General features: G+C 36.9%; 17 protein-coding genes across 17 annotated transcripts; 7 read left to right on the top strand and 10 right to left on the bottom strand.

The window, feature by feature from the left end:
- Nucleotides 1-606: 606 nt before the first annotated feature.
- Nucleotides 607-1949, bottom strand: EV154DRAFT_540635 (casein kinase II subunit alpha; the record flags this gene model as incomplete). The annotated part of the gene is made up of 6 exons (XM_051604430.1): nt 607-632; nt 693-990; nt 1054-1218; nt 1327-1521; nt 1580-1793; nt 1852-1949. 6 exons carry the CDS (start codon nt 1947-1949, stop codon nt 607-609), a joined length of 996 nt encoding a protein of 331 aa, XP_051451524.1.
- Nucleotides 1950-3439: 1490 nt separating this feature from the next.
- Nucleotides 3440-4793, top strand: EV154DRAFT_431148 (P-loop containing nucleoside triphosphate hydrolase protein; the record flags this gene model as incomplete). Its single annotated transcript, XM_051596586.1, has 4 exons — nt 3440-3716; nt 3779-4270; nt 4342-4463; nt 4530-4793. Coding segments are annotated over 4 exons (1155 nt in total), but the record flags the coding sequence as incomplete, so codon positions are not given.
- A 710-nt stretch (nt 4794-5503) lies between these two features.
- EV154DRAFT_431129 (uncharacterized protein) lies at nt 5504-5842 on the top strand (the record flags this gene model as incomplete). Its single annotated transcript, XM_051596585.1, has 2 exons — nt 5504-5707; nt 5753-5842. The coding sequence occupies 2 exons, from the start codon at nt 5504-5506 to the stop codon at nt 5840-5842; spliced, it is 294 nt and encodes a 97-aa protein (XP_051451522.1).
- A 165-nt stretch (nt 5843-6007) lies between these two features.
- Nucleotides 6008-6566, bottom strand: EV154DRAFT_528594 (26S proteasome complex subunit DSS1). The gene is made up of 3 exons (XM_051603602.1): nt 6418-6566; nt 6267-6363; nt 6008-6211 (listed from the first exon to the last, which is right to left on the bottom strand). Exons 1-3 carry the CDS (start codon nt 6530-6532, stop codon nt 6163-6165), a joined length of 261 nt encoding a protein of 86 aa, XP_051451521.1. The 5' UTR covers nt 6533-6566; the 3' UTR covers nt 6008-6162.
- Nucleotides 6567-6790: 224 nt separating this feature from the next.
- Nucleotides 6791-8041, top strand: EV154DRAFT_528591 (uncharacterized protein). Its single transcript, XM_051603601.1, has 3 exons — nt 6791-7105; nt 7176-7247; nt 7308-8041. The coding sequence occupies exons 1-3, from the start codon at nt 6930-6932 to the stop codon at nt 7567-7569; spliced, it is 510 nt and encodes a 169-aa protein (XP_051451520.1). The 5' UTR covers nt 6791-6929; the 3' UTR covers nt 7570-8041.
- Nucleotides 8042-9038: 997 nt separating this feature from the next.
- Nucleotides 9039-11336, bottom strand: EV154DRAFT_607317 (uncharacterized protein). The gene is made up of 2 exons (XM_051607605.1): nt 9466-11336; nt 9039-9384 (listed from the first exon to the last, which is right to left on the bottom strand). Exons 1-2 carry the CDS (start codon nt 11237-11239, stop codon nt 9074-9076), a joined length of 2085 nt encoding a protein of 694 aa, XP_051451519.1. The 5' UTR covers nt 11240-11336; the 3' UTR covers nt 9039-9073.
- Nucleotides 11337-15214: 3878 nt separating this feature from the next.
- Nucleotides 15215-17868, bottom strand: EV154DRAFT_556358 (uncharacterized protein). Its single transcript, XM_051605343.1, has 3 exons — nt 15765-17868; nt 15529-15695; nt 15215-15441 (listed from the first exon to the last, which is right to left on the bottom strand). The coding sequence occupies exons 1-3, from the start codon at nt 17848-17850 to the stop codon at nt 15268-15270; spliced, it is 2427 nt and encodes an 808-aa protein (XP_051451518.1). The 5' UTR covers nt 17851-17868; the 3' UTR covers nt 15215-15267.
- A 7886-nt stretch (nt 17869-25754) lies between these two features.
- On the bottom strand, nt 25755-27363 carry EV154DRAFT_431115 (peptidase C1B, bleomycin hydrolase; the record flags this gene model as incomplete). The annotated part of the gene is made up of 4 exons (XM_051596583.1): nt 25755-26324; nt 26398-26858; nt 26934-27020; nt 27099-27363. 4 exons carry the CDS (start codon nt 27361-27363, stop codon nt 25755-25757), a joined length of 1383 nt encoding a protein of 460 aa, XP_051451517.1.
- Nucleotides 27364-27678: 315 nt separating this feature from the next.
- On the bottom strand, nt 27679-28633 carry EV154DRAFT_607314 (uncharacterized protein). The gene is made up of 4 exons (XM_051607604.1): nt 28576-28633; nt 28450-28501; nt 28285-28359; nt 27679-28215 (listed from the first exon to the last, which is right to left on the bottom strand). Exons 1-4 carry the CDS (start codon nt 28612-28614, stop codon nt 27755-27757), a joined length of 627 nt encoding a protein of 208 aa, XP_051451516.1. The 5' UTR covers nt 28615-28633; the 3' UTR covers nt 27679-27754.
- A 536-nt stretch (nt 28634-29169) lies between these two features.
- Nucleotides 29170-29668, bottom strand: EV154DRAFT_528583 (uncharacterized protein). The gene has a single exon (XM_051603600.1). It carries the CDS (start codon nt 29626-29628, stop codon nt 29251-29253), a length of 378 nt encoding a protein of 125 aa, XP_051451515.1. The 5' UTR covers nt 29629-29668; the 3' UTR covers nt 29170-29250.
- A 7975-nt stretch (nt 29669-37643) lies between these two features.
- On the bottom strand, nt 37644-41414 carry EV154DRAFT_579468 (uncharacterized protein; the record flags this gene model as incomplete). The annotated part of the gene is made up of 9 exons (XM_051606587.1): nt 37644-37654; nt 37728-37848; nt 37915-39185; nt 39257-39705; nt 39773-40344; nt 40404-41023; nt 41122-41211; nt 41270-41314; nt 41372-41414. 9 exons carry the CDS (start codon nt 41412-41414, stop codon nt 37644-37646), a joined length of 3222 nt encoding a protein of 1073 aa, XP_051451514.1.
- A 1713-nt stretch (nt 41415-43127) lies between these two features.
- On the top strand, nt 43128-45096 carry EV154DRAFT_101364 (uncharacterized protein). Its single transcript, XM_051593852.1, has 4 exons — nt 43128-43902; nt 43984-44862; nt 44940-44956; nt 45025-45096. The coding sequence occupies exons 1-4, from the start codon at nt 43267-43269 to the stop codon at nt 45050-45052; spliced, it is 1560 nt and encodes a 519-aa protein (XP_051451513.1). The 5' UTR covers nt 43128-43266; the 3' UTR covers nt 45053-45096.
- On the bottom strand, nt 45030-46353 carry EV154DRAFT_473681 (uncharacterized protein). Its single transcript, XM_051597941.1, has 2 exons — nt 45693-46353; nt 45030-45627 (listed from the first exon to the last, which is right to left on the bottom strand). The coding sequence occupies exons 1-2, from the start codon at nt 46231-46233 to the stop codon at nt 45140-45142; spliced, it is 1029 nt and encodes a 342-aa protein (XP_051451512.1). The 5' UTR covers nt 46234-46353; the 3' UTR covers nt 45030-45139.
- Nucleotides 46354-47169: 816 nt separating this feature from the next.
- EV154DRAFT_528576 (Dolichyl-phosphate-mannose-protein mannosyltransferase-domain-containing protein) lies at nt 47170-50726 on the top strand. The gene is made up of 13 exons (XM_051603599.1): nt 47170-47566; nt 47655-47723; nt 47809-47882; nt 47965-48116; nt 48201-48309; nt 48389-48732; nt 48806-48901; nt 48962-49163; nt 49236-49507; nt 49569-49699; nt 49762-49936; nt 50016-50343; nt 50414-50726. Exons 1-13 carry the CDS (start codon nt 47198-47200, stop codon nt 50631-50633), a joined length of 2541 nt encoding a protein of 846 aa, XP_051451511.1. The 5' UTR covers nt 47170-47197; the 3' UTR covers nt 50634-50726.
- Nucleotides 50727-50917: 191 nt separating this feature from the next.
- EV154DRAFT_487394 (uncharacterized protein) lies at nt 50918-53136 on the top strand (the record flags this gene model as incomplete). The annotated part of the gene is made up of 6 exons (XM_051598975.1): nt 50918-50981; nt 51229-51381; nt 51470-51646; nt 51722-51903; nt 51985-52740; nt 52819-53136. The coding sequence occupies 6 exons, from the start codon at nt 50918-50920 to the stop codon at nt 53134-53136; spliced, it is 1650 nt and encodes a 549-aa protein (XP_051451510.1).
- Nucleotides 53137-58301: 5165 nt separating this feature from the next.
- Nucleotides 58302-58945, bottom strand: EV154DRAFT_528571 (kinase-like domain-containing protein). The gene has a single exon (XM_051603598.1). It carries the CDS (start codon nt 58851-58853, stop codon nt 58353-58355), a length of 501 nt encoding a protein of 166 aa, XP_051451509.1. The 5' UTR covers nt 58854-58945; the 3' UTR covers nt 58302-58352.
- A 398-nt stretch (nt 58946-59343) lies between these two features.
- Nucleotides 59344-60831, top strand: EV154DRAFT_101227 (uncharacterized protein). The gene is made up of 3 exons (XM_051593851.1): nt 59344-59527; nt 59610-60365; nt 60438-60831. Exons 1-3 carry the CDS (start codon nt 59408-59410, stop codon nt 60753-60755), a joined length of 1194 nt encoding a protein of 397 aa, XP_051451508.1. The 5' UTR covers nt 59344-59407; the 3' UTR covers nt 60756-60831.
- Nucleotides 60832-66277: the final 5446 nt, after the last annotated feature.

The following is a 66277-nucleotide window of genomic DNA, read 5'->3' as shown; positions in this document are numbered from 1 at the left end:
TGCTTAAGCTCTTTAATGAAGTTGACATATTCTGGTGTACGGTCTATTGTATCACGCAACCTCGTCATTGATAAAGTTGTCTTATGCTCACTTTGGCTTTTTTATATGTGTAAAAAAACGGGTTCTTTTTTTTTTTTTTACTTTTGCTTTACTTTTGTTGTTGTTGTTTCAACCTTTTGAATTATGAGTGTCTCTTCGTAGTTCGTTACAAGGAGAACAAAGGTTGTAGAATGTGTTTGTTTAAAAAGATGTTGAATCCCAGAAAAGAAACATGTAAAAAAAAAAAAAAAAAAAAAAGAATGTGTCATTTTTTTTTCGTGTGGCTTATCGCCTTTTCGGTCAGCATGACCTTATGCGTTGATTGGACAGCTGTGATTCATTCTTGTGCAACACTTGTCAAAATGACTCTCCAAAGCCAGGTTCTATACACTCCAACCTGTTTTTTTAAAATGTCATGCATTGTTTTACTTTTACGAATAAAACGCGTCCTACACACTCTGTTAAACAGGGGGTTTTCCGCAAACTTTTTTTTTACTGTGTGACAAACAAAATGAAATACATGAATTTACAGAAATAATGAGGCCATTTTTATATATTTTGTTTTTTTTATGATTGATGTTGTCTCACAGCATCTACAAAATAAGGTGGATTAGATAACAAAACAAAAAAAGACAAAGCGTAGTCATATTTACCAAAGTAAGGGTGCACCATGGCTTCCTTAGCAGTAAGACGTTCTTGATGATCATATCTTAACAACTTGTCCAAAAAGTCCGTGGATTGTTCCGTAACAAATCGTTGATTATCGTTTGTGACAAACTTACTCCAAGCTTTACGGGGATGTCTACCTAAAATATTGTTGTATTCCGAAGCAAGCTTAATCGAGTACTTTTCCGTGTATTTGAAAAGTTCATCTGTACCAAGCACACGAGCAATCTTGACTAATTGATCGTAATTATCGTGCCCATGGAAGAAAGGTTCCTTACGGAAGATCTATGAATATATTTCAGTTCAAACCCTGCCCATCCACCTTCCTTTTTTATCATTTGTATTTACCATACTGGCAAACATGCAGCCATAACTCCACATATCCAAACTGTAATCGTATTCTTGGAAATCAACTAAAAGTTCAGGTCCTTTAAAGTATCTCGATGCAACACGCACATTGTACTCGGTGCCTGCGTGATAGAATTCTGCTAACCCCCAATCAATCAAACGCAACTGCGCGTGTGTAATATATATAAAAAAAAAATGATAAATACACACACCCACACAAAAAAAAAAAAAAAAAAAAAAAAAAAAAAAAAAAAAAAAAACTAAACCCATTACCTGCTTCTTTTCGTGGTCGATCATGACGTTGTGGGGCTTGACATCGCGATGCATGATACCTTTGGAATGACAGTAATCCAAAGCCTTTAATAATTCATACATGTAGAACTGGATATCATATACGGTGAATCGAGGATACAAAATCTTGAACTCTGTGTTATTGACATATTCGGAAACAATCGCAGGTGTTCTCGACTAAGATATATATTTCTTTTAGCAAATGATACTAGACCCACCCCAAAAAATAACTTACAATAGGATCTCGAACAATGTCTAAAAGACCAACAATGTTGGTGCCACCAGCCAAGTTTTGGAGAATCTTGATTTCTCGTCTAATCTTCTTCTTTTTCACAGGCTTCAAAGCCTTAATGACACATTGTTGATTGTTGGTGATATTGATACCTTGAAACACCTCAGAGTATTTACCACGTCCTACTTTACGGATAATTTCGTAATTGTCTTGCGTTCTATTTATTTTTTTATTATTAGATGAGAAAAAAAATATTGCATCCGTTCTTCTTTTACCCCCATTCCACTTGAAGGTTATCATAATCCCAATAGGCAGTAGGCATTTTCGCATTGACATCTGCATAGCACCGGGCAATGCTTTTTCCTGTTGCCATGCCAGATGAACTCATTTATTATTATTTGTTCCAGAAAAAGAAAGTTTTTTTTCTTTTTTATTGCCCTTCCCCCCAAAAAGAAAAAAAAGGCCGGTTTTGTAGTCACACACACACACAATAAAAAGAAAAACGTCATGTGGCGGGCTCACATAGATGCATCTTTTCTGTTCACTTGTAGATTTTTACGCTGTCATAACATGATAATAAAAGAGAGGCGGTTCCATCTACTGCTTTGAGGAAGGGGGATAAATTATAGATTTATTATTATTTTTTACTGGTTGGAGAAAAAGACATTGACAGGTATGCCTTTTGTGTAGGCTCGATCACCCATATACTCAATAGCATTATGCATTGACTCGTCATCATCAATAATTACATTAGGAGACTCTTTGCTACGCACATAGGTCACTTCCTGTACTTTTGCTCCCGTCTTCTTTTCCACTTCATCCATTAGTTGTGAAAACGGATCTTCTGAATCCAACCGGAATACATATTGTCGTGCTTGTAACCCGCTATTCTGGAAATGTACGATCCAATCGATCTCTCTCTTTGTAAACATTCTTGTATTTTGCAGAAAAAGAAAGAAGAAATGAATAATGTGGGGGGTGGGGAAAACATTTTGTGGAACCGGGTTTTTTTTTTTATATACATGTCTTTGACAAGAATCAGACTTAACCCTAGTTAACAGTTAAAGTTTACCCTGTGTATGACTCGCGATTACCTCGGCAACCATCACCAAGTTTACCAAAAGTGTAAACAAATCACAGTAATAAAGATACTCGTTATAGTCCGGATGATTTGTTGTTCCCAATGTAGTAGGTCGTCTATCCCATAAAGTATTCCACTATAATCAATGATGGTCTCTTAGATACATGCTTATAACCAAACGGGTAGCACCTTATTATAGCAGAAATCACGTAGCGTTGACACTAAGAAAGTAGCATGATCAATGCGCTTTTTTTTTTTTTTTGGGATCATTGAGACTGTAAATGTGACGGTGATTTTCTTTCATTACTAAAAATATAAAAAAAAAATATTTTATATGAATTCCCTCCTACGGTTTATATCTATTTTTTCTCGATAAAAGCAATGGCAGGAATTAGTAAGTAGAACCTCCCAAGATTATTCTTGTTATTCACATTATTTCTTGAAAAAAACAGAAAGTAAAAAGGGACGTAATGCCGATCGTTTGAATGGAGCAAGTAAAGTATACATTGTAGATCGATCAACTTGTTTTTAAAAAAGACTAACTCTTTCTGTAGAGGGTAAAAAGGATCCCGGTGTACCCAACTTTGAAAACTTCAAGAAAAAGCAACAAAACAAAGAAGAGCAAAAACGCAAAAGAGTAAAAAAAAAAACACAAAACACAACCCCGCTTTTATCATGGACTAAAAGATAGATTTATAAAATAGATTGCTGGTAATAAGGAACGTCAAGATTTAGCACGTCAAAATTTGCAAAACAACAATAGAAATTTAAACATTTTTGATTTGGTAAAGAGTGCCGAAAAAAGATCCCAAGATTTTGACGATACTGTAGACCCCTCTGGAAACAACAAGGAGATCAAGGATGCTGCTGCCACAGGTCAAAAGGATAATTCCAAAAAGGCCTATTATAAAGAATTCAGAAAGGTTTTAGAAAACGCTGATGTTATTTTGGAAGTCTTGGATGCCCGTGATCCTTTAGGTACACGTACGCGTAGTGTCGAGCGTATGGTCATGGATAGTGGTCTCGATAAAAAGATTATTCTCGTGTTGAACAAGATTGGTAAGCCTTCTTTTTAATTATGAAGGAAGTAAGTATTTAATCCAATATTGTGTTTGTATTAGATTTGGTGCCTAAAGAAAATGTGGAACAATGGTTAAAGTATTTACGTAACGAGTACCCCGCTATTGCTTTCAAAGCATCCACCCAAAGTCAACGTAACAATCTCAGTCAATCCACCGTCGCCACCGATGCTGCCAGTACCAACATGTTGAATTCGGCCGAATGTTTGGGTGCGGACACCTTGATTCGTTTATTAAAGAATTACTGTCGAAACCTCAACATCAAAACTTCCATTACCGTTGGTATTGTCGGTTACCCTAATGTCGGTAAATCTTCCGTCATTAACTCCCTCAAACGATCCAAGGTCTGCGGTGTTGGTTCCACACCCGGTTTCACTAAAGTAGCTCAACAAATCACGTTGGATAAAAATATCAAGTTGCTCGATTGTCCTGGTATCGTCTTTGCTCAACAAGGTCAAGATGGTCAAAATGATGCAGAAATCACCCTTAGAAATTGTGTCAAGGTAGAATTATTAGATGACCCAATCACACCTGGTATGTTATATCTTTTTTTTTTTTTTTTTTTTTTACTTCTTTATTAAACTAACCTACCCTCTTAAATCTAGTCGAGGTCATTGTCTCTAGATGTACCACTGAACAACTCATGAAAATGTACAATGTTTCCTACTTTAACAATGCGCATGAATTTTTGGTCTTATTGGCTCAACAACGTGGTAAACTCAAAAAGGTAATTTTGAAGAAAAAGTCAAAATGGATCGTCAGACTAACTTTCTTTTTCTGTCTTCTAAAAAAGGGTGGTGTTGCTGATACACATCAAGTAGCGCGTCATGTATTAACTGATTGGAACGGTGGAAAAATTCCTTATTATACCATGCCTCCCTCATCCAAGCAAAGTCATATCGATGCTTCCGTTGTCAATACATGGGGTAAAGAATTGGATCTGGATTTGGAATCCACTGATATCGTTTTATCTGGTTTGAAATCAAGCTCTGATTTCACTTCCAGTGTCGTTATGGTAATTTTTGTATATTTGTATGCTTTTACGATAGGAAACTAAACAGAATGTTAATTTAGCAAGCAAATGACGATGTCGAAATGATGGTAGATGCCGATATGGATGGGTAAAGTTTATTTTAATTTTTTTTTCCCCGCGGGTTTTGTGTGCTAATATATAATTTTTATTCAGAATGGATGCATCCAGCATGGATACAGGAGATATGATGATGCAGCAAGGAGAGAGTGGAGTTGGTACGACGACATCACAACCAATTATCCAAGTCAATAAAATGTTGATGATGAAGAAGAAGAATGCTGCTAGTAAACCTCAAAATATTATATCGTTTGATGAGGAGCAATTAAACCCTCAATGGAACCAACAATCCAAGAAATTACAAAAGGCTCAACAAAAGAAGGCCAGAAGACAAGCAGAAGGTGCAAACACCTCCAATAATTTAATGGAAGAGGACGACGATATGCAAGAGGAATTTACCATGCCAACCACAGCTACAAGCTTCCCACAATTTAACACGGGTTTGATGTCCGCACCAATCCCCGATGAAGATGAAGAATTATAAAACATTTTTTAAAGTCTCCACTATAATTTCATACCAATACTTATCATTCGTTTAGATTCATTTCTTTATGCAGAAACACAGGAAAAAAAAAAAGTCCCACACCATAGATATAGAGTCTTTTTTCTTTTTTTTTCCCTCTTCTCTCTTTTTTCTCACACGCCCATCTATAATAAAATCGTAATACAACAAGTACATGTTTACAAAGCTTTTCAATACAATTCGTGATACTCTATCCCGTGAAACAGTGGATAATAACAATAAAAAAGAACGTGAACAAGCTAGTGTCGCAAGAAGACCCTCAATCACAGAAGAATTACAGAATAATGATACACACAGTGTCTTTTCGGATCATGCACCTTCTTCCGCAAAAATGCTAGGCAGAAACAATTCCATTTCTGTCTCTGAACCCATCTCGATCAATGACAGTGCTGCGGGGGGTAAGCCACAAAGAGGTACCACCTTATTTGGTATATCCAAAGATACCGCTGATGATTTTGTTCAAAAGGACCTCATCTCAAGTTCTTGGAGTTAAAAAGATCTTTTCTTAGCGCTCATTAGAACGAACTTTCTCTTTACCCAGCACACTGATGAACACACACAAACGTATGCAACAAACAAAATCAAAAAAAAAATCATCATATTTAGCAAACCTTCTTTTGGTAATTCCAATGTACATATATGACCCTTTCCCAACAAATAATAATAAAAAAAAAAATCTTGAAATATTTATTGTTTGTACAATGTAAAGAAGTATATCAAAAAAGAGTTGATTTTCTTTTACGTGTGTGTTTGTGGGTAAGTTGACGTTTTGCGAAATGCTTTACTTGTCTCTCTATTCCTCTCTCTTTTTTTTTACATCTTCATGGGTTGGGGTTGGGTCGATTCTTTCTCGAGTTCAGCACTAAAAACACACACTAAGTAACATCATCCCTCTGTTTTTATGTTTTTGTAATTACCGCAATTGCTTGGAGAAATCATCCTCAATATCATCGTCATCCCAGTTATCTTCCCAGAAATGAGCGTCGTTTTGATCCTCTTCGTTCTCTCCCCAATCTACAAGGACATATTAATATTTGCTTCCCTTTACATGCACACACTAAAATATACCTTCAGCGGCAAACTCCTCAAATTCATCATCTTCTTCAAGAGCACCAAGTTGAGCCAAGTTCTTTTTGGATTGCTCCTCGGTTAATTTCTGTTGTTGTTGTTGTTGAGCAGACATTTTATTAATGAATTAAAAAAACAAGAATTTTCATATCTTTTCTTACGATTTATGAAGGGAACGCGCGTAGACAGCTTTGAAAAAAGTGACTGCTGTTGTGTGAAATTACGTCACATTCTATGTATCTATTCGCGCATAAATGATTGAATGTGTTGTCTAAACGTCAGTTCTCATAACATAAATGACAGTCTGATTTGTTTGTTCGATCTAATTACTGTAAGGTTCCACACGACTCATATGAACGTCGTTGTAAAATTTGAACTAGAAACGGCTTATGAATTTGAATAGCTCACCAGGGCAACCCGTTTCGGCTACATCTACGGTCAACGCAGGCCATTCTAAAGTGGGACTTTTTTTTTTGTTTTTTTTTTTTGCTTCCCTTTTATTTAAGCTCTCCATGTCAGACACAGAACCTAATGTAGATGGCAGCAACAAAAAACAAAAAGTTGAAAATACACAAAGCCACGATCAAGAGGAAGAACATATCACTTGTATGATCTGTTCTGATGTTTGGAGAACAAAAGGAAGTCATTGTCAAGTAAGCTTAAATTGTGGACATCTCTTTGGTAAAAGGTGAGTTTCTTGGTCATTTTTTTTATTTTATTTTATTTTTTAGTAACAAGTCTCTCTTCACCATGGCTAGTTGTATCATTCGTTGGATTACAGAAAGAACTGAGAAGCTAGGCGCCAAAAAGACCTTTTGTCCCATGTGCATGTAACGTAAAAATGCAACGTTTTTTTTATATATATTTTTTCACTGAAAAAGCCATCATAGGAAAATCGCTCGTTTGTCGGATATTCGCATTGTCACACCCGTCAAAATTGCAGTTAAGGATACAACCCAAATCGACTTGTTCAAAAAAGAATTAGAAACGAAAAAATATACCATCAGCAACTATCAAAAATCTCTGGAATCGGCCCGTCTTACGCTCATTATCAGAAAGAGAGAATTAATAAGAGCACAATCCATCCTTGACGAAGATGACTTACCACCACCATCATCACTGCCTTTACCGGATCAGAGTGAAACCGTTTAACAGTTCGAACCTGCCGTATTTTTTCATTTATCTATCTACATACATTTACTTGTTATTTCTCATTTTATAAGCTTATCGAATGTCGCTTTTTCTTTGTGGCGTGCCTATATCGTTCTATTCAATATATATATATATATATTTAAAAAAGATGCCGATGAAACAAACCAAGTTTGTTATCACCAAAGAAGTATCACCGTAATATTTCTTAATTAAAGTCTACACAATAATTTACCTTGATTAATACATTCCGACGAAAATGACGTTTGGCCAAAAATATTACTCTATCTTCAATGACATATTTCTCGGCCAATTGTAAAAGAAGCAATGTCGTAATTCTATTCTAATAGCATTATAGAATCATAAGAAGCCTACGTAAATAAAAGAAATCAGGACCCATTTAATACTTGGTTGGGCCTCTGAGGATGTGAATTACAAATCGATATCGGTCTGTCATACTTTACACTAAACGACGGGCAAGCGAAATGTATATTTGCTCTAATTACAGCTCTCTTCTTTTCTTTTTTTACGCGCCTTACTTTGGATCTTCTTTTATCAGTTCAAAGTTTCAGAGTCTACCAGAGATGCTCAATTGGGTTTAAGTCTGGACTTTTGGATGGTGTGGTAATCCACGTGTTAGTAGAATCAATCAAATCATCGTGGTGATCTGACATACTTGTTAATAAATAGTTATCATTTGAATAACATCAGATACACTGACACCATCTATTTTACTCTGAAATATAAATATCTTCGTAGTATATCGTTTATTGTACTGAGCTTTAAGATTATCTATATTACAGACATATGGTTGATGATGATATGTTTTATTATAATAGACCAGAATACCATTGGGAACGAAGATAATAAAAACCGTGTGTAGGTTATATGCTTTACAGAGACGAGTCGAATTGAGAGTTATGTATTTGTTTATTTTTGAATTTAAAAAGTATCATTATATAGCTATTCATATGAGTTCATATCTATTTCAGTGCAATCATAATTTTACTGAAGAGATCGTGCCGTCGTCACTACAACATACAAATTTAACCACAAATAAATCAGACGTTATGTCTCCATATAAACAAGAAAAAACATTTGTGATTAGAAATATGTATCAAATACTATCGTAAAGTATTTTAAAATACTATAGATATTACAAATAATATTGAAAATTATAGTCTATATCTGTTTAATTAAATGTAATCTGATACTATCAATTAGCTAATATTTTTTTGTTTGCGAAAGTTGAAGCATATATCTATCTTCAAGGATTAGATGACCAAGCAAAAAATATATTTTTTAAATAGCTTATATATAAACTCAACAATAATTACTTAAGCCTCCAAGGTTGTATCCAATGTAAATAAAAAAAAAATGCTTCCAAACGAATGGGAATTAAACCGATATATAATAATGTTACAAAAAAAAAGATGATTGTGCATGGTGTAACCAATGCGACCCTGAATTTTCAGATACAACAAGATGGTATTTATTGGTTTATGGTTTACTGCTGCCATGATCGTTCTAATTGGAATAATTCATTTGCATATTCTGGTGATGGTAAAGAAGTAGACTGCCAATCTGTTTCCATAAAACTACTGACTCTACCATGAACACGACCGTCCATCTTCATTAGTTCCGAGATAAACCCGATATTGGGAGACATGTTAGGCCTTGCCTTAATGACGTGACGATAAGCACGTTTCAACGTCCAACGTTCTGATGTGACCAAGTAAGCCAAAATAGCAGTAATAGAACGTGATTTACCAGCTTTGCAATGGACATAAATAGGCTCATGGTTTTTCTTGGCTTCCTCTGCAAAATAGAAAGAGTTATTATCTTGGCATCATGCGGGTTTTGATTATTTTAAATAGGACAAACAAAAAAAAAACTTACCGATGAATTGAACAGCTTCCATCATGACAAATTCGATATTCTTCATTTCCAAAGTATCACGTGCCGATATTTTATGATATGTAAATTGGGGTTGGTTTTGTAATCCTTCATCCTGACATTCCTCTGCCATGTTTAATACACGTTTGATAGATCGAGCATCCAATTGACTTGCATGGTCGGATGTTTCAATTTCTGGGCCGACAAATAAGAAGCCCGGGATGATTTCTGATATAATGAAGCAGAAATCTGATTCTGTCCTCGGGGAAGCGTCTGCAGTCATCATACCAGCAATTTCATCGTCTTCTGTCACTCGGATGAGACTACTATTTGCAAATGAAGCGGGTGGAAAGGTTGAGATGGCTGATAATGAAGGTGTTGGTACGGTAAAATGATGCATGGTCGATATGGATGGGATGGTGGTAGAGGACGATGAAGTAGGAACAATTTCTTGTTGCTGTTGTTGTTGAGATCTTCTTTTTGCTCTACGCGCCAGCGCGTTTGCATTATTCACACGAGCAGCTTGTGTATCCAAACTGAATAAACTTGTTCTCTTAGAAAGGTCATTCTTTGAATCACCAATGGTATAACTAATTGAACGTCTTGGTATATTTACGATTGTATTGTTGGGTGTAGGTGAAGGTAGTAAGTTGGGGTCGTCTGTCTCGATCCATCCTTGGTATTGTTGAAAGGCTTTAAACCCTCCATTTAAATAATACATTTTCCCTCCCCCAACCGATCCTATACAACGATCCAACACATTTAATAAAGTCCAGGCTTGCGATGTCGGCTCTTCTGTAGACATTTCTTCATCATACACCACCCAAATCTTAGATTTCTGCTTTTTCTTTATTTCAGCTTCAGCTGCCTTTTTTTCGAAAATAGAGCCAACTGTTGCTGTACTGGGCGGTGATGGAGATGATAAGGTGGAAGCATATAATTCTCGACCTTCGACAGTGGTGATAAAGTTCTCGAGATTAAAATTGGATACTGTACCTCGTTGATACCTTTTGATTAGCAATGAAGGTAGATTCACATTAAGCGAGTTGCTGATTCGTTTCTTTTGGTAATCCATCAAGTTACGAACATCAATCAAAATGACTTGAGCTTCTTTTTCTTCCAAAAGATCAAACAATTCCTCAGGCTCCAACGGTTCTTGTACTATTAAGGTTTTAGCATGCGATTCTGAGTGAGCACGATTTAAATTTTGGTTTTGACGAAATAAAAGAATGTTGTTGGTGACGGGAGTATTCACGGTCAGGTGTTGGTGGCTCATGGAGCGATGGGGTACAAGGTGACTTGATTGCGTACCGAGTTGAGACAGTAAGAAATCTGTATTATCTTGCAAGTGAACAAGTTTAGCGAGTCTCTCGAGTTGATCATTGCCGATAGTTAAATCAGCACGAGTCAATGTCTTTGTGGAAGACAAATGACCAAATGTGTATGAGTGACGAGCGACATCCTCCTTTAGGTGGTGGTTACGACGACTGCGTCTTTGTTCAGCCGAATGCCTTTTTCGTTGTTTGACTGGTGATTGTTTAATTGGTTTAATGATGGGTTCTGATAATGGTATAATAGCAGCAGGAATATTAGGTAAAGATAATGAAGGTCTTGGTGGATGATCAACCACTTGCTTTTTTATGGTTTTCTTTTTGGATGAAAGGTGGATTGGGAATTTTCGAAATAAAGTGTTGGCCAGACTGATTTTTTTTGGCAATGATGACTTTTCTTCATCAGGTCTCGTCTTTGATTTACTTCTATACCTATCAAAAATCATTGTGCTGGAAAAAGAAAGAAGAAAGATTGGTTTCCAATATTCCAAATTGTTAATTTATCTTTTTATTACTTTCTTTGTGAGACTTGCAGAATTTAAATCCGCCATTTAAGTTTTAAGCCCGCCTTCCACGAATGGTATACACTTTTTTTTTTTTTTTTTTTTGCTCAATGTTTACTATCCCTATATTATCATTGCGCTGTTATTATGCATTGAAATGCAGTATGTATAAGAACAATGAACTGTAGAACGTTTTATCGTGGTATCCTCTTTTTGTATTCAATATTTTTTTTTTTTTTTAATTATTAAATCCCAGTTGATAGTTTTTATTAGCAAATGACCCCCAGTGTGGTTCTTTTAAACGCACAGCAAGTATAAAAATGGTAAATCCTATGGGTAATGAAAAAGTAAAACTCTTTCATGGGCAATCAAGTTATTCTTTATTTTTCAAGAAAGAGATCTGCGCAAGGTAAAATTCTTGTTATTCTTTTTTAATGATGATCAAGTTTACTTTTTTTTATTTCTATTTTTATATTTTGTCGATCTTTTAGACTACTAAGCATTCGCTTATTAATTCTTTTTTTCCTTGACTACCATGGTGTTTGGTCTAAAATGAGGCGACCTCAATATTGTTTAGACGAATCAAAATTAATTTTTATATATTTTGTTTACCTTTTTTGGACAGAACGTGGAAAGCAAAATTAATTTTTTAGAAAAAAGTAAGTATATGCTAAGTTGTATTACATGCCTTCCATTCTATATTTGTGACACTATTATACGTACTTTTTACTGATGTCTTACCGCTTTTTATATGATTTCACTATTACAGCTTTCGCTTTTAGTGCTAGGCCTTAATTTATTTGCTTCAGGTGAATTCTGAATTCGAATAGCGTTGAAGTTAAGACAAACATTTAATAATGAACCTTTATTTAGAATGCTAATTAATCATACTTTACCGGTCAGAAGCTTCTTCAGAAGATTTTCCGCTGTTAAGCATATGATTGTTGCACACTAAAATTGAAATTTTATAAATTATTACCAAAAAATTGTGATATGTGGTCTCATTATCAGATTCTGTTTAAATTACAGAACTAGCTCCCTTAAAAATGGCTAAAAAAAAATCCAGACAAATGTAAGGAATAATCAATTTGTTAAAAAGCTTCAAACGCAAGGCCATGCCTGAAAAGAAACAGAACAAACAGGTGAAAAAAAAAAAAAAAAAAAAAAAAAAAAAAAAAAAAAAAAAAAAAAAAAAAAAACGGTATGAATAGTACAAGTGTACTTTTTTCCTGGATATCGTTCACCTTTTAATGCGCGGCTGCTTAATATGGTCAATATATATATTGGAAAAATGATCATACTACCGAGCAAGCCAAGACTTAGAGAAAGAAACTTAGTACTGACAGATCCTCTTAATCAGGTTCTTCTATTTTTTCTTCTAACAACACCTTTAGGCAGATACGCCAATGCACTATTTATCAAACTTGCAAACGAAATATGATTTCACATTAAATCAATCAGGTAGATAATTTATAAAAAAGTAAGAATTGGATCATGATCATGACCAACTCAACAAAGTAATATTTGTGGAATTATTGCATTTGTCAGTTTATCACGGAAACGCAATTACAAAGAGAATTTACAGGTGATTGAATCGGGTTGGCAATAGGTGAATCTAAGACCATCTTCCCTATCAAGACCAGTAAAAAGAGACAGCACGCTCTAAATGTTACCAAATATCCAGTCCTTGCTTTGTTTATACAAGAGTCTTTCAGCAAGTCAAAAGCTGAGATGGGCAATTATACAATTAAAAGATGGTATGTAACCAATAAAAATGAAAAATGAGTGAACGGTAACGATCAGCTACGTTGTATACAATAATAAAAACGCTCCCATGAAGGGACAGCTCTTGGGAATTAATGGTGCTATTCTTCGGTTATTATTATAATTGTAAGAAATAGAATGTAGGATCTATATAAAGCCAATTGAGAATCCATTTCAGTCAAATAGGTTGTTGGTTATGCTAAACTATTCAGTTATGTAATACCTACACATTAGTCATATCCGTAACCGTCCTTCCATTTAAAAAGAAACAATAGAATCGTTGTATTAGAGGAGGTGCACTTTTGTGAAATCGACTGCGTTTAAGGGTTCTTACAAGTAAGCTCATACAATACATGGCTGTCCAAAATTGACATTCTGTTTGTCCAAAAAAGGCAAATATTATGTTTGAAAATTAAAATTCTGTACCATGGCACATTTATTATTTCGTGTAACCAAATAACTGGGTTATCAATATATTTATAGATTTTTTGCGATATTTCATTTGTCACGGTGTTCAGGCTATGTTAGTTTTTTTTTTAGACGATAGAAATTTATCTGTTAAATTACAGTGTAATTGAGGCACTTTTAATTCTTTTTTTTTTTTGGCCTGACCAAAATTAATTTCAAGATGTCTAACTTACTTTTTTAAGATGAATTAAAAAATGAATATTAGACAAATTTCAGCCATATCGAAAAATAAGCAGCTTTAATTTTTTAGTTTTTATCGAGATGATTTTTAATTTTTTAGAAAGATATAGTATACTCGGCACATCTGAAGCTGTCGTTGCTTATGGGCGCTGGTTTCTTTATATGTATATATATACATCTATATATAAACTCGTAAGTTGATGTGTACATGTCTCACATAGAGCGATTTCTTATTGTTTTTTGTAAAAAAAATTAGCTGTAGCTTTTTGATCTTACTACTCTTAAAAATTGAGGTGATAAATCCGGTATGGTGATTGAGCTTGACTCTTGTAAGGAGTGAGGATAGTCAAGATGCCGAGATAACTGATTTTGTTTAATTTGGCGGGACAAAAGGAAGGTTCGTGCCTGGATGTCAATAGTCGCGACAGAAAATCCGGCATGGTGTCATAGCTGAGATTGTCATTGATACAATCATAGATAAAAACTGTGTGATGGCCGATTGTGTCGTACCTGCATGGATTAATTTTAGTCTGTAGATCAATTCTGTGTATGGAAACAAAGGCATTGCTCTGGAACGTTTTCCAGATATTTTATTAAAAAAAAATGTTTGAACAGATTAATCATGCATAAGTATTAGTTATTTCTCTCTTTTTTTGTCAGTTTTAGTTCCACTTTAAAATGTGCAAATCCCTCATTAAAAACAAGATCGAAGCAGTGAGTATAAGTAGAGTGCTAGGTATGGAACATGCCATATTTGAACCCCACTTTCGTTTCTCAGAAATTGTACCGTATAGGAGGAAAACCTCAACTCAAATGCAAGTACTGTAAAGAAAATGGTCACTACAATAAGAACTAATATTTGTGCAGGCTCTTCAAAGAGGATAGCGCTTCTGATAGTGAGTAAAAATAAAAAAGAATATCTAAAATAATTTTATGTTTTTTAATTATTTTGATAGTCGGTACAAGCAAGAAAAGTCAAAACTCGACAAATCAGGAGTGAGAAGAGACAGGCAAAACGACAATGAGTAGAAGTAGACTCCAATGTTATCCGTTCCAATTGTTAAATCCGCTGGCCATACTGTTTGCCCTGAACCATAACTATCTCTTTGAAACTTTAAGTCATGAACAAAAACTTGGGTACAGGCTTCAGATTAATTACAAGGAAGCTTCCCTTTGATACATATGTCAAAGAGGACTACAAGGAAATACTAAAAAAAAATAGAATCATCTCTGCTAGTGAAGATATCTCAGTTACTCACATTGGACAAATATTCGTCTATGAGTGTTTAATCATTCATCTGAGTAAAAAAAAAGGGGGGGGGGGGCAACAGAACGGAGCATCACCTCACCTATCCCATGAGCAGTGAGGTGGGTTAAGCACTCACTGAGCGACTATGAAAAAAAAAAGCGCTCAAAAAGTTCATTTACAGTCTGACAGAATGAAAAAAAAAAAAAGGGTTTCTTCTTATTAGTTGATGATGAAAATGTGCACCATAATTTGGAATATACATATATAAAAAAAAACTACTTTATTTGTAAACAAAACTAATGGAAATTGTTTACGTGTAATCAGAAAAGTGGGTATATCGACAACCCACGACATTGCAAACCCCACCACTGGATTCAGCACTACATAAAGTACTAATCTTTGGTTGATTGTTTAATTTTGGTGTATCAGTAAGACCAAGAGAACTCAGGGCAGATTTGTACGGATGAAAGTGCGTTGATGATGGCTACATAATAAACAAAAAAAGAAGGGGGGTCAATTCGTTAGCTTAATTCATACGTTTATATGTATCCTTTTTTTTTTAAATAAATACCTGTGGATTTGATTGTGTGATAGTTGGAGTGGAGGCAGGTACTTCGGTGACTTTGGGTGACACATCGTACATTTGTAGAGAAATGTCTGCAGGTGGTGCAGGTGGTGCTATTGATGCTGCGGTGGCAGGTGTTGCTGGTGCTGCTGGCGCTGGTGCTGCTGGTACTGCTGGTGCTGCTGGTGCTGGTGCTGCTGGTACTGCTGGTGCTGCTGGTACTGCTGGTGCTGCTGGTACTGCTGGTACTGCTGGTGCTGGTGCTGCTACTGCTGGTGGTGGTGATGTGAGGATTGGTGGATTGTAGAGCAATCTTTCAATGTCTTGAGGATCGACAGGTTCCTGCTTGACTTTATTTGCATAAAAGTCATAAAGTTGATTGATGTCAAACTCATCAGGGTCATTTAAAGCAGTGTTACCAGCAGTAGCAGTAGCAGCGCATTGACTTGATTCACCTTGTTCGATTTTGACCTCGTCTACCAATTGCATCTTTTGTCCAGCTTTTTTTGCTCTTCCAAGACGAGCCTTTCGTTTCTTTGCCTCCTGTTCTTCTGCCAATAATCTTTTCTTCTTTTGCCTCTTTGTCTCCTTCGGCTTTCGTGTAACGTCCCGAGCATCTGTTTCCAAGTCTAATTGACGATATTTTTCCTGGATTTCCTTATTGTTCCTCATATGCAAGTCGATTGGGATATTGCTTGCTCGGTCTGGGTTTGCTGGATCGCAAGTGCGAAGGATACGTTGTTGCGGCATTCGACCTGTTTTTAACAAGAACTGATCGATTTTACGCAAACAAGCCTTGCTTACAATCCTTCGAAAATATTGGACAGCCTTGTATAATTCGTAATGGGAGACATCGGGACCGGCGTACATTGCAGTGCCCAAATTACCATAGTAATATTCGGGTAAGCGAGCAGGAGCGTCACCAAAGTAAGGATGTAAACGCGAAGGACGACGATAGACCTCTTCTGGTAAAATCATATAATCCTCGATGATCCTTAATATCTTGCGAATCAAAGCTTTAGCCAATTCCTCTTGATGACAGCTTAACTGGTGATCCTGCTTGATGGCAGTTTCTTGAAGATTTAACAGATTTATTCGCATGATTTTTAGCGATGGTGCATTGAACGTCAAGTGAGACCTGACGGACTTGACAATTAACCTGAGTTCTTCACGTGGTATCAGGTAGGATTTCGGTGGGTAAGGTGGTATATCTGTAGCAATCAGCGCCAATTCCTCATCCGAAATAACATACTTGGGATCAGCCTTTTCCTTTCCCTTTCCCTTTCCTTTACCCTTGTTACCAACGGTAGGTTCAACGGGTTCATCATCCTCACTGTCGACATCATCATCATCATCATCGTCATCGTCATCGTCATCGTCATTATCGCTTGCGTTTGCCTTTTCCATCTCATAAACATAACGTGCGGAAAGAGGGACATCAATTACTGCTTGCATTAACCTTTGGTTTCCAGAACAGCCTTCGCTGATCTTGATAATGTCCTTTACTGATGGTTTGGATCTTTTAATGCGGGATAAGGATGGCTGGTCAGTTGTACTTGTGTCGGAACCACTAGTTTCTCTAAGTCGAATTCTTCGTCGCTGTCTCTTCCTTCTTTTTGTTTTGGAATTTCCAACCTTTACTGGTTTCGATAAATGTGCCGTGGTACCCAGATGTTGGATGGATGGCTGTGAGATGGTGGGTAGGTGATGGGCAGTGGATCGATGTGACTCGCAGTTTTGTGACACCATGATTTGCTGCGGCATAGAATGTGATTCTACATCCACACGTTGGTTGGTAGATGGGATCACGTCAGGTCTTGTTGATGGGGTTGTACTTGATCTGTCAGTTTGAGTTTCTTCAACAGTAGTGGGATGAGAATGGGGAGTGGTTACAGGTGTAACATTCACCCGACGAACGGGCCTACGGTTACGGGCAATCGAATTTCGAACCTGGTTTTCCAATAGCCTAATTTTTATTTGTTCTTCCCTTTCCTTAATCGTCTTTAACTTTCGATCTATGGAAGCTATACGGTTGTTGTTTTCTTGCAACTGAGTTTCCAGGACCTGACATTCTGTCTCCAACGGATCGGGGTACGTGATGGGAGACGCGTCTGAAATTTGGCCTGGCTCCAATTCATCGAAATGTTGTCTGGGCGAATTATCGGCGGTGTGAAAACTGGCGTCTGAATCGGAATCAGAGATATCCATGTTTGAAGTCGCAGCAACAACTTGGGCGATTGACGGTAACGATTCTTCTCGAAGACCATCGTCCGTATCAGATACGTCCATGTCAGAAGAATTACATGAGTATACAATCCTATTTGCCATGATTTGTAAAGGTTAGGGACAAAGGATAAGTTTTTTTTTTTTGTGTGTTTCATTTTTATTTTTTTTAGAAAAAAAAAAAAAAAAAAAAGCTACGTCACTTTTTTTTTCGAGAATGTCTACTGTTATTCCACAGTTTTTACTTACGGTTATTCAACCCCAGGATAGCTCACACAACTCCCCCGGAGGCCCATTGGACGGGACCCTTTGTTTCCGCCGAAAATTAATTCAGCTTCGTAAAGTTTGCCCAGGTGCAAATATTTTCTAAGTAAGACGGTACGCTTATAGTCGGGCCAAATCTAGCCAATAAAAGTGCTAGGAATAGTGTAAGGAGCCAATAACATTGCTCGAAATAGTGTAAGGAGCCAATAAATGTGCGCGAAATAGTGTAACTGGGTTTGAAATTTTTTTTTTTTTCTTTTTTCTATGTGCCTTTTGTTTGTCCCCTCGTGAATTTTGACACTTATAAATTGATCAAATTTCCACATAAAACACCGTTTCTTCTCTTTGTTTAACTATCTGTTTTTTAAAATAAGCATCTAATCTGTACCAGAATACATACATCATATAATTTAAGTAAGGAATATCTATTGATTAATTGATTGTCGTTCAATAGACACATTGCTTTCAAATAGTCTTAACTCCAAAATAGATGTCAAATATTTCTCTCAAAAAAAAAGGGCGTCCATCCGGCTCTAAAAGTAAACCTGGATCTAAAGCACCTGGTCCTAAACCGGCTCATTTAGTCAATCAATCCCGTTTAAGCTTTTCAAATGTTATTGCAACACAAGCGGAGAGCAGTAATTCTGAATTAGAAAATTTATCAATTTTACAAGATACATTGGTGATTCAACAATCTCAAGCAACTAATGATGATATTGCAGAAAACAATGAAGAGGTAAAAAAATTAACATAAACAATGCTGTAATTTTTGCGACTTACACGTATCCTTGAATAAGCATATTAGTACAGCATCATCTCAAAGCATTGCCACGAGTGAAGATAACAGAAACATTGGCTCAAATATTGCTGACGAGGTATTACCAGATCAATGATTTTTAAAATATTTAGCATACTGATTTTATACGTAACTTAGAACATTAATCAAGCTGCTGGTGTGGATCTTGATGTCGATTATGCCGAAGATAGTGACGATATTGATGAAACTCAACTTCTTGACGAGCTCACAGAGGAGCAATTTAATGCTCTTGAAAACAGTATTTCCAATATTCCTGAAAATGGATGTCTTGATAATTATCTTGGAGGCATACAGGACAATCTCAAAGGTGGAAATGTACCAAGTCAATATATCAATGGCACATTTTGGATCAACCCTCCAAGCGTTTCTTTTTCTTTAAAGCAAAAAATCAATCCCGAGCTGCTTTACCGCCCAAGAGTATTTGTATGGCTCCCTCAGTTTTTGACAAAGACTCCTTTGCACTGTCCAACATGCGCAAAACCACTACTAGCAAAAGAGTGGGTCCAAAAAACAAAGGCTCGAAGAATAATTGATCTGGATGAGTAAGTTACATAATTGGTTTGAGACTATGGAATGCATACTAACTATAAACATTTCAGCTGTTTCTATCTTTTGAGTGTTCGACTTAAATGTACAAATAAATCAACCGTTCATACATTTATGGGATATGCATCTTCAATTATTAGACAATTACCACCAAGGGTTCAGGCTGATTTCCCTGCTGTGCTTACCCATCGTTCTGGTTTTTCAAAGCAATTAGTAAGGCTCCTACGCACACAATTTCAAAATGCTGCCGGCCCTCATAGAATGCACCAAATTTTACGAATAAATCATACAGAAAAATTCGATTCCATTCAATTCCAGTACTATGATGCTTTAAAAGATAAGCTTGATGAACAAAAGATGGCTAAGAAGCTGGTAGGAAATGTTTCTACGGCTACAACATACCCAGAGTTCTCGACGTTTAATGATAGAAACGGATACAACGGATATGTACCTTCAGCCAATTACATAAGTTATGTTTATTGCTCAATCATAGATGAACTCAGGCCTTATATGAATCATCACACGTCACTTTTGGATGGAATTGTTTTAAAAGGAGACCATTCTTTTAAGGTATGCACACATCAGAATTCATATCCAAACAACACAGGCCAGCAATTAATTTTTTTTTAGATTATAAAACATATGGCCAAAATCAATGGGGTGTCAACATTTTCATGTCTGTATACCCTCTTGAACGAATACGAAGAAATTCGCCTACAAGTACTTGCGCCTACAAAGTCATTGGAACACTTGGCTCCATCTTTTAATAACATGATGGAGAGCTATAAAAAGTATGGCTTTAAAATGCCAGAGCTTTTCTACACGGACAATGTTCTTGGTGATCGGTTGTTCTTGGAATCGACAATACCTTCTCTCCTGAAAGACGTTATTCATAAAAATCCAACTTTAACAGAACAAGTCGATTTGAACAGCCCATTCAAAAATTACCCCGTAGCCAGATTGCCAGATAACATAACGGTATCAATTTTAAGTACTACTATCGACATTAATCAATCATGCCAAAAACTTCTTGACGAATGTTTACAGCAGGGTACAATTGCCATTGGATTTGACTGCGAATGGGCTGTAAGAGGTAAAAGATCAGCAATTTCCATCAGTGAGCAGTCTGGTTTGAAGTTCGTTCCTGTAGCTTTGGTGCAAATCGCTTACGGTAATTCTGTCTACTTGATGAGAATACACTCATTCGCCTCAGACAATCTACCTGAAAATTTAATCAAGATCCTCACTGATACTAAAATAGCCAAAATCGGAAAAAACGTCAGCGGTGATCTTACAAGATTTCGCTATTTTGGTCTCCAACAATGCCCTGGTCAACTGGAACTTGGTACCTTTTGCAAAGATAAGGATCTCATTGAAAGAAGAAATACATCTTTGGCCGATATATGTGGGCTTGTTCTGAAGGTGCAGTTACCCAAGACAAATTTTGTTCGTTGTGGCAATTGGGAAGCCCCAATCCTTTCAGAAGAGCAAATAAATTATGCAGCTTTGGATGCTTGGGTGTCATACGAAATTTATACCAGATACAAACATATGCCCACAGTTCATCAGAAAGTAACTGTCAACACAACAGCCGGTTCTTTTATTGCAATTCATTTGGACAAATCTGCCTCGTCCTCTGTTGCTGGATACGGCTATATATGCAATGATGATACCCCTCCTACAAATAATACCCATGAAGCACTTCATACCAACAGTGCACTGATTGTAAAAGTTGTGAAGATAACTATTCCTGGGTACCCTTTGGAGTGTTACAATGAGGGTCTGACCTTAGGTGATTTCCATGATATACCCTTCACTGTTTATATCAAATGCAAATATCTGTTTACAGCTTCAGAAAGAGTACATAATGTAGTTTCTGATACTTCTAATACCCCAATCATACAAATACCACCCATTAGCAGCGATACCACTTCTTCACCAATCAATACCAATAAGAATTCTGTCGACTCTCGTGTTTTAAAAGATGGATTTCATATTATGGACATGATCAAAATTAATAAGTCTCATGGAATGCAAAAAGACTTCATGCGTCGTTTCCGTGACATCATGTATGTATGTGACCAAGAGGATAAAGCTTTAGTAGAAAGTTATCTTGAAAGTATTGGTACGGACTGGAAGACACGGATGTTGGTAAACCCTGCTTGGATATTCGAACGTGTAAGAAGGCATATACCCCCAGCCGAAGAATTATACCCCGCCTTGAAATACCTTTTTGAAAGCTACGGTCCTCTCAGGTGTGAGCATTCCGGCCTTAAACTCTTCAATGACGCAGCTGTTGCCATGTCCCTGCATGTGTTGGATTCGGTGAAGCAAGGGCATGTCTCAGACGTTGTTAATGGGCCTCCATTATATACCGAAAAAGGCCTGGATAAAAACAATCTCATGACATATAAATGCTCCAGAGGAACAAGCTCGGTTGAAGGAGCATGCCATATGAACATTGTTCGAAGGTTTGCTTCTTACAATGCATCAGTTAGATTGACCGACTCAATTTTAGCCGACTACCGGTTATATCATAACCTCAATGTAAGTAATAAATGATTTAACAAATATTTCATAAACTGAAAGTTATACATCATCATAGGTTGGATCAATTAACAGATACGGTAAAAAGCATCAAGGTCATTATAGTCCTTGGCTTGTACTGGCTATAAATTTATTAAGAACTGAAGTAGGTCACGATACCGTTATGAATTATACCTGTGAACGCTATGGGAGCTACTTGAATTTTGAACAGACCAATGAAACGTTTGGTGTCGTCGATATACCCAGAACATTTGGCAACTCAATTGGAATTAGGCCTACTGAATCTCTTGCTCCAAAAAAAGTTAAAATAACAAAAGGTCGGATGACAGAACTCGCTTCTTTGCCTGTGGTAGAGCTTCCGAAAATTGGTTATTCCGCTAACAAGTTCAAATCCAAATATCTATCGAATTGTCAAGGCACCTTGTATGCTGTAACTGCTGTTCATACAAAGGAAGAAGTATGTCTTTTTGAAACTCTAATTAATACCCAAGGCCAAGAGAATACATCTATATACCAACCTTTTGATTCGGAAAAACCGAATTTCGAGCTTTTCGCTTTAACATGGAACTCTAAACATTGCCAACATGATACCAATATTTATTACAAGACACCAGGGCATTTAAAATCATATTTTAACATTTTAGAAGACAGGAAAAAATACGGAAATACTGTTCTCAAAAATATTGAAATATCACAAAGTGTTCGAGTACTTGCTGAATCCCCATCCAGGTTTATAAGATCAATACCTGCATTACCCAAACCAATACCCCCTATAGAGCAACATTTTCCACTTGGTACAATCAACCCACCATCACCTCAATTACAGATGATACGCCCTGCATATCGCTCCAGACATATCCCGGGTGCCACCCCTCTTACAATACCACTTTCACGCCACGTTACAGCTGAAGTAATCAATCTATCAAATAACAGAAAACGAAAAAGAGTATGTGTGGTATGCATGGTAGATAACTGTCCTGGAAGTTCCAAAGGTTCTCTGTGCAGTAACAAATGCGGACGTTGCAGACAAGAAAGCTGTACAGGTAGACACGTTAAACAACCAAAAACTGGGAAGAAAGATTTTGTACAGCCTTTGCCTTGTTTAAATTTATAAATATAGCTGATAATGTATGCTGGAATTGCTACCCGTCATTATTGGCTACAAACCCAAATCACTAATACCTAATTACAAATAAATCATGATATTTCCCTTAAATCACTTCAATAAATCTCGTAAAAAACAAATGGAACTTTACACGTAAAAAATTAAGTAAACCCTTCTAAAATCCAAAAATTTGGGTGCCCAAGGGCACCCAAATTTTTATGAATTAAATGCAAAATCAGATGAATTAAATGATATTTTAATGAAATGGCCCAACTATGGTTACACGGCCATTTCTTAGGTCACGTGATCCATTCTTTTTCTTACAAACATACCGCTTACAACTGGTAACGGTCTTACTTATATTACAAAGACTAGCCGTAGCCGTGATAAAAAAAAATGAGAGTATATCTTTATTTTTCTAAAAAAAAAATAAAGGGTAATATTTTAGCGTTTTTATAAGAAACAGTAGTTTTTATTAACGGGTCTCCTAGGGACAGCCGTTTATCTTACGGGTCTCTTAGGGACAGCCAAATTTTCTTAGGGACAGCCATTTTTCTTAGGGACGGTCAGGGTGCGCGTAGTCATAATGTTGGGATTATGATACTTTAATTAACATCAAGAGGTCAATATAACTTAACAACTTAAAATAGATATACATTTATTAAAACCAACATAGTGTAAACCAGTATATGTGTTTTACAGCTTACTTTCAGCTTCTCGTTCAAACTTTACCTTAATATTGCTGCGTAAGATTAAGATCAAACGAGCTCAAAGGCGAAAAAGTGATGATAGAATTGTCAAAATAAATATAAATCGTTTATTCGTAATTTTTACATTGTTTTTGATTGTATATCCTTGTTCCCAGGTCTACAGAACATCCAAATCACCGATCTTTCGCTGCGACTACGTGCACTTTGGCTGCCCCTGAGGAAAATTTGGCTGTCCCTAAGAAAAGCGGTTTGAGCCTTCACACGCTAGAAAACAGGCTTATCCGTAAGCGTAAAAAAAAAGTGCACAGCAGAAAAAAAAAAAAAGAGAGATGTTCAATATTGAATCTCATAAAATATAGTCATAGAAGCCTGTTCCTAGGACAATCCCACATTTCTTTTTCTTGGGAAATAAATATGTTGTTTTATTTAAGAAACTTATCTTCTGTAAGCAAAATGAACATTTTTCTTTTGACATACACAATTTTTCTCTTGTAAAAGCTATGTTACTTAAACATCATATCAATTACATATGACTGGGAATCGTACAAATGTATGTATGATAAATTTGCTTTATAAAAAACTGACATGAGTGCAATCTAGAACAGAAATAGGATACAATAATGTGACAGTATTTAGGAATCATCCCCAGATGTTGGATTCGATTGACATAGAAGGGCAGATCAATAAAATAGATTCTGGTACTCTGTATCTACTAATTAAATAATAATAACAAGACAATATTGAGATGAGTTATCCATCGCCTGTATTCATTTGTTTAATCAGAAGGTTTCAATTGAGTATAGTTATTAAACTAAAGTTTGAAGATAGGCAAGCAACGGTATGTGTGATGCATTCCTGAACAAACAAAAGGGTTTATTTAAATGTTCTGGATAAAACAAAAACCTCATATTGTTTTCTTTTTGCAAAAAGGTCATATCTTGGCATATCCCAGAACAAAAACAGCAAAAAAAAAAAAAAATATGTGCTTGATGCATAATATTTATGCAAATTTTTTTTTATTTTTATTTTTATCTGCCTCTCTTCTTGGACCAAGGCTCATCTTAGCGTTTGTTGAACACATATTGATATAATGCTCTCTAGCAACTAGGGGGGGGGGGAGACAAAGACTGTTTTTTATATTAAACATGAAGTTGATTCCAAACGAAAAAAAAGCTTTAATAATAGCTTTTTTTTTTCTTTCTCGCCCAACATGAATTACTGCTTGTTCTAAACGAATATTCTTATTTATGCAATGCAAGAATAATTTATATATATGTATAAATCCCTCAATTCTTATGAGGAGGTGGCTTTTACATAACGAGATTACACACATACAAAGGGGGTCAACACCCAACGTGACCAAACCCATATCTTGCAGATTGCAAAAAGAAGAAAATAAAAACCCTAAATCTGCATAACAAAAAAAAAGAGACAGAGAGATACAATTACAAAAAAATTTGTTTTTTTATAAGCTTGGTGTCATTCATAAAAATTATCATCCCTCCCTCCTCCTTAATATCACAAAAATAACATACTCCCCTTCCATATGCATGATGATGTGATTTATTAGTAAAAAAGATATATTAAACCTAAAATAATTAATACAAATTTCAAACTGACGAAAGTCTTGATGCTGGGTGACACCAAATGTCATCTCTTTGTAAAAAAAAAAAAAAAAAAAACTTGGTGTAACACCACTCGTGTTTGACAAAACCCAAAAAAAAAAAAAAAAAAATAGACAACAGATGCTAAGCAAAAAGTCTTTTATCATATGTGTGTAAAAAAAAAAAAAAAAAAAAACTAATTATAGTGTTTCCCTTTTTTGTCCTATCCTCGAGTAAATGAATTAGAATAGGAAGAACGGGTCTTTAAAAATAGAAGGTTTTCTCCCCGTCAAAAGGAAGAGGCCATTCTAGTCATGCGTGCGAGCCGAAAAAAAAAAAGATCTGTTATTGACAAAGGGATCTGATTTACTATTACATAATTTTTATTAATCTATATCTATACATGGAACGAAAATCTACTGAGGACATGCTAAAGCGCCCATAGGATCATAAGCAGGTAACACAATAGCCTTTTCATCTAATAAATCCACCAACTTTTTAGGAACAACTGCCTTTTCAAGTACAACCTGGTACACAAATTCATTGAACCATTCATCGCTCATGATCCAGAATCCCTTTTCACCCGATGTCTCTGACCAACTGTTCTCCACTCTCCATCGTACAGGGCTATTATTCTTATCCAAGTGCACACCCGTAAACATCATGGCATGTGTCATGGCACTCTCACCATACAACAAGCGTTGAGCCTTGGACATACTGAAATCCACATTGAACGTGAGCTTATAATCAAATACTTTGGTATCCATGACTCCCGTGTTGCGGTTACTGAATTGTCCTACATCACAACCAAACCATACGGGGTTACCAGACTTGAGTACGTCCATGGCAAGCTTCTTCATTTGGGAAGCAGTGGTATTGACATATTTGATGGGGTCTCCACCTACCACGTTACCAAGACGAGCCACAGTGTAAGCACGAGCATAAGGGTTACGAGGATCATTGATAAGGGACATTGTATGAGAGATCTGTGTTATGTAACAAAATGATGAGTAAGAAAAAAAAAATGGGGTTTCATAACAAAAAAAAAAAATGACTTACAGGATAATCGACCACATCCTTCATGAACTTTTTGGGAGTCATGTTGGAGAGCGAAACACACTTGTTATTTTTATCAATGACTTCCCAATCAAAGCTAAGGGGAGGTTCGCCTAAATAAATGACCATGATACGATAGATATCCTGCATCATTTCTTCCTTGATGACACGAATGGTATTCACGGAAAGACCATCACGAAGCGCCTTTCGAATTTGAGAGGCAAACTCTCTTAATTTGGCGGTGACCAACCAATTGAGACGAGCAGTGGAGGAAGAGGCGATGGTTTCGGGATAGGCAGTTTTGGGAACAATACCGTATTTTTCAATCAGATTAATAAACATTTGCCATTGTCCGCCATCACCGACAGGCGAGGTTAAAAGGTATTGTACTACGCGATCATTGATATCTTCCTCAGCTAAATCAATCATATTTTCAAGAAACCAGTTGGCCTTTTCAAGCTTGTCTACAAAAAAAAAAAAAAAAAAGTAATTTTTTTTTAGGGTCAAATGTTCGTGTTGTTTCGTCAGTGCGCCTTTACCATAAAAGAAAAGGAAATTTTGACTCAACTCAAAATCCTCGTTTAATCTGTATTTACGAATCACGGCCAAGCGGAGAACATTTGTGCCTGCGATATATATAAAAAAAAAAAGATAATTCAGGTTATACAAAAAGAAGAAAGCTTTTTTTATGTTATTAACCTAACCTGCAAAGATCCAACAACGACCACTTTGCTTTTGATTGGTAGCCACACCTTCGACATCCAATTTGACATTAAATACATGACGGTTCTTGAGAGCCACGGATGGATTGACCATGACTTGGGTAGGATCGCTATTCATGATGGCGTTCATGGCCAAGGCATTCTTCTTATCATGCCAAAAATGTTCCGAGAATTTATCAAGAGCACGGGGTGTCAGACTAGCATAATGATCCTTGCATTGTTGTTCACTCAAGTCTAAAATTGCCATGGATTGGCTCAGATATTTTTCCTGACTGGAGGTGCAGGTCATGTCTTGTTCAACCACTGCATTCATTTCTGCACGCTTTTCATCAAAGCTCTCTGCATGTCTTTCTGAAGATTGATTGGCTCCCATTTTTTTTTTTTTTTGTCTTTAAGAATAAAAAGAATATATACATAAAAAAAAAAATTAAGAGCGTTTAAATAAACACCCCCCTCCCCTTTGTTGTCTCCGAATCAAAAAAAAAAAAAAAAGTTGACATAATTGACAAGTTGTCCGTCGGTAATGGGTCCGGACATCTCTCTCTTTTTTACATGCAATAGCGGAGAAATTGCGTCTTTTATTATTAATAGCTTTTTTTTTTTTTTTTCTCATTGGAGGGGGAGGGAATAAGTCATTTTTAGAGACATGATGAAAAACAAGTACGAAAGAAACTAGAAATGATGGATCTGGGACTTGACTCTATCATGGGTGTATCTTCTTCCCCCACCATTGCAGTAGTAGTAAGAGCAGGAGACTGACTAGCAACGGAAGAATAATGAGAAACCATAGAAGCTCGATGACTGTATGCATGTAAGGAAGAAGGCGCGGGAGAGAACAGTTTGCGTTTCTCAGCAATGTAATGATCTATATTTATCTTATCTTCCTCTTCTTCTTCTGATGATACTGAAGACATATCAGATACACTACTATCATCATCATCTTTCGTCTCATCCTCATCCTCATCCTCTTTCTTCTCATCTGTAAACCCTCTTTCCCTTAATAATGCTTGTGTCCATAACAAGTATAAACTTTCATCATGATTATTTGAACTGATGGTGGTTTGTGATGGTGTAGCAGGTCGAGCCTCTTTCAGTGTTTCTACCATTATATATATATATTAGTTTTCTTTTGTCTTTTTTTAATTTTTAAAATGTCTTTTTTTTTTACCAAAATAAGGGGCACTGGTAGTGCTTAAGGAGCCATAGTGAGAACTGGAACCTTGTACGGTAGATAGATCTCGGACTATGTAGAAGGAGGGTTTAATACCATCTCCACACATACACACACACACACACACACACAAAGAAAATAAATCCAATTTTTTTTTTTTACCTTGTGCCTTCTCTATCGATGAACAAGCGGGTGTAGGTGGCAAATGTGAAGTCTAGGATGTACAACAACAACAACAGAAAAGATTAGATGGCTATGCATATTGTTAAAATAAAAAGCACGGTTTACATTAAAAGATTGATAAATAGGCACAGCAGACGAAGACATGTTTAAAAGAGTTTTTTTGGATAAGAGAGAGAGAGAGAAAGAAGGAGAGGAAAGAAAAAGAAAGGGAAATTTGTATTTTATACAAGAAGGGAAAAGGAGGTGTGTGTGTGTGTTTGCTTGTGGGTTATGTAAAACTTGTAGTCTCATAACGTTTAAAAAGAGAACTCCTCCCCCCCCCTTTCTTTCTCACTAAATATATATTTACGCCAATTGATAATCCAACTAATAACATGATTCATGAGTCTTTTTAAAAGATGTACTTTTTTTAAAAATTGTTGTCTTGAAGAGAATGATCCCATGAACACTTTTTTCTAGGTGAGTGTGTAGATCTTGTGGGGGGCGTACAGAATTGTATTCAGGTACGGGGTTTATGAATAAGCCCTTCTGATTGTTAATAGCACACGTGTATGTATATATATGCAATCAAGGGGTGTGTGTGTGTTGTATGTGTGTGTGTGGGGATTATATAAGAGCCAATCGATTCCAACATGAGGTGCATAAATCCATAAAAAAAAGTTCCATCATGATGGTATCATTTGTCTTCTTTAAGGGTGATTTCGTTTATAAGCTATTTTTTTTTTTTTATTTATTTATTTATTTACAATAATTTTTCGATTGTTTTAATTTTCTAATATTTTAGGCGTCAACAATGGGAAGCTTTGCCTTCTTCTTGATATCGCTGTAACAATTTCCACATAAATGATGTAAGAGCTTATTGCTTCCACAGGCAGGACAGGATGTGACGTTTTCTTTAATGGGTATACCCTTGTTGGAAGCTCTCATACGCTTCTTGGAGTGAGATGTCTTCTTCTTGGGTGCAGCCCAAAGAATCGCTTCTAACCATGTAGGTACTTCAAACGTGTTACGGGTCACACTCTCGCTAGACACAACTGTTGTTGCTCCTCCATTGAAAAATAAAGGGCTCACCGACAAGCTTCCAAATCGTGCGCTTTGTACCTTGACTATATTCTGTGTGTTGAAAACACTTTTGCTGGAAATTAAACGTAAACTCATTCTAATGAAATAAAAATCTTGTTAAAAAAATAAACAGGCCCCCTCTATATAAAAGAAAAAAAAAAAAAGCCAGTGGCTCATTTAACTTTTAAATCACCGCCCCTTATACCTGAGTAATGTATAGGCAATGTAATGTTGGCCGGGAATTGACAGTCTCTGATCGTAAGATGTTGATTAGAGATATATTTAGACTGGTTTCAGGCTGTAGCTTGAATAGAGATACGTTTTCTATAGTGTATTCTAACGGATTACGTCACAATGAAGTCGAAGTTTCTGATATATGTCTAAGTTTAATCCCTTTTGAGTCAAACTGGCTTATCCTGCGCTTTATTCTGAAAAGGCTAATAACGACCAAAAATTATAAAATGGAAAGAACTATTGTTTTATTATTGCTGTGTAATTCGTTAATAAACTCAATTGAGTTACACAAAAGATCTTTTAGCTAAGCTCAAATTCTTCACAAGGATCCTACTTAAGGAGAGCTAGGTACGACGCCTCTTCTTCAGTATTAAGGAATTTGAACCAGGGTTTTCTTCAACTCCTCCTGTACGGTCTTCACCTAATTCAGCTTCTGCTACTTCTTGTGGTTCACCTTCTACAACCCATTTTCGATATAACCAGTTATCTTTCGGTCTTTGTAGAAACAGTTTGATGTCATTAGCATGGACGGGGCTTGCAACCATAAGATGCCCATCCGAAATCACATACACGTTATTAGGTAATTTTCTTTCAATACGGTACGGTCCAATCCACTTGCTACCCAATTTCCCTTTGCTTATATCTCCTACTGTATGATTGAGTACCATTACTTGGTCACCTAATCTAAATGATCGAACGGACACTCTTTTAGCATCATCATAGTTTCTAGCTTGAGTTTCTTTGATAACCACTTGTCGCTTTACAGCTTCTGATAACACTGAATCATTCAATTTAATAATTTCTTCCAATCTTTCTTCCAACTCTAACATTTCATAATCGATTTCTTCATCTACGCCTTCTTCGATATTATTAATCATGGTTTGATCCTGTATTTTAGTTGTGTTCATTCTACTTCCGGTCTCCATCAACAGAACATCTTCACCTAAGTCCTTGATTTCTAGACAATCCGCAATTCCTCTGGGTTGCCGACCATGCAAAAGGAAAAATGGTGTGAATCCGTGTCCTCCATATACGCTGGTCCTGACGACATAACTAGCTGCTGATAACCAAGTAACCCAACTTCCGGGATATTGTGCACAGATCTTCTTTAACAATAATTTAAGGGTTTGGATTACTCTTTCAACCTTTCCTTGTCTCTGAGAATGGTTTGATGGACCTAACGCTAGCTTGATCCCATATTTAGACACCATTCTATCGACTATGACATTAACAAAATGCGTGCCTCCATCACTATACACAGTTGATGGGATACCGAATCTGCAGATCCATTCGTATAATCCAATGACGGCTATATCTGCCTGTGCTGTTACGCATGGGTGACATTCTACCCAACCGGTGAACATATCTATCAATACAAGTACATAGCTAAAGCTTCCAAAAGACTGTACGTTAGGCAATACACAAAAATCCATCATTATTTCGGTCATAGGTCCGTTTAGTGGTGCAGGTATAGACATCATAGGTACCACTGGCGCATTTTTAAGAGAATGGGCTTGACATATGTGGCATGTTTTAACGTATAACCGTATATCCTCGTAGTAATTAGGCCAGTAAAATTTTCGACTGACGTTGGTAAAAGTTCGAGCTATTCCGGCATGCCCTGAGAGCCAATGATCATGTATATTTTCTATTACTTTTCTGACTTCCGCTTCTTTAACTAAGATTCTGTCACCATATTTCTCGTCCTTCTTTCTGTAAATACGATCGTTCTCTCCGATGTAATAATATCTAGCCATGGCTCGTATTGCATTCCTTTCCTTTAGCTGGATATTTTCTCCAAAGGTTAAAGTGTTCAAAAACTGATACAGACATCGATAGCGCTCCTCCGATATTCCATGGAAAACGTCATCGTTAATCCCTCCACTTATGACATTATACACAGGTAAGTAATTATCTGTAATAATTTCTTCAGAAGTAGGCATTTCCATTAAACCTTCCTGATCAAACGGCATTCTAGATAGGCTGTCTGCATTCCCGTTTTGAGCCCCCGGACGATAATACACCGAAAAGTCTAATTCCATCACACTAAGCAACCATTTCACTACCCTCGGATTGGACTCCTCCTTGATTTTCATTAAATGCCTGAGAGATTGGTGATCTGTGATGACCTTGCATTTATTACCTAACAAATAATACCTATAGAATTTCAAGAAGTAGACTATAGCCAATAGTTCCAACTCCCATATTGCCATTGTTGTTTTTTCTATACCTATCAATGCCCGACTTCCATAATAGATAGGATGTAGGATGTTACCATCATCTTCATCAGCCTGAGTCAATATTCCAGATATAGCCTTCTTACTGCTATCACAATACAGAACAAATTCACGGTCGAATCTTGGGTGTGCTAGAACAGGCTCGCTACTCATCATTTCCTTGCATTTATCGAATCCCTTTTGCGCCTCTTCGTCCCAATTAAATTTGACGTTTTTCTTTAACAGTTTAGTCATCCCGCTAGTAACCTCAGAAAGCTTTGGAAAGAATCTTCGATAATATTGGATGCCTCCTAAAAAGGTTCTCAATTCCGACACATTCCTAGGTCGAGGCCATGACATATATCGCTCTACTTTGGAGTTATCCATCCTGAATCCATTAATTCCACACATGTATCCCAATATCTTCAGTTCCTGGTATCCGAACTTGCATTTCTTTAACGACATGGATAGACCCACTCTTTCAGCCATACACAAAATTTTGTCTAGTTGCTGTACATGCTTCTCAAAATCTGAACTGTATACCACACCATCATCCACGTACATCATGAAGTAGTCAAAGAGTGCTTCCGAAAACGTCCGGTCCATACATCTCTGCCACCAAGCTACACTCGAATGCAATCCCATAGGCATTACGCACCATTGATAAATTCCTAGAGGGGTAATAAACGCTGTATACTTTCTTGAATCCTTATGTACCGGTAATTGCCAAAATCCTTTTAATGCATCCATGATAGAGAAATATTTAGCCTTGCCTAATTGGGTGAACAACATATTAATATCAGGTAATGGGTAAGGGTCTTTCATTGTCACCGCATTTAGATTCTTATAGTCAATGCATAACCGATATAGATCCTTGGTTTTAAGCCCTGGAGCAGTAGAAGTATATCCTACAACATTTCCATCTTCTAGTATAGCCTGTTTTCTTCTCTTGGTATCACCGACTCCAAATTTCTGTCCAATAAGATGTTCCATGTTATCTTCTTCTAATGAATCTTCAGCCTCTTCAATGAAATCTTGGATAGTGGTGTTGTAAATTTTACTACCAGGCACTTTCTTGACATTGGACAGCGAATTTTTATTGTCTGATATTACAAATGGCTTGGCTTTTCCTTTGAATTGTATCTTCTTCTTCTTATGTCTCTTTTCTATATCCGAAGGGATCAACACCGTTCCAGCAGCCCATTCACTATTGGGGTCCGCAGCCTCGATTTTTCCAGTGCGCAATAACTCCTGTAGTGTTTCTTTAAGCCATAATTGAGCGTCATGTGGCACAATGTACGCACGAGATCGTTGTGGTTTCGCATCAGGTTTCAAGTCAATAATGTAAGGGTCAGTATTTAATGTTTTTATTTCCTTAAGTGAACTAACAAATACGCTCTTATGCTTATGTAACACATTTAAAATCTCCCTTTTTTGCTCGGGCATTAATTCGGGGTTGATGTCAAAATCACCGCAATCTATTTCTTCAATAACAGGTTTTTGCTCGGTTTGCTTGACATTGTTGACCTTCTTTACACTGTCATTTTTATTGGACCATTCGCAGACAACAGACGTAACATAAGACTGCATGTTGTGGTAATAGTTATTCTTGCTGATAGCTTCGGCAGGTAGATAAACGGGTGCGGTGGAAACGGAAGGCATAGCTTGGTCGCGTGGGTTTTCCATCATTTCTGCCAGATACTCTTGAATAACCTCTACCTCGGTAACTACATTTTTTTTTGTCTTGATACTCTCCATTGATAATTTATCGTCGCCAGCAGGAGTAATTATTCCGATAGCATCACCTTTCTTTATCATTACCTTTTTATTAGTTGCATTAGCAATAACTGTTTCTGCTACTCTGGTGGTATGGATAATTGTCGGGCACAACATTACGCCATTTACTGCACTGGCATATGCAGGAACAAGCATGTGCACCATCTTAGTATTATCTAAGACTGTAGGTTCCGCGTATCTGAGAGCTGCGATGCTAATCTCCCAAGGATCCAGAATCAAGTCCTCATTCAACTTCACTATTTTGTCACCACTCTCCCCACCTGATAATACTATCTGCATTATTCTATTGCTATTACCCAATTTTGACGCCGTAGGATTTATTCCAGTTCCCTCGTGCGTATCGATAATAATTTGCTCTACTACCACTTCACTGTCGTCTTCATCTAAGATTTCGAAAATCAATTCCTTACGAGATACATCTAACATGGCGTGTGCTCCTTCGAAAAAATCAATACCCAAAATCAGGGGGAAGTTATCTAGATCTGCTACGATAAACGTATGGCTGACTTCTAATTCCACAGAAAACAAAATAGCAACATTTCGTATTAACCCCATGGCGCTTTCCTTAGCCCTTCCTGCAAAACTCAACGATAGTCCAGGCACTTTTTCGATACGATTTTCCCATTGTAACTCCTTGACTACTTCATACGGAATAATAGAGGCATTTGCACCAGGGTCCAATAGCGCATCGTAATCTCCTTCACCTATAGACATTTGAACCACTTGGAGTTCAGTACCACTAGCACCCGGATTGTTACGATCTGTGAATGATTTTGTGAAAATCTGATTTCTTTGTACAACATTATGGATATTATTGTCTACTTTCCTTACGGGATTGACATCAGCTAGCGTCGCCGTAGCTAACGATGATGAAGCATCGCTGGGAGTGGCCAATGTCGGTGGCACTATTGTTCCACTAGTAACATTACTAACAGATTTATTACTAGCAAAACCTAAAGCTTCTTTCGCTTGTTGATTGTGAGATGGACACAAGAAAAGGAATTCCGCCAAAGGAAGGGTCACCGTCAAGGACCTCAAGTATTCCGCAGTGTTGAATTTTTGGTCCAGTTTACCTTCTTTGTTGATCAATAAGGGATGTTTCTTAGTAGCTTTGTTTACTTGAGATGGCCGTGGTAATCCTTGAGCTAATGCTTCCTTGTCTAACAACGCTATCTCCTTCTTTCTAGCACGTGCTTTAGCTAGTTGGATAGCTCGTCGTGCACGTTTCTGAGTCTCCCATTCTTCAGCGGATAACATATCAACGTCTTGTTGCTCAGTTTCTCCGTTTACTGCATTTATAATATTTGTAGGATTTTGTTCACTGGTTAAGGTGATATTTAAAATTGGGACACCGTTACCTACTGGCGGTGTCCTTCCCGAAAATCCTGGTTTTGTGCTTGAGTTTTTCTTGGCTTTCTACATCCACTAGCTGTGTGATTCTCATCACCACAGTTACCACACGAGGACGGACAGTTTCTTTGTATATGGCCTTCTTCATTGCAGTTGTAACATACTCGAGATGAAAAGGATCCAGAGTTAGTGTTGCCGGTCACTGAGGATCGTGGAACTTTCAAGGTATCACCATTGCCTTGAGCTTGTTGATTAGCTACTTCTTGAGAATTACCATTGGATTCTTGCACTCTTCCATTATTGTTACGGGGAGCGTAAGTGGGCTTTCTAACATTCTCACTACTAGATACATTGTTAATCTGTAACATATTCATGTTTTGTTGTAGCTGAAAAAGCTCCCATTGCTGCTTGATGGTGTGTAATTGTGCGGTGTTTACGTTATAAATATCAAATCCATTACTGTTACTAGCGGTACCATAGGATGTATTACTTCCAAAGCCGTTGTTCATCAAAGGGGCCAACGAGACACGTAACTCTTCTCTCATAATCCAATCTGCTTGAGCTAATTGGGCTCTCAAATCTTCTAATGAAGTAGGTGCCGCACGTAAGTTCCTTTGAGTTACCAAATTTAAATTTTGTACCACATCTGCAACTAAAGTACTCTCTTCGTAATTCTCTGTTTTGTTAAACTTCTTGAATAGATTTACTTTTTCTTTAATATAATTAACTGCATCTTCATTAGGGCCTTGCACTCTTCTATTGAAAGCCATTCTAAGCCTGTACTTGGTGGCGTTAGTTAAAAAGTGATTGACGAACATGTACACAAAGGATCCTTCTTGATCTTCGGAGCCATAAGCAATGTCTGACCAACTCGTTCTGCGAAACCATGATAAGGCAGTATCTCGTAAGTGAGATCCAATCACAGCGATTTTCTCTTTGTCCTGAGCACTAGTAAGAGAAGAGAATGTGGGTAGATAGGATATTTGTTCTAAGAAGTCATAAATACTTTCACTTGTATCTAGATATTCTCCACTGAAGGGGATAATCATAGAACCTTGTACACTATTAGTTAAATAAACAGGCATTGGACCTGGATACATCATAGGCATGGGTTGAGGGTACATTCCATACATTGTCGGGTTACTCATAAACTGATTGTTCATGTTGTAAACTTGGGTTGGGGATGCTTGGTTAGTGAGATTTTGTTGTTGAACCTGTTGTAGGAACTGTTGAAACTGTTGTTGTTGTTGCATAATATTTAAGACGAGCGGTTGTATTTTTTTACGAAAGGATTGTTATTATTTAAGTCAAAGCGCCCAGCTACTCCACCATGTAATGTTGGCCGGGAATTGACAGTCTCTGATCGTAAGATGTTGATTAGAGATATATTTAGACTGGTTTCAGGCTGTAGCTTGAATAGAGATACGTTTTCTATAGTGTATTCTAACGGATTACGTCACAATGAAGTCGAAGTTTCTGATATATGTCTAAGTTTAATCCCTTTTGAGTCAAACTGGCTTATCCTGCGCTTTATTCTGAAAAGGCTAATAACGACCAAAAATTATAAAATGGAAAGAACTATTGTTTTATTATTGCTGTGTAATTCGTTAATAAACTCAATTGAGTTACACAAAAGATCTTTTAGCTAAGCTCAAATTCTTCACAGCAAGATCTTTGACGGAGTTTATTAAATGATAGTATAATAAACAGAAATAAGAGAAGATTACAATTGTCAGAAAAGCAAAAGTAATTATCTAGAACGGGTTAATAAGTGCAATTACTCTCAGGCTTTTACACGTATTCAATAAAAATAAGAAACAGAGGATCAGATACAATGTACAATGATTAAACGAAGCTTGTTCGACAAAAGCTTAATAACCCAAAATATTTTATAACTGAAAGAACGATGATTTATTTCAGAGTGCGGATAAACAGAATTAAAGCCCAAACTTTCTCAGTCCCCAGTGCCAAAATCCTATTCTTCACTACTCCTGTAAAGTCACGCTATTCACTCGAAATATTATGCGAGAGACATGTCTGGGGGGACAATCACTCGGAAAATTGAGTCACCGGATCGACCGGAATAACCGACGTAGCCAGACTGGCTTGTCGGTATTTATTTGATAAGTCATACCTTTTAAACGAAATGATGTTAGTATCTGTACAATTATATGTGTTTACCGTCGCCATACTTATGTGTATTATAAAAGGTACGCCTAAATGGCGGAAGCGGCTGAGCATCGATCGAGACTATGGAAGAAAAACCAATTAACCCAATGTTTTTTGCACCGTTTTGATCACGGTTAATGGTTGTTGATTTTGAAGAGATTCTTCTTGGGCACTCCGAGTTGTTGCAAACTACTGCCCCTTTGAGCCTTTTGATTTTGCCGTTTCTCCTGACAAGTTGCTTACTTGTGCAAGAAAAACATGAGCTGCATGTCACTGTTGACTTGTACTCATCAACCACCGCAAAACTGTCCAATTCTACACTTTTTAGTTGTGTTATAAAAGGGTCTAAGCTTCTTCTAGTATGACCCTTTATGTAAGTCGAAACACCAGACCAGTTTCCCAGAAATGATATGACGCTACGGTTTTTACCAGAGTTACCTAGAAGTCGGAACAGTTTCTGCCTATGTGAGGAATGCAGATGCTGGTAATATCTTTTCAGACGAATACTCCTAGTGACTTGACGCTGGTTTAGATACGACGGTGTAAGCTCCTTTTTGTTTTTTATTTTTCTTTGTCTCTGTATCATGTGCTTGGTGTCTAGTATAACGCTATTTACTCGCTTTGCCGTCAGTTCAAAGGTCACTTCATTTTCGACATCGTGGTCACAATTTTCCAGACTTTCCAGTGCGCTATACCTATTAATACTTTGAAACATAGAAGAAGATTTGGTTGCACTTATTGAAGCAGTTGTTACAACACCTGGATCTAAGCCTTGAATAATTGCTTGGCCTGATATGATGCTATTTTGTGATTTTTCAGAAAGACATATACCAGCTGTTGGGGTTGGTTCATTCTGATTATGTATCCCTTTGTTTAAGCAATACATTTCTGAGCTCTTGGTCTTAATTGATTTATTCAAAGAAAGAAGTTGACTGTATATTGCGTTACATTCCTTGCGGCTAGTCTTCAAGTTTCGATAGAGGTCTGAATCACAAGTCATTGTACCTAACTTTTGGTTTTTTCTAAAGGTCTGGCCAAGATCCATTCTAGTATTTTCTATCTCACGAACGTTTTTACTCAAACGGACTTGCAATGCTTTTTCTTCTTTGATTTCTTTGTGAAGACGTTCGACCTTCAGTTTCCTATTTTCTGTATTACTATCCAAAGAGGTAAAACTACTTGTAGAAGTAACGTGCGGCACTTCTTCCTTTTGCAAGTTTTTATACCCAAGAAAGTTTAAGCTGTACTTATGACAAAACTTAAATGAATACATTGGGGTTAGTTTTTGTTCCTGGATAATTCTTTCAATCATGTTTAAATTGAAAAAGTTTGAAAAAACCGCCTTCTTGTCCTCTATGGATTTGATTGTTGCCGAACTCGTAAACATATTTACACCATCGAGCTTGAAAATGTTGTACTCTTTAGCAAATAAAAGATATAAAGTCCTGGTATCAACATTGATAGACATTTTTTGCTTTTCTTCGACCTTCTTTGGAAACATTCGATTCTCCTTAAATCTTGTACCCGTCGGACCAACAAACTTGACCAGTGAGTTTCTGATTTTGCGCATCTGAAAAAATCTGAAAGCGTTTTTCTCATCTTTTTTACAACTTATTAGTCGTAACTCGTTGACTATTCTAGCAGAAGTGTCTAATGCATGGGCGGGTATAGATTCTTGCTTATCGTAATAAAGTTGCTTTTTGATATAGGCTGCGTCTACATTTCCTTCGATAGAAGGGGACGTAATCAACATTGTGCATACTGCACACAAAGCTTTAATCTCTTTGGCTGACAGGTCTTTGACATCGTTATCATTGGTATCTAACTCAGTAACATTATCAATTATTACTAAATCTTCGTCATTCTCATTAAAATCTTCGGCGTCTTCTTTGTGTAAAAATTATAAAAACGAAGCTTTTTAAAAACAATACGTATGACTGTGTCCCATTAATTATTACCTTCAAATTCGTTGGAATTATCATCTTTATTTACAGGTGGTTCCAAATCTGAACGGCCCCTCTCACAAGAATTGAAAACACCGTCGATAAGTTTTTCCACAACATGTATTTTGTTCAGCTTTCCTGCGTTATATTTTGCAATCGCGTCAAACAAATCTATCATGACCCTTTTTTGGTGTCGCTTTTTAACTGTTTTGGGGGATTTTTGTGAATTTTGTTTCTGCTTCTTTGATGCATGTGGATGGCTCAGACGATGGGATTTCTTCGGACAAAGATGCAAGCGTAAAATAAGGGTAAGTGTGACTCTCAAATCAGAAACAAATCTTTGATAGGTCCACATGTTTGAAAAATTGGTAAAGAACTGTTTACACGCAGAAACTAAAGTTGGTGTGGTTGTAAAGTCACAATAGTTTTCGCTTGATATTTTTCTTGATACGTAGTCAATCACCCTATATGACGAGTAAAATAAGTTAGGAATCACTGCTCTCAATATAATAATTAAGCATATCTACTTACGGGTGTTTATACTCGTGTGGTTTTTTTCTACCTACTGAACTGGAAAGCAATTTCCAAAAGCCTTTAAACGTAAATATATCACTTTGTTTTAAAAATGTTTCATCACTGTCATCTATAATCGCGATTTTCTCTTCGCCAGTTTCAATTTTGAGTGAGGGCAAATCAATGAATTGAAAATCAAAAAAGGTGCGCTCTCTAGAAGGAAGAATATCACCTGATGTAATACCGTCAACCAAAATCTCCGTTGCTTTCGAAAGGCCAGAACAGCATTTATCACAGATCTCTTGCAGATCTTCGAGCTTTTTCAAAAAGATGCTATAGTCCAAGTCTTTATTAATTACTCGTTTTAGGCTTCTACTGACTGTTCTATAAGCATTATCTTCTACATCTTGGTCTTCATTTTCATCGATTGCCGTATCTGTATCCTCAGGCGCACTATCTTGTATTGATGATTCTAAGTTTAAACCCATAATAAAGTCACTGATACATTTATCGATGCTGATTTTGCCAATTTGTTTGAGTCGATTGATTTTTTGTTGCACCCACAATGCTGACGTTGGTATATCTTCAAGCTTAACGGTCGGAAAGTGATTTTGCCTGATCAACTGCTCAATCTTTGTTTTTACAATACCAGAAGAGCCTGTTGGAAACTGTTTCGTTGATAAAGTTGACGAAAATTTTGTATATTTTCAGATAAGGTTTTGTGCTTGTCAATTTTGAACTTGGACCATTTCTTTTGATATAATGTGTTCGTTTCTTCCACAAGCAGCCTTATTATTTCATCATCTATGACAGAGGAGACACTTTGTCTCTTTGCTCTAGGTTTTTTCTCGTCTGTGGCTCGTTTTTTAGCTACAATATTCTTGAGAATTTCACTGGTGGGGGTGGTATCACCTGACATATCTTTGGGTCTGTTTTTGAGTTCCAATCCAAACCATTCAACAGTACCAGTATACGAATTAATTGATTTTAACACACCAAGGTACGGTAAAGAGCGGTCTTGACGGTGCTTGTTGTTGGGATGAATTATTGCTGGTTTGGACCTACTTGAAAAGCAGTAGATTGTATACCCATAGACTTGACTAAAAGCGTAAAGCAATAACATATCTTTTGGAACAGCAGTAAGATTTGGATGCCTATTTGAATGCAACACAAAATTATTCTCCAATTTTCCATTAAGAACCCCAACCAAGTATTGTATGGGTGAAGTAACCATCATTATGTCGATATTTTCGTCCATTTTTTTACGAACTACATGTATTTTATGTTTCTCCAGAAACTTGACAGTGTTTTTAATACTTTCATTAAAACTATGCGTATAATTATTAATTGCATTAAGAATATATCACGAAAACTGTTATCAATAGGCATGGTAGGAGAAGTAATGTTTATGTCAACATCTTGGCAAGAAAAACGAAGCAGCTGCTCATCTAGTTGCCCTAATCATAGACGCATTATAAAAACAGAAAATTATAGGTAAATGATAATTTTATGTACCTTCTCTACCCTTTCTCTTATCCAAGCGCTTTGTTACGGAGGATGCTTTAATTGTTTTAGGTCAGTCATCTATTGCTTTACTAGGAGCTAGTATCTACTTACGTTCTCCTGTGCTATTGTCGGATAGTGAATGTTTACGCTTCATTAACGAGAAGAGCACGAAAGAGAAACAATACATTGGCAACTTTGGGTTTTTTCATTAAAAAAACCAGTCTCCATTATTAATTTTATTGGTTCATACGAATGAATCTTTCCATCAGTATCAGTATCATAGCCAATCGTAAAATGTTATATTTTTTATATTATTACGATGCCTTTGTACAAATTACCAGATATACACGTATAAAAATACGGGAAAACGTATGTGTGGTAAATCGCATATGGATTAGATACAAAAAACAAATTCATATCTCGATATAGTTGATAACCGCATATAACTATTATCAAGCCCATAGGAAACTGCTAAAATACGGTCAGTAATTTAGGGTTTCACTGTAAAAGAGCAACCCGGGTAGATGAGGACTATATGTCATTGGCATCATTAGGCAGCCAAGGGTAAATATAACAACTATATATTATGCGAATCATTTCATCAATCAAAGCTACTGGCTAGACACCTTCATTTAATGACTCGAATACAACACCTCCAAAAAACGCTTCACCACCTTTTACGTGATCCGAATAAAGCGCAATTGTCATTTCATATCCATAATCATCTTTTGGCTATCTAAATTTCTGGTAGGAGTGTTTCTAATACTGAAAATTTTCGTTTCTCTTCTTGTATTCAGAAAGCAGATATTCAGGTTCAATTGTATCATGATGAAGTACGTGAAGCTCGCGAAGTATCTTTTGAACTCTCTCTGGACCAAGTTTCAGAAGGTCTGCAAATACTTTTGACATTCTTTCTCAGTAAAAAAGAACAACATAAACTCAACTTAAATTCAAGAGGGAGCTGTTCAATGATTTCTGGATCATGCGCATTATATGAAGCATCACATTTTGAGTCACAGCATCTATATTGCATTGATTTATAAAGCTAAAACAACTAGCATTTCAACTAAAAGAAGGGGGGGGGGAGCAATTTAGCATACACAAGGTATAAAAAACCTTTTCCTGCAACACCTGAACATATCCACAATTCTTCGAGCGTGAGGCTTTTTATTGTAGCCTTTTGTTCCAAGCTTCTTGATACAATTGTTTCTAAAACATCAATCCTCCCAAACCTTTGCGGGTAATCCAAAGAAATACTCGTGGTCTACATAAATAATTATATTTTTTCTTTAGGAAAGAAAAAAACGACACCAGCCCTATCCAAAAAATACGATTGTTTTATTCAGAAGAATATCGTTCGTTTATTAAACTTTGAAAGATCTCAAGATACTCGATCAGTACACTGTTGTCAGCCATCTTCCCCCGGTTGAATCTTTAACTGAAACCTCAACTAGATTCTTGACTAAATCTTCAATCAATTCATCGACTGGTTCTTAGACCAAAATGTGACATTGACATTCTTAAGTTTTTTTAACTACGAACTATCCCATATTTCTCGAAAAATTAAGAGCACTTAGGCAACTGGATTTGTATTTATGATTGCATCGTTTAAACTGTTGACAATTCTGTTTAATGTGGGTTTTTTTCTGTCAAATCGTTTTGCGGAAAAGAAACTTCGAGGCTTTGTAGGTTTTTCCAACTTTTCGCTTGGCCATTTAAAATTATTGTAAAACGCCAGGAGTTTTTTATATAAAAGCCGGTAATTTCACTGTATCCAATTATATTGTTTTTTACTAGCGAAGCAGTCCCCCCCGCGCTCTCACTCGAAATATTTTTTTTTTATTTCTTCATTACTATTTTATTTTCATTCAATGGAGAATACATTACCAAAGTCTAGCGTAAGGATACATACATTCGATTATATATAAAATAAAACATGTAAGACTCACCCCTCAAGAAAGCCTCTTGGTATTCCCAATGCCAAAGTAGCCGCTGGTTCTCCCAATATGGGACAACCCATGAGTTCCTCTTACGAAAACCGTTGGTTGTCTGCCGGCGATGACTCGAGCAAAAAGGGTTCTCCCCTCATCCACCGTCGAAAAAGTATCACACCTACTATTACTGCCTCCTCTGCTGAAGAGAAAACAACAGGTGTGCCTGTCAAAGAAAAGAAGGACAAGGTGCCCGCTAAAGAGAAAAAAGTCAAGGAAAACACTCGTCCTCATAACCCAAACGCACCTCCTCCCAAGAAGGCACAAAAGGACATGACAAAAGCAGAGCGTCGTGCTTTACAAGAAAAGCAAAGACAAGCTAAAGAAGCTGCCTCGAAAGACAATGACCACAAAAAGAATCCTGCTGCTGCTGCTGCCGCTGCCGCTGCCGCTTCTACTGCGGCTTCAGCTGCTCCCACCTCTGTCTCTGGTATCGCCGGTGCAGATTCAGAAGCTGCCAAAAGAAAGAAGAAACCTACTCGAGATCAAAATCAAGTACCTTGGCTTCTTCATTTAGACGTTCCCAAGGTCTCGGAAGCTTTGACAAAGGACCTTCATCCTGCTGTACTTCAACTCGGCTTGTATTTCTCTGAATATAAAATCGTGGGTTCCAATGCTCGTTGCGTTGCCATGTTGGAAATCTTTTCCAAGGTAATTTATTACCCCCCCCTTTTTTTTTTTGACGTGCATCATTTATAAAAAAGAGTTCTTATTTTTTTTTTTTTTTTTTAGGTTATTTCAGATCACAAACCACCTTCCGACGCCACTTTCTCTCGACACATTCAAAAGCATTTGGACCCCCATATCGCCTACTTGCTCAGTATTCGACCCATGTCACTCAGTATGCGTGAATGTATTCGTTGGTTAAAAAAGGAAATGGCCGATATTGTAGAAGAAGACCCCCCCTTGAGCGATGATGATGCACGTACTCGATTGACCGAACGTATTGGTCATTTTATCCGTGAAAGAATCACCATGGCCGATCAATTGATTGTTCAGAACGGTCTACAAAAGATCCAAGACGGTGATGTGATCCTGACTTACGCTAAATCATCTGTCGTTGAAAGTTTATTATTAGAGACCAAAAAGAAGGGGATTGATTTCAAGGTCATTGTGGTAGACAGTCGTCCCTTATTTGAGGGTAAACATCTCTTACGTCGTTTAGTAGCGGCTGGTATCGATTGTTCCTATCATTTATTATCCAGTGTCTATGTCGCACTGAAATCCGTTACCAAAGTCATTATGGGCGCCCATGCTCTCCTGAACAATGGTGCTGTGTACTCACGTATCGGTAGTTCCATGGTAGCCATGGCAGCCAGTGATAAACAGATCCCCGTCATGATTTGTTGTGAAACTTACAAGTTTGTCAACCGTACTCAAGTGGATTCGTTCGTCTTGAACGAGTTGGGTAATCCCGATGATTTAGTCAATACCAAATCTATCACGCATACACATTATGCTAAAAAACAGGATGAGAATGCCGTTTTAGCCAACTGGAGAGAACAACCCGATCTCAGATTACTCAATATTTTATACGATGTGACTCCCTCAAAGTACATTACGCTGGTGGTCACTGAAGTGGGTTTAATTCCTTGCACATCTGCACCTGTTGTAAGTTTTTTTTTTTTTTTTTTATATATATATATCTCGAATATTAATCTCTCACTTTTTTTTTTTAACAATCATAGATTTGGCGTGAATACAAGTAAGTGTTATTTATCTCAATGGGAGATGATTTTTTTTTTTTACTAACATCCAATACTTTTTTTTTAGCGAGGAATTTGGCAAACGTGTAGCATAAAAAAAAAAAAAAGAAAAAAGAAAGAAAAAAAAGAAACCCCCTTTTGTAGATTAATACAGCAATAAATATCAATTTTTTTTTTTTTTTTTAATTATCTTCCTTGTACTTTAAACCAATCTCCTTTCTCCAAGCATCCATAGCGATGCTTTGTCCAATGGTATCTTCCCAGGTCATGTAACGACACTCATGTTGACCATTCAATACAGCATCAGCTACAGCATCCGCCTCATAGGCAAACAGATTTGTCTCCTCCAATGGCACAGGAATGATCTCCTTCTCTTGACCATACTTTGTATATTCCAATTCGACCGCACCCAATTGAGGTAAATCGGGACGCCATAAATTATTGACCTTGACAGATCCTTCACTACCCAAGACCTCGACACTACAATCACTATCGGAAAAGATACCAGTAAAGACTTGGGCGGTCACACCATCCTCGAATGCGAGACTGGCATTGGACCATTCATCTACCTTTGTATCGGGTTGGATATAGCCTGTGGCCTTGATTTGCGTGGGGTTGGCAATACCCTTCTTTTCAATACCAGCAATCAAACGACAAAAAGACATGGGATCTAGCAAGGAAAAAAAGATGGTTAGACATTTTAGCTTTTTAGCTTTCTTTAATAAGAAGACTCACATCCGCCGATATCAAGGATGGCACCTCCACCCAATTCATTTCTCCAGAGTCGGGAAGAAGGACCCAAGGATCTACCATCAAAGGAGAAATTAGCACGAATAAATTTGACCTTGCCAATAGCACCGGACTGGATCAAATCAACCAATTTCAAGGTTTGAGGATGACAACGGTACATGTAGGCTTCCATCACAAAGAGACCTGCTTCTTTGGCGGCGTCCAAAATATGTTGTACTTGAGCATGCGTCATGGCCATGGGTTTCTCAATGAGCATGTGCTTACGGTATTGGACTGTGGTCAATGCCAATTCGTAATGATAAGGGTGAGGTGTACAGAGATAAACAATATCGACTTGGTCGCAAGAGAGTAACTCTGTATAAGACCCGAAACATAACTTTACCCCGAATTCTTGGCCAAACGCTTGAGCGGTTTCCAAGGATCGACTACCGACGGCTACCAAGGTTCCCTTTTTGGCCACTGCAAGTGCTCTAGCAAATGTATGAGCAATATTACCTGTACCAATGATACCCCAACGTAACGACATTTTTTTTTTATATGTATATAAAAAAGATAAAGAAGAGTGTGAATAAAAAAATAAAAAAAAAGTTGAAAACACGAGACCCCTTTTTATCTATTTTTTTTTCCAACAGGGTTTTCTTGTAACACACCCCCCAACCCTCCCAATACATAATACCGTGTGAGCCCTGGATTACGTAAAGATCGGGAGTTTGAAACAAGCTGGTAACAAAAAAACACACACACACACTGTTGAAGGCTGATTATTTGACAGTCCAAGTTGGTTTTTTATAAAAAGAGAGTGGGATAAAACATGCCTGTTTACCTCTTTTTTTTTTTTTTTTTTGATTGTGGAATGCCAAGCGATAGATTTTCCACCACTCTATATCTATTTTCAAAAGGCGCCTCATTAAAAAAAAAAACTCTTTAAGGGATCAGAATATAAAAACTACTTGGGAGGCGCCTCATCATCCTCCAGTGAATTATACTTTTTTGGGTGGGTGTTTACATACTCTTTTAGTCTATTCCATCTCCTTAAGATAAGAGTGTATGTGGTCCTTACCATTATCTTGGTGAGCCTAATCTTGAAGGATTCTTTATCGTATCTGGGGGTGCAAAAGAAGGGAGGGTCCTATTTGGCCCATGTCTTTTTTTTTTTGAAGCGTGAAAAAAAAAATAATAGGAAATGCTTTTTTTTTTATGGTCGTGCTTTTGATGAAAAGCATAGAATTCTTTTATGAAAGTTCACCTTTAAAGAAAGTTTTTAATTTATGATGGATGGTCATAAAAGGAATAGCTCCACACGCCCAATTTTGTGCCATGGCGAGCGCTACATTAAAAAAAAAAAAAAAAAAACCTCTTTTTTTTTGAACAGGCGCCGTCTACAGGCCATCATAAACACAGAAAAAAGAAAATCTGTATTTTCTATCTCTCTCTCTCTCTTTTATTTTATTTGCCAAAAGTGTAAAAAAAAAAAAAATAATAATAAGAAAATGACGTTGGATAACATACCACCAGCGTATGGGTATTCTCCCGAAAGAAGCGATTCACTTTTACATCGTACACATCAGGAAGACCATGTACCTGTGTCCATGGAAGAAAGTGGCTATACCACAGGTCTGACAAAACACACCGATACCTTTCGTAAACGTACCCATCATTTAAAAAGAGTCGACTTGGACGAGTACGATAGTTCAGATATTGACTTGTTTGACCACAAGTCGTCTAAATTCAGACAACGTAAAGACATTCTCAAACGAGCATCGCTTAAACGAGATGCCTATATTGTCTTGGCCATCACTCTGTGGGCTGCTTACATTCGTCTCTACAAGATTGCTCAACCTCCCTCTGTTGTCTTTGATGTAAACCTACTCTCTTATTTTTTTTTTCATATGTAAAAAGACTGTGTACTCATATCAACCCCCCCTTTTTTTTTTGTTGTTGTTGTAGGAAGTGCACTTTGGAGGTTTCGCTACAAAATATATAAAGACTCGTTTTTTTATGGACGTGCATCCACCCGTAAGTTGCAAACACTCACCCGATTATTTTAATTTGTTTGGATTTAACATTTTATACTCATATGCAAAAAATACGATAATTTCAGTTGGCGAAAATGTTAATTGCACTTGTAGGTAAATTGGCTGGTTTAGATGGATTTGATTTCAAGGATATTGGAAAGTAAGAGGAACCCTCCCCCCACGACACGATGTTTATATATATATATATAAAATGAGAAAGAGAGGCTCATAAAGAATGTTAGGGATTATCTTGAGGAAAATGTACCGTATGTGATTATGCGTGTATTTTGTGGTATAACTGGATTATTAGTGGTACCGATTGCATATCTGACAGTACGTGGTGCTGGTCATTCAATTGCTGCTGGTTTAGTAGCTGCTTTTATGGTTTGCTATGGTAACAATAACGAAAAAAAAAAAAATTAAAATGTGGATTTGCCCCCCCCCCTCTCATTCTTGTTATTTATTTGTGTACGTGTAGAAAACGGTTTAATTGCTAATAATCGATTGATCTTGTTGGATCCACCACTTTTGTTTTTTACCGCTGCCACTACGCTCATGTGGGTCAATTTCCACGGTCAAAAGCGCAAGTAAAGCATCACTCTTTCCATATATATATAACACATCAAGTATGTTAACCCCCTCTCTCTTTTTTGTCCATCCCCATAGACCGTTCACATTGTGGTGGTATGTATGGTTGGCCATGACAGGTCTTGGATTAGGTTTGACTGTCAGTTGTAAATGGGTGGGTTTATTCACAATTGCAACGATTGGCACGTCAACATTGAAGGGACTCTGGGAACTTTGGGGGAACACGCGTGTTTCCTCTTCGGTCTTTTTAAGACATTTTGGCGCCCGTGCCCTCTGCTTAATTGTTTTACCCGTGGCCGTGTACCTCCTCATGTTTAGGATTCATTTCCATATTTTACCTAACAGTGGCGAAGGAGATGGATTTATGTCACCCGAGTTTCAACAAACGTTGGATGGTCATACCAGTATCAATACGCCTGTTGGTAATAGCTTATTCTCCCCCCTGCATTGCCTTCTTTTTTTTTTTAATTCACTTCTTTTTTTTTTAAATCCTAGATATTGCGTTTGGTTCCAAAGTGTTTATTCGACATGTGGCAACGCGAGGTGGATACCTTCATTCTCATCCTCATAATTATCCCACTGGCAGTAAACGTAAGTTTTTTTTTATTATTATAAAAATAAAATAGAATGCCCAATCTTTTTTATCTGTAGAGCAACAGGTGACGTTGTATCCTCATCGTGATGATAATAACTGGTGGACAATTACTAAAGTCAAAGACGTGAATACAACGGATATCGAGTATATTAAAGACGGTGATATTATTACATTTAAACATGCCGATACGAACAAACGTTTACATTCACATGATATCCGTCCTCCTATGACAGACATTGAATATCACAATGAAGTGAGGTAGGTAGGGACCGTTACACACACATGGATGGGATTAGCTCATTCCTTTTTTTTTTTTTTAAAAAAAATCAGTACGTATGGTTTTGAGGATTTCTATGGTGACGAAAATGATCAATGGCGTGTAGAGATTATCAAGGGAGAAAAATCCGATCCTGAATCCACCAAACGATTGCGTACGATTCATACAAAGTTTCGCTTGATTCATGTCATGACACAATGTGCACTTTTCTCTCACTCTGTGAAATTACCCGAATGGGGTTTTGAGCAACAGGAGGTCACCTGCATTAATGGCGGTAAAATTGCTAAAACTGTGTGGTATATCGAATCCACCGAGAACAATCTCTGTAAGTCGTTCGTGTGTGTGAGTGAGTTAACTTAAGTTTTTTTTGCTAACGATTCACAAAGTATCGCCTGATGCGGAAAGAGTGACTTATAACAAATTGGGATTCATTAAGAAATTTCTTGAATTGAACAAGGTCATGTGGGATACCAACAGTGGATTAACCTCATCGCATCCATACGATTCAAGACCAGAGGTAAATAATAATTATAATTTTTTTTGTTGTAGGTCTCTAAAACTAAATTGTCAATTTAAAAGTCTTGGCCACTCTTGCGTCGGGGTATTAATTTTTGGTCCAAGGATAAGTTGCACCTTTATTTACTGGGAAATCCCTTGATTTATTGGGCTACTTTTACCTCCATCTTGGTCTGCATCATTCTTAAATCCGTCTTTATTATCTTGGACAAACGAGGCATTCAAAAGGACTTTGGAGGTAATAAAAAAAGTAAAAAAAAAAAGAAGAAAGAAAGAAAAAAAAAATGTCTTTATTGACACACACACTTTTTTTTTAGATCTAAGGAAGTTCTATGATGAATCAGCTGGTTTCTTCCTAGTTGGGTGGTTCCTTCATTATTTCCCATTCTTTTTAATGGGTAGACAATTATTCTTGCATCATTATATGCCAGCCTTATATTTCTCTATCCTCTTGTTCAGTGTTGGATTCGATCTCTTGACCATTCGTCTTGCTAATCGTAAACGATTGATGGCAGCTGCTATGCTGATCTTTTCTGTCATTTACGTCTATCGTACATTTATTCCCATCACCTATGGTGAACCCTGGACACAAAATCTTTGTGAAGAAGCCAAGTGGAGATCCACTTGGGATTTCGACTGCGCACAGTAAGTTCTTTTTTTGATCCTCCCCCAATCCGATGTGTGTACTAAAACCTTTTCCTTTTTCTGCGCCAAGGTATCACCATGATATTGAGAGTTACAAAGTAAAGAAACCCTTAGTCATTGAAGGATTTAGCAAGGTAAAAGATGCTGTGAGTTCATTTATGGGTAACCATGAACAACAGGCTGAAGTCATTGGTGGTGTAAATATTGTGTCGGATGCTGCAGATCTTCCACTTGTAGTGGAAGAAGCCATGCTAAATACTGAAGAAGAAGCCATGACTGGAACACAATAAACTTTTTTTTTTTTTTACTCTCTCTCTCGTACCACATGCAATAAAACATCGATCCCTTTTTTTTTTTATATTTTATTTCCATTGTGAGAAGAGCATATGTTTCCCTTTTCATATATTTCATTCCCCACACCTTTTTTTTTTCTTTTTTTCTTTTCATCTTTCTCTTTTCTCTCCCTCTCTTTTTTTTTTTTTTTTTTTTTTTTTTTTTTTATTGACTTTTTGATCTATTTACATATCAACATTTACACTCCTTATAAAGAAAAAGAAAAATCATAATAAACAACATGTTGATCCAAACATTGCTCACCTCTGCACTGTTCTTCTCTGTAACAGTTACAGCTCAAACAGGTAAAAAAAAAAAAAATTCAAAACAGAAACTTTCTTTGTTTGGGGTTACACCATCTTAATTTTCCCTTTCGTCGAAAAATAGTCAAAACGGGTGGCACTTGTAACTCATATTCTTCCAATGCAACGTGTTCAGTAAAGACTCTTTTTTTATTTAAAAAAGCAAACAAAACAAAAATCACTCACACTTTGTTTTTTTTTTTTCTTTCTGTATCAAAGAATTATGTGGATTATAGCGTGTTTTTACCAGACAAGGTAGATTTCGTCACTGTCGAAACCCAATTAAGTAATTTACCCCAATTACAAGCTTTGGTGGGCAAAGTCAGTCCCGATTGTTACGATGCCTATGCTCGTTATTCATGTTCTTTAGCCTATCCTAAATGTGTCACTGGCACTAACAACAGTATGTTTCTTCTTAATAACCTCCAAAAAAAGCAACTTTTTATTTTTTCTATTCGCTGACTTTCTTCTTTTTACAATGATCAATTAAGCGATCAGCGTGATGCCAGCTTGTACTTCCTCTTGTGAGACAGTGCATCAGTATTGTTCTTCCATCTTTGCTATGGCAGGACAATCACAGTTTTTACCAGATTGTTCCTCAAATACTATCACCAGTACAGGAGACACCCTTCAACCTGACGCTACCTGTAACAATATCCCCACCAAATGTAAGCCATGAGCTTTTATTGCACACACACACACACACACACACAAAGATAACTCATACATATATATTGATCTAGTGACACCAGAAGAAATAGACGCGGGACGACTTGTTCTTGCAGGCATTCCAGAAGGGTTTGTGATGCAAGAGTGTCCTTCACCTTTTTTAAAGGATCCTCTTGCTAAGCAAGGATCCAATGATACGTTAGATCCTCATTATTGTCAGTTTGGATGTTGTATTCCCTGTCCTGCGCAAAACCTTGTAAGTTTGTTTCTTGTTTACTTTCAAAAAAAGATTTAGCATACACATACACAAGGGACTCATTTTATATATGTAAAAAAGTTTTATAAAGAGAACTGGGCAACGCGAGGATTCTTAGCAACGGATATACTTCGATTTATATCTGCTATACTTTCATTTGTCCTTGTGATCAGTTATTTGATTTTACCCGATAAAAGAAGACACCCTTCACTCTTGATTTTGAACCTCTCGATTGCTATTTTTCTGTTTAGCATGGGAGTGTTTTTCTCGGTGGGTAATCCTAAACGATTGCAATGCGCTGCGAATGGTATATCCACGGGTGAAATGGGTAATAATACATTGTGTGCAGCTCAAGGCGCTATTTTAATCTTTGGCTCCTTCGCCACTGTACTTTGGTGCTCAGCCTTAATTCTCAACCTGCATGTTCATACGGTTTGGAACTCGAATTTCTTTACGAATCGTTACGTGTTACTCAATATCATTTGTTGGGGTATTCCCACCACCATCATGTCAATCGCTTTGGGACTCCATGCTATCAAGTTTGAATTTGCTAATCTTTGTTTGGTCTCGATGAAGTATATTTTTCCCATGTTTTTTTACCCTTTAGCCGCTGTTGTCTGTCCTAGCTTTATCATTCATATCGGTACCTTTTTCTATATTGCTAAAATTGCTGTACGTGAAGGCTTGGAGTCTGATATGACCCAATCATTATCGACAGGCACGATCACAGATCGACCACCTGGTGTGAGTCGTAAACATGTTATTGTGGCTGTTAAAATTCAATGGCGTGCTTTATTATTAGCCATCATTGCCATTGTCACCGTCCTGTTCTACTGGGTAATTTTTTTTTTTTTTAATTATTATTTATTGGGTTGTTGATGCTAAACTATCTCTTTTTTTTTTTTTTTTTTTTAGTTGTTCTACATGACACAAATGAGCCGTATGACGGATTTACAAAATAATCCTCGTGTGACTTTGGATTGGATCCAATGCATGCTAACACCGGGAAAGACACAAAACATGTGCGCGGCCGTCATCAGTCCTCATTTACCGCCATTTTCTTTAATCATTGTAGCTGAGGTGTTGGTGAGTACAATTGGTATTTGGCTCTTCATCATGTTTGGTAAACGATCCTTGTGGCGTGAATGGAATGATTTAATTTATGATTTGCGTATTAAAATGGGTGGTCGTGGTGGTGCTGAAAAGCACGGTGAGCAATTCTTTGCGCTCTAAAGTTTTTTTATTCCTATTTTTTTTTTTTTAATTATAATAATAATCTATATATTTCCTTTTTACAACTCATGCAAAAAGCTAATTTTTAAGGTTTTTTTTTTTTCGCATTATTTCGTCTCTTGAGAGTTGTAACACGAATCACTCTTCATAGTTAAATGCAACGTTTTTATTTATTAAGATGATTAAGGTTAATACTACGATCACACAAAGTGAGTTTGGGGGAGACGCGATTTTTCATGCATATCCTTTTTTTTTTTTTTTAAAAAAAAAAAAAACGACATTTCTCTTCCTAATTGCAAAAACGAAAAACACCATGACTTTAACAGATTCAACTGAAAAACATCCTGAGGAGTCATATTTAACTTTTGAAATCAAACTTTAGATGGGGTCTTTAGTTACTGATTTCATACGTATGGATTAAGTCAAAGTGAAATTTCAAGGACCGTAGCGCTATTCACGTCTACTGTTCACAATATTGTGAAAAGAGTTAGGGCAACCCGCAGTCCTCTACCCAAAAAGACTCCTGGAGCACTTTAAAAAAAAATAAACGAGAGAGATCCCAAAGAGCTTTGGAACGTGTTATAAGAAGCAAGCCAATAACTAGTAATGTATTAATGATCTATAACTAGAGTTTGAGTAGAGCTACGTTAATATGGGTTTTGGATCTTATTTTGCTGCCTATAATCCATGTTTTGACACAAAAACACAAAGAACAGAAGACTTCGTTGGGGCTGTAGTTATTTCAATTGGACAAAGTAGGTTATGTAATGAATTGGGGGGGGGATCCGGCCCTTTAACCGTAATTGATGGGACGGTAAATCAAGAGGAATATATAAATATTTTGGCTGGTAAGTTTCATGGCTGGTTTAAGTGATTGCCCAGAAAAGGAGGATATAGACTTTATTCTGCAAGAAGACGAGGCTTCATGCCATACTGGGGCCTACACACGGTGGTGAAAACAGACCCATCAGATTGCTAGGTTTGAATACTGGTCCGCCCAAAGCCCAGACTTAAACCCAATTAAACATCTCTGGTGGGCCTTAGGAACGTCGAATGGCTGAAAGAAGAGCCAAGGTAAATAACGTAAAAGATTTGAGGGCTGTGATAAAAGGAAAAGAATGGGAGCAAATGGACATTTCGCTTGCCCACCGTTTAATGGAAAGTATGACGAGTCTATGTCAGGCCGTGATTGATGGTCTAGGAGACCCCACTAAATATTTTTTTATTTTATTTTCGTATGCCTCTTATGTTTATCAATTACTATTTAAATTTTGACATTGATTCCTTTAGAATTCTAGCATTCCTAAACTCACTTGTGTGTGACTTTACAACCAAATTTGCTTGCATGGCTAGTGTTGAACAATGTTGTAAGAGGTAGCGGATCAAGATAGGTTGTAAAACTGAGTTTTATTAATATAAGATTGGTATAGGTATTAATACTTAATACCGAGTTACACAACTCTTACAAATGTATCCGCCATGGCAGGAATATCCCCGAGAAACAGACAAGTATACACCTTGATATGATGTTTTTGGCTGCCGTGAGCCTTGACAATCACACCAGCAGACTCCATTTTAATTAACTTCATTAATAAAAGATATAAGAAGCTATATATGTCTTTTGGTTTTTTGGGTCCTTTGATGATGCAGACAACAAATTGGTTTTCTTTTTTTTTTTTTTTTGCTCTGTAACAGACAATGACAATTAGTATTTTTGATGGAATTATTTTAATCTTTAAACTACCTTTCATCGAGACTTAAGTTCATATTCACAGCTTTGACAATGGTGAGACTCTGTTTTCCTCTTTGGCCACGAACAAATCCATCAATATACAACGCCAGGGCGATGTCATACTTGTTTTAAAAGCAATTTTTTTCGTAAAAAGCTCTTGGTACTTTTTGCCGTCAAAAAAGTCTTCCATTACAAAATCGTCGCTTGTTTGGACCTTCTCTGATCTGTGCAACAATGATCTCATGCTTTTATCAGAGACAAAGTATGAAGCAATGAAATCGTAAAATGTCCAGAAGCTTTTGTTTTTGACGAACTTCCAATACGCCCGTTGTCGTTCAGTTGAAACCTGGGGTTCCTCACAGTAAGAACACGTTTCTTGATCCTCGGTGATAAACATTTGGCTCCCATTCACACACATATCGTGGGACTTCTTCTTTCAGCTGTACCGTTTCCACTCATTTGTTTTTTTTATATTTAAATAAGTGGACTTTAATTTTTCTGCCCACGTCTAATTTACAGAAGAATTAGTTACCATGTCATGATGTAGTGAATACGCATAAAAAGGCTTACTATGGCTATGATGAGTATTATGGTAGTTGTCATTGATCCATTTGATGATCTCTTCTTTCTGAAACCTTTTCAAATTCAACTTTTCCATCCATCAACACTTTGTTTTGTCGAGATGGATATCGGAGTCACTTCCACTATTACTTTTATATTGATCTTGTAATTCAGTTACATCGTTAATATCCATATAAGCAATACCAGAGGCGGGAATGGGAACAAAATTGTCATTGTAAGTCATACCATATTCGAAATCAGGAATATTGGCAGGTGCTTCTACGGGCAAACGAATGGATACATGAATCAAAAGTGCTGTCATAGGTTCTATTCAGTCATCGCCTAATAATATTTATCTTCATTTTTCAAATTTCCAAATCCTATGCTTTAAGAGATTCTGAATTGCGAGTACGAAGGTACTGTCTGTTTTGGGCAAGTATCGCAATGCGCAGCAAAATCTGGAGTTAGATTTTAAAGACCGGATAATATTGTCCAATCACACTTCTATTTAACACCGGAGTTTTCCCCCCAGGCTTGTGAATAGTTGGCGTCAAAAAAGTTATTTTTTGTTTCTTTTTCTTCTTCTTCTTCTTCATAGCCCACTCGTAAAAAAGGTGGTGAGGTCTACTTAAAATCCATGGTAGTTCCGACGATCGTGGTAGTGTCAGAGATTTCGCTTCAACAACTGAGCTGGCAATATTGGTGGGAATACCAGAGGAGTGCTATCTTTCCGAGGGGGTAGTTACTGCTTTGGACGTGATGGTCGTCCTTTAACTGGATAACAATCCTTGAGCTGGCAGTGACGGAGAGGTAGATACTGACGTTATCGGCTAGGTCTGTTTTTCTTTTCGGTCTAGATAGTTTTACTCTTGCAGGGAGGGTAACAGGGGCGCGTTGTAGAGGGTGGAAAAGTGTACCTTGCATTCTTACTTGACTACAACTCACATATTAATTTATCAGACTACGGTCCAGTTTGATCAAGTTAGTCCTTTTCCATCGAGTCTCACCCCCACAGCTTCTATTAACCTTTTCGATTTTCTCCCCATTCTAGACAAAACCGAAAATGCGGGATGTATGGATACAAGCCTCCTCGTGGCCATCCTGGAAACACTCGCTTCTTTATGTGAGTGGCAAATGTGTATCTACTACTGTTATTTGTGTGGTGTGTTCATGATATCAAGTAAGTAAAATAGCAGATCATGAGAATTTTTGTGCTTTAACTAACTTATAATAATAACGATGTCTTGATTTGTATAAGCTATCTTTTCTTGATTAATAAAAACTCTCAATAAAACTCTTTTTTCTTTTTCAATGGTTGTTAACCATAACGTTTTTCTTTTTTAATGTGAAGTTAAGTAACGTAAATAAGTAAATCTAAAGTAGACTGCGCGCAGCAAGATCTAAGACCTCAAATAGTTTCTTCAATGTCAAGGATCTTGATGTAAAATGAAAATAATATAGTAATCATTAATAGATCACTTGATTATATTTCACAAAAAGGAACTGAAGCATGCACTGATCTTGTTAAAGACAGATGGAGCACGCATGTATAATTAAGATTAAATCAAACAAAACGGCAAGCCATACCGGCTAATTCTTTTAAAAATGGAACAAGCAAATGTCCTGGACAGTAACACATTGCATGTATCTTCTCCAAAGGCCGAGCGGATCTTATATCAGCCTAATGTACTAAATATGTACAACCAACGCGTAATAACCAACGAGCCTATTTGAAAGACCCAGGCAATATGGGGCTGTCCTGCTTGTCCCAGTGTATGTTTTACATAATACATATTAAAAATAAAAATGAGATCATAATCTCTTTATGTTTTTTTATAGAGGGACTCCAATCATCCTAAGGATCGCCATTTTCATCAAGGTGGATGGGATGTTTTAGTTATGAAATGTAAGTCGGGAAGCCAAGTCTTCTTGATAAAATCTTAAATGATTGATACCGTCTGGAGAACGCAATGGATGAAGCCTGAATCTGTTGAGCTTTTACAAAAAAAAAAGGGTTAGAAAACAGTTTGGCTTGCTGATAAGACAATACTATCATTAGGCTCTTTTTAAAACGAAAAACTCATTTAGAGTCTGCAGGTAATGGCGCTTCATATATAAGTCTAAATTGTATCCCGTGAAAGGACTTTTTTTTTTGCTGCTTCGTGTGTGCGCGCCATGACCTCTCACCCTAAAGATGGTGGATTTATGGATAAGTGGTGAAGGGTATATCGTATACATTTGAAGTTATTTTATACGAATTACAATTTCTATTTGAAGATCTAAATATCCACTATATCTGTTCTCTACGACCTGTTTCAAGGAGACAAGGACAGCACTCGTACGCCTGTCAATTTGATGTACGACATCAAATTGTGTCTTGGAGAAAGTCAATGACGGTAATAAATAATGGCGCATATTACTAACGACGTTATTTTGGGTTTATACTATTAAAAAAAAAAAAGTAGTTTACCCCCATACTTTTCAACATAGGTAGACCCAAGATTTGTCTGGGGAGGGGGGAAGCTAATAGGGATATACAATTCATTTGAGACCTGTACGTCTGCTATATGTATACATTGTAGATCATATTAACAAATTTTTTTTTTAAGACCGTGTTATCAGAAGGTGTCAACAGACCTGGGTCCCTTTAAAAGATGTTTATAATGTCTTTCACTTTAAAATACTACAATCTGCGTGAGGTTCTCTCATCTCAGGAAGCGTTTTATAATTTTACTGCCGTCGCTCTCTACAATGTTTTATTCCAACAATAGGAAAAAGAAGACAAGATAAACCCAAAATTCATAAGACATATACATGGGATGGGATTGCTTTTTTGAGCATTGCCCGACGATATCGCCGAATGTAATTTGGACTCATTTACTGGCAAAAAATCTGCCTTCAACATTTTTTATTTTATTTTTTTTTAGAACTTTGTGTTCAATAATTCTGACATGGTGGGTCGTAATTTGGGGTTACGATGAAGACACATCTTGAGGACAGCACTCAACTCCTCAGGAATGTCAATGGTTTCACCTGCATACTTGGCGTGTTTAGGAAAGGCAATGTCATGGTTTGGATTGGTAATGGTTTTAGCCAACATGTGTTTGGGTACACTGTAAAAGGGAGGCAGACCAAAGATCATTTGGTAGAGAATACATCCCAAAGACCAAATATCACTGGGTCGACCTTGTTTGAAGACGGTATCTGATGCACTATTGCTCCCTTCTGTAAAGGTCTCGGGTGCCATAAAGTTACGCGTGCCCACTTGATAATCGCGTGCAATATGCGTAGTATAATCGGGCACTACTGCAGCAATGCCGAAATCAATTAATTTCAGAGAGCCTCGAATCACAATGAAATTAGCGGGTTTTAGGTCTGAATGAATAATGTCTTTTCCATGGGTTGCACACACGGCCTGTAACATCTAAAAAAAAAAGGTATATCAGCTTACTTGGAGAAGTGGGAGATAAATTTGCTTTTGTTTATGACTTACTTGCTTCCAATAGTAACGAATAAAGTCAATATCCCATGGACTCAATGATTTGATTTTAATCAAGGTAGCGAAATCCATCTCACCATATTCCATAATCATAAGAACGACCTGAGGGGTGAATTCAGAGTCAAACAAGGTGATGGTATGTACACTGTCCTCTAAAAGGCGCATAAGTTCGATCTCATTCTTGACGTTCTCCATTTCTTCCTTGTTGCGTACTTTGACCCATTTAAGAGCAAAATTTTCGGTATGTTCGTAAGAAAATACCTGAAAGACTTTACCAGATCCTCCTTCCCCTAAAGGTTTCAATACCAAATATTTCTTTCCATTGACCTTTTTTTTTTATATTTGCGTTAGCTCATTTACACACACACACACACACACACACACAAAGATAACTCATATATATATCTATTGATCTAGTGACGCCAGAAGAAATAGACGCGGGACGACTTGTTCTTGCAGGCATTCCAGAAGGGTTTGTGATGCAAGAGTGTCCTTCACCTTTTTTAAAGGATCCTCTTGCTAAGCAAGGATCCAATGATACGTTAGATCCTCATTATTGTCAGTTTGGATGTTGTATTCCCTGTCCTGCGCAAAACCTTGTAAGTTTGTTTCTTGTTTACTTTCAAAAAAAGATTTAGCACATCACATACACGAGGGACTCATTTTATATATGTAAAAAAGTTTTATAAAGAGAACTGGGCAACGCGAGGATTCTTAGCAACGGATATACTTCGATTTATTTCTGCTATACTTTCATTTGTCCTTGTGATCAGTTATTTGATTTTACCCGATAAAAGAAGACACCCTTCACTCTTGATTTTGAACCTCTCGATTGCTATTTTTCTGTTTAGCATGGGAGTGTTTTTCTCGGTGGGTAATCCTAAACGATTGCAATGCGCTGCGAATGGTATATCCACGGGTGAAATGGGTAATAATACATTGTGTGCAGCCCAAGGCGCTATTTTAATCTTTGGCTCCTTCGCCACTGTACTTTGGTGCTCAGCCTTAATTCTCAACCTGCATGTTCATACGGTTTGGAACTCGAATTTCTTTACGAATCGTTACGTGTTACTCAATATCATTTGTTGGGGTATTCCCACCACCATCATGTCAATTGCTTTGGGACTCCATGCTATCAAGTTTGAATTTGCTAATCTTTGTTTGGTCTCGATGAAGTATATTTTTCCCATGTTTTTTTACCCTTTAGCCGCTGTTGTCTGTCCTAGCTTTATCATTCATATCGGTACCTTTTTCTATATTGCTAAAATTGCTGTACGTGAAGGCTTGGAGTCTGATATGACCCAATCGTTATCGACAGGCACGATCACAGATCGACCACCTGGTGTGAGTCGTAAACATGTTATTGTGGCTGTTAAAATTCAATGGCGTGCTTTATTATTAGCCATCATTGCCATTGTCACCGTCCTGTTCTACTGGGTAAATTTTTTTTTTTTTTTAAATTATTATTTATTGGGTTGTTGATGCTAAACTATCTCTCTTTTTTTTTAGTTGTTCTACATGACACAAATGAGCCGTATGACGGATTTACAAAATAATCCTCGTGTGACTTTGGATTGGATCCAATGCATGCTAACACCGGGAAAGACACAAAACATGTGCGCGGCCGTCATCAGTCCTCATTTACCGCCATTTTCTTTAATCATTGTAGCTGAGGTGTTGGTGAGTACGATTGGTATTTGGCTCTTCATTATGTTTGGTAAACGATCCTTGTGGCGTGAATGGAATGATTTAATTTATGATTTGCGTATTAAAATGGGTGGTCGTGGTGGTGCTGAAAAGCACGGTGAGCAATTCTTTGCGCTTTAAAGCTTTTTTTATTCCTATTTTTTTTTTTAATTATAATAATAATCTATATATTTCCTTTTTACAACTCATGCAAAAAGCTAATTTTTAAGGTTTTTTTTTTTTTTTTTTCGCATTATTTCGTCTCTTGAGAGTTGTAACACGAATCACTCTTCATAGTTAAATGCAACGTTTTTATTTATTAAGATGATTAAGGTTAATACTACGATCACACAAAGTGAGTTTGGGGGAGACGCGATTTTTCATGCATATCCTTTTTTTTTTTTTTTAAAAAAAAAAAAAAACGACATTTCTCTTCCTAATTGCAAAAACGAAAAACACCATGACTTTAACAGATTCAACTGAAAAACATCCTGAGGAGTCATATTTAACTTTTGAAATTAAACTTTAGATGGGGTCTTTACTGATTTCATACGTATGGATTAAGTCAAAGTGAAATTTCAAGGACCGTAGCGCTATTCACGTCTACTGTTCACAATATTGTGAAAAGAGTTAGGGCAACCCGCAGTCCTCTACCCAAAAAGACTCCTGGAGCACTTTAAAAAAAAATAAACGAGAGAGATCCCAAAGAGCTTTGGAACGTGTTATAAGAAGCAAGCCAATAACTAGTAATGTATTAATGATCTATAACTAGAGTTTGAGTAGAGCTACGTTAATATGGGTTTTGGATCTTATTTTGCTGCCTATAATCCATGTTTTGACACAAAAACACAAAGAACAGAAGACTTCGTTGGGGCTGTAGTTATTCCAATTGGACAAAGGGGGAGTGGGAAAGCGTGGTTTGGTCTGATGAGTATTTTTTTTCTCCGTAACAGGATCCGATAGAGGAGCCAGAGTAATTAGAAAAGTTGGGAAAAAGGTATCAGGAAATAAATGTTATTCCAACAACAAAGTAGGTTATGTAATGAATTGGGGGGGGGGATCCGGCCCTTTAACCGTAATTGATGGGACGGTAAATCAAGAGGAATATATAAATATTTTGGCTGGTAAGTTTCATGGCTGGTTTAAGTGATTGCCCAGAAAAGGAGGATATAGACTTTATTCTGCAAGAAGACGAGGCTTCATGCCATACTGGGGCCTACACACGGTGGTGGAAACAGACCCATCAGATTGCTAGGTTTGAATACTGGTCCGCCCAAAGCCCAGACTTAAACCCAATTAAACATCTCTGGTGGGCCTTAGGAACGTCGAATGGCTGAAAGAAGAGCCAAGGTAAATAACGTAAAAGATTTGAGGGCTGTGATAAAAGGAAAAGAATGGGAGCAAATGGACATTTCGCTTGCCCACCGTTTAATGGAAAGTATGACGAGTCTATGTCAGGCCGTGATTGATGGTCTAGGAGGCCCCACTAAATATTATTTTTTTTATTTTCGTATGCCTCTTATGTTTATCAATTACTATTTAAATTTTGACATTGATTCCTTTAGAATTCTAGCATTCCCAAACTCACTTGTGTGTGACTTTACAACCAAATTTGCTTGCATGGCTAGTGTGGAACAATGTTGTAAGAGGTAGCGGATCAGGATAGGTTGTAAAACTGAGTTTTATTAATATAAGATTGGTATAGGTATAAATACTTAATACCGAGTTACACAACTCTTACAAATGTATCCGCCATGGCAGGAATATCACCGAGAAATAGACAGGTATACACCTTGATATGATGTTTTTGGCTGCCGTGAGCCTTGACAATCACACCAGCAGACTCCATTTTAATTAACTTCATTAATAAAGGATATAAGAAGCTATATATGTCTTTTGGTTTTTTGGGTCCTTTGATGATGCAGACAACAATTTGGTTTTCTTTTTTTTTTTTTTGCTCTGTAACAGACAATGGCAATTAGTATTTTTGATGGAATTATTTTAATCTTTAAACTACCTTTCATCGAGACTTAAGTTCATATTCACAGCTTTGACAATGGTGAGACTCTGTTTTCCTCTTTAAACCACGAACAAATCCATCAATATACAATGCCATGGCGATGTCATACTTGTTTTGAAAGCAATTTTTTCTTAAAAGCTCTTGGTACTTTTTGCCGTCAAAAAAGTCTTCCATTACAAAATCGTCGCTTGTTTGGACCTTCTCTGATCTGTGCAACAATGATCTCATGCTTTTATCAGAGACAAAGTATGAAGCAATGAAATCGTAAAATGTCCAGAAGCTTTTGTTTTTGACGAACTTCCAATACGCCCGTTGTCGTTCAGTTGAAACCTGGGGTTCCTCACAGTAAGAAACACGTTTCTTGATCCTCGGTGATAAACATTTGGCTCCCATTCACACACATATCGTGGGACTTCTTCTTTCAGCTGTACCGTTTCCACTCATTTGTTTTTTTTATATTTAAATAAGTGGACTTTAATTTTTCTGCCCACGTCTAATTTACAGAAGAATTAGTTACCATGTCATGATGTAGTGAATACGCATAAAAAGGCTTACTATGGTTATGATGAGTATCATGGTAGTTGTCATTGATCCATTTGATGATCTCTTCTTTCCGAAATCTTTTCAAATTCAACTTTTCCATCCATCAACACTTTGTTTTGTCGAGATGGATGTCGGAGTCACTTCCACTATTACTTTTATATTGATCTTGTAATTCAGTTACATCGTTAATATCCATATAAGCAATACCAGAGGCGGGAATGGGAACAAAATTGTCATTGTAAGTCATACCATATTCGAAATCAGGAATATTGGCAGGTGCTTCTACGGGCAAACGAATGGATACATGAATCAAAAGTGCTGTGATAGGTTCTATTCAGTCATCGCCTAATAATATTTATCTTCATTTTTCAAATTTCCAAATCCTATGCTTTAAGAGATTCTGAATTGCGAGTACGAAGGTACTGTCTGTTTTGGGCAAGTATCGCAATGCGCAGCAAAATCTGGAGTTAGATTTTAAAGACCGGATAATATTGTCCAATCACACTTCTATTTAACACCGGAGTTTTCCCCCCAGGCTTGTGAATAGTTGGCGTCAAAAAAGTTATTTTTTGTTTCTTTTTCTTCTTCTTCTTCTTCATAGCCCACTCGTAAAAAAGGTGGTGAGGTCTACTTAAAATCCATGGTAGTTCCGACGATCGTGGTAGTGTCAGAGATTTCGCTTCAACAACTGAGCTGGCAATATTGGTGGGAATACCAGAGGAGTGCTATCTTTCCGAGGGGGTAGTTACTGCTTTGGACGTGATGGTCGTCCTTTAACTGGATAACAATCCTTGAGCTGGCAGTGACGGAGAGGTAGATACTGACGTTATCGGCTAGGTCTGTTTTTCTTTTCGGTCTAGATAGTTTTACTCTTGCAGGGAGGGTAACAGGGGCGCGTTGTAGAGGGTGGAAAAGTGTACCTTGCATTCTTACTTGACTACAACTCACATATTAATTTATCAGACTACGGTCCAGTTTGATCAAGTTAGTCCTTTTCCATCGAGTCTCACCCCCACAGCTTCTATTAACCTTTTCGATTTTCTCCCCATTCTAGACAAAACCGAAAATGCGGGATGTATGGATACAAGCCTCCTCGTGGCCATCCTGGAAACACTCGCTTCTTTATGTGAGTGGCAAATGTGTATCTACTACTGTTATTTGTGTGGTGTGTTCATGATATCAAGTAAGTAAAATAGCAGATCATGAGAATTTTTGTGCTTTAACTAACTTATAATAATAACGATGTCTTGATTTGTATAAGCTATCTTTTCTTGATTAATAAAAACTCTCAATAAAACTCTTTTTTCTTTTTCAATGGTTGTTAACCATAACGTTTTTCTTTTTTAATGTGAAGTTAAGTAACGTAAATAAGTAAATCTAAAGTAGACTGCGCGCAGCAAGATCTAAGACCTCAAATAGTTTCTTCAATGTCAAGGATCTTGATGTAAAATGAAAATAATATAATAATCAGTAATAGATCACTTGATTACATTTCACAAAAAGGAACTGAAGCATGCACTGATCTTGTTAAAGACAGATCGAGCACGCATGTATAATTAAGATTAAATCAAACAAAACGGCAAGCCATACCGGCTAATTCTTTTAAAAATGGAACAAGCAAATGTCCTGGACAGTAACACATTGCATGTATCTTCTCCAAAGGCCGAGCGGATCTTATATCAGCCTAATGTACTAAATATGTACAACCAACGCGTAATAACCAACGAGCCTATTTGAAAGACCCAGGCAATATGGGGCTGTCCTGCTTGTCCCAGTGTATGTTTTACATAATACATATTAAAAAATAAAAATGAGATCATAATCTCTTTATGTTTTTTTATAGAGGGACTCCAATCATCCTAAATGAATCGCCATTTTCATCAAGGTGGATGGGATGTTTTAGTTTGAAATGTAAGTCGGGGAAGCCAAGTCTTCTTGATAAAATCTTTAAATGATTGATACCGTCTGGAGAACGCAATGGATGAAGCCTGAATCTGTTGAGCTTTTACAAAAAAAAAAAAAGGGTTAGAAACAGTTTGGCTTGCTGATAAGACAATATTATCATTAGGCTCTTTTTAAAACGAAAAACTCATTTAGAGTCTGCAGGTAATGGCGCTTCATATATAAGTCTAAATTGTATCCCGTGAAAGGACTTTTTTTTTGCTGCTTCGTGTGTGCGCGCCATGACCTCTCACCCTAAAGATGGTGGATTTATGGATAAGTGGTGAAGGGTATATCGTATACATTTGAAGTTATTTTATACGAATTACAATTTCTATTTGAAGATCTAAATATCCACTATATCTGTTCTCTACGACCTGTTTCAAGGAGACAAGGACAGCACTCGTACGCCTGTCAATTTGATGTACGATATCAATTTGTGTCTTGGAGAAAGTCAATGACGGTAATAAAGAAATGGCGCATATCACTAACGACGTTATTTTGGGTTTATACTATTAAAAAAAAAAGTAGTTTACCCCCATACTTTTCAACATAGGTAGACCCAAGATTTGTCTGGGGGGGGGGGGGCTAATAGGGATATACAATTCATTTGAGACCTGTACGTCTGCTATATGTATACATTGTAGATCATATTAACAAATTTTTTTTTAAGACCGTGTTATCAGAAGGTGTCAACAGACCTGGGTCCCTTTAAAGAAAAGATGTTATAATGTTTTTCACTTTAAAATACTACAATCTGCGTGAGGTTCTCTCATCTCAGGAAGCGTTTTATAATTGTTACTGCCGCTGCTCTCTACAATGTTTTATTCCAACAATAGGAAAAAGAAGACAAGAGAAACCCAAAATTCATAAGACTATACATGGGATGGGATTGCTTTTTTGAGCATTGCCCGACGATATCGCCGCCGAATGTAATTTGGGTTCATTTACTGGCAAAAAATCTGCCTTCAACATTTTTTATTTTATTTTTTTTTAGAACTTTGTGTTCAATAATTCTGACATGGTGGGTCGTAATTTGGGATTACGATGAAGACACATTTTGAGGACAGCACTCAACTCCTCAGGAATGTCAATGGTTTCACCTGCATACTTGGCGTGTTTAGGAAAGGCAATGTCATGGTTTGGATTGGTAATGGTT

Source organism: Mucor mucedo, assembly GCF_025094135.1.
Source record: "Mucor mucedo strain NRRL 3635 chromosome Unknown EV154scaffold_183, whole genome shotgun sequence".
NCBI lineage: Eukaryota > Fungi > Mucoromycota > Mucoromycetes > Mucorales > Mucoraceae > Mucor > Mucor mucedo.
This window is presented reverse-complemented; position numbering and strand designations above follow the sequence as displayed.

What these genes read in the sequence shown, in the direction of transcription:
- EV154DRAFT_528594 (XM_051603602.1), bottom strand. Translation starts at nt 6,532, where the DNA reads ATGTCTGCTCAACAACAACAACAACAGAAATTAACCGAGGAGCAATCC. An exon ending in TGAGGAGTTTGCCGCTGAAG is followed by an intron (nt 6,364 to 6,417) that starts GTATATTTTAGT and finishes ATGTCCTTGTAG; the next exon opens with ATTGGGGAGAGAACGAAGAG. An exon ending in GATTTCTCCAAGCAATTGCG is followed by an intron (nt 6,212 to 6,266) that starts GTAATTACAAAA and finishes GTGTGTTTTTAG; the next exon opens with TGCTGAACTCGAGAAAGAAT.
- EV154DRAFT_528591 (XM_051603601.1), top strand. Translation starts at nt 6,930, where the DNA reads ATGTCAGACACAGAACCTAATGTAGATGGCAGCAACAAAAAACAAAAA. An exon ending in GGACATCTCTTTGGTAAAAG is followed by an intron (nt 7,106 to 7,175) that starts GTGAGTTTCTTG and finishes CACCATGGCTAG; the next exon opens with TTGTATCATTCGTTGGATTA. An exon ending in ACCTTTTGTCCCATGTGCAT is followed by an intron (nt 7,248 to 7,307) that starts GTAACGTAAAAA and finishes AAGCCATCATAG; the next exon opens with GAAAATCGCTCGTTTGTCGG.
- EV154DRAFT_607317 (XM_051607605.1), bottom strand. Translation starts at nt 11,239, where the DNA reads ATGATTTTTGATAGGTATAGAAGTAAATCAAAGACGAGACCTGATGAA. An exon ending in GGAAGCTGTTCAATTCATCG is followed by an intron (nt 9,385 to 9,465) that starts GTAAGTTTTTTT and finishes TCTATTTTGCAG; the next exon opens with AGGAAGCCAAGAAAAACCAT.
- EV154DRAFT_556358 (XM_051605343.1), bottom strand. Translation starts at nt 17,850, where the DNA reads ATGGCAAATAGGATTGTATACTCATGTAATTCTTCTGACATGGACGTA. An exon ending in ACCAGCACCAGCAGTACCAG is followed by an intron (nt 15,696 to 15,764) that starts CAGTACCAGCAG and finishes CAGCAGCACCAG; the next exon opens with CAGTACCAGCAGCACCAGCG. An exon ending in TCACACAATCAAATCCACAG is followed by an intron (nt 15,442 to 15,528) that starts GTATTTATTTAA and finishes TTTATTATGTAG; the next exon opens with CCATCATCAACGCACTTTCA.
- EV154DRAFT_607314 (XM_051607604.1), bottom strand. Translation starts at nt 28,614, where the DNA reads ATGTCTTCGTCTGCTGTGCCTATTTATCAATCTTTTAAT. An exon ending in CTATTTATCAATCTTTTAAT is followed by an intron (nt 28,502 to 28,575) that starts GTAAACCGTGCT and finishes TGTACATCCTAG; the next exon opens with ACTTCACATTTGCCACCTAC. An exon ending in ATCGATAGAGAAGGCACAAG is followed by an intron (nt 28,360 to 28,449) that starts GTAAAAAAAAAA and finishes CCTTCTACATAG; the next exon opens with TCCGAGATCTATCTACCGTA.
- EV154DRAFT_528583 (XM_051603600.1), bottom strand. Translation starts at nt 29,628, where the DNA reads ATGAGTTTACGTTTAATTTCCAGCAAAAGTGTTTTCAACACACAGAAT.
- EV154DRAFT_101364 (XM_051593852.1), top strand. Translation starts at nt 43,267, where the DNA reads ATGGGACAACCCATGAGTTCCTCTTACGAAAACCGTTGGTTGTCTGCC. An exon ending in TGTTGGAAATCTTTTCCAAG is followed by an intron (nt 43,903 to 43,983) that starts GTAATTTATTAC and finishes TTTTTTTTTTAG; the next exon opens with GTTATTTCAGATCACAAACC.
- EV154DRAFT_473681 (XM_051597941.1), bottom strand. Translation starts at nt 46,233, where the DNA reads ATGTCGTTACGTTGGGGTATCATTGGTACAGGTAATATTGCTCATACA. An exon ending in CATCCTTGATATCGGCGGAT is followed by an intron (nt 45,628 to 45,692) that starts GTGAGTCTTCTT and finishes TTTCCTTGCTAG; the next exon opens with ATCCCATGTCTTTTTGTCGT.
- EV154DRAFT_528576 (XM_051603599.1), top strand. Translation starts at nt 47,198, where the DNA reads ATGACGTTGGATAACATACCACCAGCGTATGGGTATTCTCCCGAAAGA. An exon ending in CTCCCTCTGTTGTCTTTGAT is followed by an intron (nt 47,567 to 47,654) that starts GTAAACCTACTC and finishes TTGTTGTTGTAG; the next exon opens with GAAGTGCACTTTGGAGGTTT. An exon ending in TTATCCCACTGGCAGTAAAC is followed by an intron (nt 48,902 to 48,961) that starts GTAAGTTTTTTT and finishes TTTTATCTGTAG; the next exon opens with AGCAACAGGTGACGTTGTAT.
- EV154DRAFT_528571 (XM_051603598.1), bottom strand. Translation starts at nt 58,853, where the DNA reads ATGTTACAGGCCGTGTGTGCAACCCATGGAAAAGACATTATTCATTCA.
- EV154DRAFT_101227 (XM_051593851.1), top strand. Translation starts at nt 59,408, where the DNA reads ATGCAAGAGTGTCCTTCACCTTTTTTAAAGGATCCTCTTGCTAAGCAA. An exon ending in CCTGTCCTGCGCAAAACCTT is followed by an intron (nt 59,528 to 59,609) that starts GTAAGTTTGTTT and finishes TATGTAAAAAAG; the next exon opens with TTTTATAAAGAGAACTGGGC. An exon ending in TCACCGTCCTGTTCTACTGG is followed by an intron (nt 60,366 to 60,437) that starts GTAAATTTTTTT and finishes CTTTTTTTTTAG; the next exon opens with TTGTTCTACATGACACAAAT.